This window comes from Silene latifolia, chromosome Y (assembly GCF_048544455.1).
Source record: "Silene latifolia isolate original U9 population chromosome Y, ASM4854445v1, whole genome shotgun sequence".
Classification (NCBI taxonomy): Eukaryota; Viridiplantae; Streptophyta; class Magnoliopsida; order Caryophyllales; family Caryophyllaceae; genus Silene; species Silene latifolia.
The window spans coordinates 105224508-105296596 of record NC_133538.1 but is presented as its reverse complement, the minus strand read 5'-3'; the positions used below and the strand labels follow the sequence as shown (position 1 = coordinate 105296596).

Here is a 72089-nt window from a genome sequence, read left to right as displayed (position 1 = left end):
TGCCAACAAAACATTCATGCCATCTTATACTTATTTACGCAGTGAACTGGGTAGGGAAACCCTACCTGAGAAGGAATCACCAACAATCAATGCAGCGGATCAATAAGGCTCCTCTACGAAATCACCTCCTATAAACAATAATCATATAATCACAAATCTACACATAATCACTCCCGAAACCCCCAAATCACCCAATTAGGGTTTAACTGTCATTAACTATTTGACATAAAAACAATATAGAAATCTTACCCATAAGATGACGATCACAAAGGTATGACGATCTCAGAAATACGACACCCCTAGCCTTGATTTAATAACAAAGATAGAAGAGGATTGAATGTCGCTTTGTTTTTATTTTGTAAAAGGTTTCGAAGTGAAAGTAAAAGTAAAAGAAACTGTCGAAATAAATTTAACTACCTCTTCACGCATTACTATCAAACCAGGCCGAAAAACCGTAAAACACGACTTACTCGATCGAGTTGCATCTACTGGATCAAGTAACTACGAAACATAACGCACTCTAGAATGCGTTAAAGACTTACTCCACAGAGTAAGCCCTACTCGATAGAGTACCCAACAGCTCAAATATCTGAGGTATTACAGCGGAGGCCTCTATTTATACTATTCACGAGAAAGAATTTAGGAAATGGTCGGATTAGGAAAGAATTCCGGAAAGATTCGTGAGACTGGGGAAAAGTAGCCCAGGAAGAGGCGCGGCAGGAACTGCAATCTTTCCAAGAGGCACAGCTCCTGCTTTGTTCTCTCTTGAGTGGTTTCCTCCTCAGCAAAAAATATATCCGTGGTTTAAAATAGGAATTAGGGAAGATGTAGGCTTCCTTATTCCGCAAAGAAGATATTTTTCGTGATTTAATCATAAAAGATAAAAATTTAGGAATAAACTCTAGAATATTCTAGAACATTTCGACTCGGCTTAAGACGGTTTTAGAAAATGGAAACGATTTTTGACCCGGACTCCAAATGTACTTTAATTACTGTCAAAACGACCGTATTGGCGCGTAGATGATGACCATAAGGTTGACTCGACTGTTTGAGCTATCACGTGTCGACGAACTTACAAAATGTCATAAATCGCTTTGCGTGGTAAACATGCGGCCAAATCATCACTGGGTGGTTGGCGGAAGGTGTAGAAACGAGGTGTATATAGAGCCCCCACTTCGACTGAGGCTTGGAAAAAGCAAAAGACAAAGTATAGCCCTCAGGTCAATCGAAGATTACAACCTGAAGACTATGGCAATGCGAGGCGGCTCCAGGGGACTGAGCCAAGGACCTGTCGTCGGGAACATTTTTGAGTGTGTCGACTATCGGGGAAGGTCTTTTAAAGTCCGTTAGACTACGTGGGAAAGCTCGCCAGCCATAAGAAGAAATCATACCTGAGGCGTAGGTGAATTGGAACTTCATAGGGAACCATATAAGTGTCAGCAGGACATTATGGGCACCTCTGGGACAAAGGTAGAACACTATGGGTACCGCCGGGGAACAATAAAGAAAATGGCAGGAACGTTATGGGTACCGCCAGGAGAACAATTTTCTTGAAAAAGCAACGACAGGACATTATATAAAACCGCCGAAAAAATAATTTTGTAAATAGCAGAACGTTATGGGCACTGCTAGAGAATGATAGGTTATCTCACACCTAACAAAGATAAATTCCCTAGTAACAAATGAATGTAGTAATAAGGGTGGAACACAAGGATACGGGAGTTGCTAAACAAGTTGTCATGGAGTGATATCTATCAAGGTCGGTAATCGTATGATTGTTTGGTTTAGTTGGTAAACTTGTGATAAAATAATGTAAAAACAATAATGATAAAAGAATTTAGGGGAATCGGGTCACACATGCAAATTATGTAAATGCTCATGTCAAATTAGGAAATTGATAATAACGATAATTTTTTAGGCTTAAAGACAACCACCTCTCGGCCTTATTGTCAACCATAGAACAGGTTCTAGGGAGCTCTCACTATTACTAGATCGGTCTACTAAAACATGCTTAGTCTAATTCAATTTCGTGCCTCTTGACTTATAAAAGTGAATTAACAAATTTAATCTAGGATTGCGGCAAATAATCGAAGACTAACAATTCAATACAAGCATGTGATAGAAACTTTAATCGATATTGTACCATCCTAATTCAATATTCACAAGTACTATTTATGTATGGGCCCCTAATCCCTAGACAAATAAACTATTCACACATATTGAAAACTAAACTAATAATATATGATATAATAAACATGATGATAATGGAATGAAATAAGTACTAGAAATAGAAGTACCTTAACAATGGAAATGGAACATGGAAATGAAGAACAAGGTAGTAAATGGAAATAACTTCAAATGTAACTTGTATATAACTTCAAATGCTTAAAAGAAATGTTTGTAACAATAAGGAAATGCTAAAGTACATTTTATTCTGAAAACTAAGACAAAAGCATATGAACAAGTGTATGAAAGTGTGTAAAAGTGGTCAGATACAACACCCCTTATATAGGAATAAGGGGTGATACGTAAATGCCATAAAAGGGGGCAACCCCGATCGGGGACACTCCACCCCGATCGGGGTCGTGATGTTCTTGGTTTTCGTTTTAATTTCGTCTGAACTTCTTGCTTTATAGTGATGTGGAATCCAATGCTTGCATATTCATGAGTCCGTCTAAGGCATCTTTGGGGTCATATGGCATCCAATGCATGCTCTTAACTTGGGCTTTTACTTGGACAACATTTCTTCACTTGTCCACAAACCAAATTGGTTTCTTCATGCTTCGGGATTTCCAATTTCTTCCCGAAACGCCCCTATACTTCCCGAAATGCCCTTGCATGGTCAAGACTTGCTCTCATTAGCCTTGTGAACTTGGGTGATTTCTAATTTGACGGGAAAAAGCTACCAAAGGCTTCATTTCCTACAAAATGCAATGAATACGAGCAAAACACCTAGAACACGGAATTAGCTCACAAATACACTAATAGAAGTGCAATAATAAAATAAAACTGAGCTAAAATAGGGAGTTAAACTATATATAAAATATACCTATCAAACTCCCCCAAGCTAAACCCTTGCTTGTCCTCAAGCAAGCACAAAATATAATGTATGACAAGGACAAGGGCATGAACAACAATCACCTCATCTATATGCAATTCCCGTCAAGTAACTTTAAAGCAGAATGAATCAAATCCCGAAACAACATAGGCAAAGGGAAAATGCAATACATGGATGAGATTTACATGACAGCGTAGCACAAAGGACTTCAAATGGACATTTCAACTCTTGCATGATCTTATTGACATCCGACTCCTTACGGGAAAAACACTGACACTCATGAAATGAACAAGGCAAATAAATGCGAATGTGACACTCTCCTCTCTACGACTCAAGAGAATGCGCCGCAATCTAGTATTTTAGACATTCCAAATCAACAAGATAATGCTAATCATGATCAAATATGCACAAGAAAAGAAGCTGAAGAAGACAAAGAAGAAGGCTAAGGTAAATAGGTAAGAAGGTGGACAAATGTTTTTGGTCATGTTGGAGCTAATGTCAAGCTAGCAACTAACAAAAAAAGTGCAAGGATGCTCATTCCAAACCTTAACCCTTCCCAAGCAACAAAAACTAAAGTCAAAAGCAGCATAATGACTCATTTTGCATTACAACACAAGAGACTACTTCCCGAAATAATACATCTCAAACGTGGAAGCAACTCATATTTCTTTCTTCTTCTTTTTCATCATTTTTTTCTCATTTTTTCTATGCTTCTTTTCTTTTTCTTTATTTTCATTTCTTTTCTTCTCATATTTTTTCTCTCTTTTTCAACTCTTGTTTTTTCTTTTTCTTCACCACCATTCACCAAATTACTCGAATCAACAATCCCTTAACAACATTGCTCACAATTGTGACAAATTCTAGCAAATCCCAAAGATAAGAGCACCCCAACACAAGTAGCAAGTTACTAGCTCCAAAGGTAGGCAATGTTATATGTGACAGCGAAAAGAGGAAATTTTTGAGGCAATATTTGTAAGAAAACAAGTGAATGGCAAAATGCAATCATGATAGCAAAACTCATAAGAAATGGAGCAAAGACCATACTTGTGCGTACAGATGTAATGCACACCAAGAGGAGAAACTACACACACCTAAATAGGACCGGGTAAAGATGCACCGGCCCTTTGGAGGCTCTACCTTACCATATATGTAGCTAACCAATGTCAAGATCAAGTCTATTTTTTCCAAAATCCATCCCTCACCCACTATGTCAAGACATCCCCATGCAAGTAAAACCCGTCAATAAGCATGAATCATTAGCTTAAAAAGCTACAATGGGAAATGCAAGGAGCAATGACATTATGCATAAGACATAAGGGTGGACACAACATAAACCTCTTTATGAAAATTTTCAATTTTTCATTTTTTTGGATTTTTGAATATATGAAAGCAATAAAGCAACAAGACACCCTAAATTCCTCCCCCCTGCTAGAACAACACATTGTCCTCAATGTGTAAAACGGGTTTAAGCGCAAAAAAACCACATAGAAGGACAAACAAAACCATCAAGGGGAGATGGGGATGACACATGCGGAAATAGAGAAGGGAAAGAAAGCATACAACCGCGTAGAAGCTCCCCCAACCTAGCTTGAAAAATGGGGCAAAGTCCAATCTAAGTAGCAAAGTACCTACGAAAGACAAGCTAGTACATACTAAAGCAAGCTAATTGTCTTATTGTATTAACTATTACAACCTAATTGAAATTACAATTGTCCAAAAACTGTAAATTGTCTTAAAAGCATAAACAAACACGGGTTTTCCTTAAGGATCATCCATCGTTGCTTAAAAAGCATGTCAAAGCCCTTAGAAGTCTATCATATACCTGCACATGAGCAATAAAAAAGCATATGTAAGTAATTGATAAGATTAAGGCATGATAGATCAAAGGTAAGAAATAGGATATCTTATCAAAGTGCATATGAGAGACTTCAAAAAGAACCACCGTCCTACTCTACTCGTCAGCAAGAGATGGAGCATCATGCTTATGACCATAAAATAAATGGTTAGTGCACTAATTATGATCATGAATGGACTCAAATTGGTGGTATGAAAACTCAAGGTGGTAGGACTCATAAAAAATGAGGGGTTCATCCCACTTAACCTCTACGTGTGCATTACTAAGTCCTTCATCAACCTCAAAGGGGTCAACTACATCCTCCATGAAAGGGTTCTTGAAGGTTTCAAATGGCTTCGGCAAAACCTCATCCTTTTCATTACAAACGGGCCAAACATCATCCATGGTGAGTGTGTCATTTAGTACAAGGTCATTTTCTTCAACATGAGTCTCTAAATTTTCAATTGGAATGTCACTAAGGGGAATTTCAATAGAGAAAGTTGGATCATCGTCGTCGTCATCGTCATCCAATAGTTCAAAGTCATTAGGGGGAAAAGGCTTACATTGGGAGGGCGTGAGAGCATAAGAAGAGGTAATAAGCTCACATTGTCTGGCTTCCTTTTGAGAAAGTTGTTCCAAACGAGCCTGAAACACTTTGAGCTCCTCTTAGATGCGCTATAAATTGAATTGGCGTGCTAACTCCCGACATTCGGAAGCCATGAAATTCAAGAAATTCCAAAGTTCCGCCCCAATCATGTAGTAGACACTCCAATTACTCAAGTTTAGAGCCAATTCACGGGTCTCAAAATCCATGCCATCAGGCACGATATGACCCAAGTGATCCCCATCAAGGATGTGTCCAAGGGAGATGAGACCATTGCGAAAGTAGTAGAACTAGTCAAGATAGTCATGAAAAGGCTCATCTTTGAGTTGTGGAAATCGGAATCCATCATTCATTATGAAAGGCCAAGGTGAGATAGCTTCACTACCTGAAAAAGGCACTAAAACTACAAGGTAACCATGAGAATGTTCCCAAGGAACAAGTGTTCCCCGAGACAAAATAAAACGAGATAAAATTCAACAACTAAATAGCAAACAAAATCGTGCTCCCCAACAACGGCGCCAAAATTTGATAGGCTATCGCACACCTAACAAAGATAAATACCCTAGTAACAAATGAATGTAGTAATAGGGGTCAAACACAAGGAGACGGGAGTTACTAAATAAGTTGTCATGGAGTGAATTCTATCAAGGTTGGTAATCGTATGATTGTTTGGTTTAGTTGGTTAACTTGTGATAAAATAATGTAAGAACAATAATGATAAAATAGTCTAGGGGAATCGGGTCACACATGCAAATTATGTAAATGCTCATGTCAAACTAGGAAATTGATAATAACGATAATTTTTTAGGCTTACAGACAACCACCTCTCGGTCTTATTGTCAACCGTAGAACGGGTTCTAGGGAGCTCTCGCTATTACAAGATCGGTCTACTAAAACATGCTTAGTCTATAGTCTAATTCATTTTCGTGCCTCTCGACTTATAAAATTGAATTAACAAATTTAATCTAAGATTATGGCCAATAATCAAAGACTAACAATTCAATACAAGCATGTGATAGAAACTTTTAATCGATATTGTAGCATCCTAATTTATTATTCACAAGTACTATTTATGCATGGCTACCCTAATCCCTAGGCAAATAAACTACTCACACATATTGAAAACTAAACTAATAACATATGATATTATAAACATGATGATAATGGAATGAAATAAGTACTATAAATAGAATTACCTTGACAATGGAAATAGAACTTGGAAATGAAGAACAAGGTAGTAAATGGAAATAACTTGAAATGTAACTTGTATATAACTTTAAATGCTTAAAAGAAATGTTTTAACAAGCAGGAAATGTTAAACTATATTTTATTCTGATACTAAGACTAAAGCATATGAAAGAGTGTATTGAAGTGTGTAAAAGTGGTCGGATACAACATCCCTTATATAGGAATAAGGGGGAAACGTAAATGCTATAAAGGGGGGCAACCCCAATCGGGGTCGTGATGTTCTTGGTTTTCGTCTTAATTCCGTCTTAACTTCTTGCTTTATGGTGATACAGAATCCAATACTTGCATATTCATGAGTCCGTCTAAGGTAACTTAGGGGTGATATGGCATCCAATGCATGCTCTTAACTTGGCTTTTACTTGGACTTCATTTCTTCACTTTGCCACCAACCAAAATTGGTTTCTTCATGCTTCGGGATTTCCAAAAACGCCCCTATACTTCCCAAAACGCCCTTGCATGGTCAATACTTGCTCTCATTAGTCTTGTGAACTTGGTCATTCCTAATTTGACGGGAAAAAGCGACCAAAGGCTTCATTTCCTACAAAATGAAATGAATACGAGCAAAACACGCAGAACACGGAATTGGCTCACAAATACACTAATAGAAGTACAATAATCAAATAAAACCTATCTAAAATAAGGAGTTAAACTATATATGAAATAGACCTATCAGAGAACAAGGCAGGAACGTTATGGGCACCGCCTAAAGAATTTCTTTGCGTTGTCTTCAGTCGAGAAATACATGGGCTGTATAGCGGCAATGAACTCTCCCTGGGGAATAAAATGTTGCAACTTGATGGGGAAAATGTAGACCATCTATGCGAAGAAATTCACCCGAAGGAAATATACAGAGTAAATAAATATACTTCAAGTATTAAAGAAAATATCCAAAAGTGGAAAATGTGGGGCCTGGGCCCGCCAATAACGAACTTATAACGACTTGAGAGCAAGAACTGCTGTGAACCATGCTGGGGAAGAGGAGCAACAGATTTATGACCTAGGGAAAGGGCGTAGCATATGCTGCATTTTCTTTCGAGTTTGCCTATGCCCGAGTAAAATAGAAACTCACAGCGAGTTTTTCATTTATTCGAAATAAAACAATTTCGTCTTCTAACCTCGAAACCACCCAAAATCCCAACCAAATTTCATCAAAACATGATCAAAGTTCGCCATAAATCATGAAAAATCCAGGTATGCATCTCGTCTTTGCTTTAATTTGCATTTGTTGCTTGAATTGGGATAGAAAATTAGGGTTTTATGCCCAAAATAATCGAAAATTTGGGGGTTTCATCCCAAATGATTTTGTCCCTTGAAATTGACATTAGAAATGCGTAATTGAACATGCTAGGAGCATACCATGTATCCATTTCGAATTTTCGTTGAGTATTGACGAAATGAGACCAAAATAAAATGATCTTTGCGAAACCGCTTCAAAAGGCTCGAACGTGACATTATACTGGTCGGTTTTCGATAAAACTTAATCTTTTGGAACCCTTGGATGATGGGTAAACTTTCTATCATGTTGGAATTTTTGTTTGTTACAGGTCCTCTAGGACACTTTTTTCATGGGATTTATCTATAGTAACGTAATGGTGCCGAACTTTTAACTCGTAACCATGACTAGGCTTAACTTAGACACGTAGGAACGTGAGTTTATCACCTTTGTTGACTTGCTGAAGAATAGTGAAAGGGCAATTTGAAAAACGTCCCAAAACGGCATCTAAATGCCTTTAAATGCGTTTGTTTGCTCTTTTTTTTTTCAGAGGATATACCTTCTACTTCGAGGCGAGACCCCATGGAGGTGGATTTCGACCCTCACTTGGCTATGGTGTTTCACGTGAGAGTCGTAGAGGAGATGGACGAAGAGGAAGAGGCGCCCAGGAGGGTCACCGTTTGGAGGAGGGGGCGTCAGCTTGTGCCTGTACCTGAGTCGGCTGATAAGTGGGATGGTCGATATCTCATTTGGGCAGAGGAGAGCCACTTTTCGTACCGTACGTCAAGGAGTATGGTAAGCTTTCAAACTGGCTTTGCATTGCGTCATTCCTTTTATATTCGTCTGCTTTACTTAGCTTAGAAGCTAATAAACCTTTCAAAATGTAGGAGGCTGGCAACTTGAGGTCGTTTTCCGGATATACGACCATGATGGAGGCTATCGAGAAGTTTTCAGAGGAGGAGAAGGAAATCATCGAGCTTGGGGGTCTTCGGAGCTTTAATGAGGGGCTGGCGTGAGATCAAGAGGAAGAAGATTCGGGCTAAAGTGTGGCTGATTTGAGCCTTCCTGGATCGCTTCTGGGACATGACCTCGACTTTCTATATTCCTTTTAGAGAGATCAGGGTCACCTTCGAGGATTACAGCATGATCTACGGCTTGCCTTGCGGAGAGGAGCCGATAATGTGGCCTGCGACGGCCATGAGAGTGAACTTGGCTGAGGCTAGGGGTTTGATGGGCTGGAACCTTGCAAGGGCCACGGCCAGGGTATTGGGCCTAGTTCTGAGTTCTTACGTCAAAGATTACTTTGATAGGTAAGGTTCCGGCAAGAGTGCAGATAACCGAGGGTGGTGGGATGGTGCCTCCTCCACCGTGCCCGGCTGAGTAGTGGGCCTGCTTGTGGCTTTGGTGGTTTTTGTCTTCAATTTATTTCGAAGACAAGGGGGAGAGGCAGTCGATGAAGCTTCTTCTTTTTCTTGCAGAGTTGAGTAGCCTAGGTAGCCTGGACTGGGCTACTCCTAGCTTTGTGGTCCTCACTTGATACATGAGGGCCATGGTTCGTCCCGAGTTGATGGAGAAGGGGACTTCTTTTACTACTGTCAGACCAGGTCTCATTTTAGAGGTATGAACCTTCCTTTATATTTCTCATTTTTATGGAATTAAAAACAAATAAAATGACAGATTGTTTAATAAATGAAGGATCATTTAGAAATAAATTTAAAATGAAAGATCATTTAGAAATAAATGAAGGATCATTTAGAAATAAATATGAAATGAAAGATCATTTAGAAGTAAATGAAATATGAAATGAAATATCATTTCTGAATATGAAATATAAAATGAAAGATCATTTTTGAAAATGAAATATGAAATGAAAGATCATCAAATAACCCCTTTTTTTTCTAGGCATGGGTGTACTCATACTTCCCTAGCTTTGCTCCTACGAGGGTTGCAGACGTAGAGAGAGAGTACCCCGTGGTGAGGGACTGGATCATGTGCCGGCAAAAGAGCCAGCGATCTTCTTATGACACCTGTAGGAGGGTTGTCAACGTTGTGCAGCTAGACAGTGTAAGTACCCTACCTTGTTTAACTTTTATTTGCTTTTCTTGATTGAAAACGATCATATAAATGACCCTTAGTATCCAATTTAGTTGGTTCCGAGACCCTGGGAGGACTACTCTGGCGCTCCAACCTTTTTGGCCGACGTTCTCCGGCCTAGGAGCTCCAGTAGGCTGCTTCTTACGTTGCCCATGGGACATGTGTGGCACTTGGGTGAGCGTTTGGCTCGGCAGTGTCTCCGTGACATCTTCATAGTTCCCATTGATCCTCCACGGACGATGTGTAGGGAGCTTTCGGAGGCTAAGAGGGCGGCTGACCTGGAAGGAGTGAGTGGCAACGCTCTCTTTCTTCCCGACCTCGAGTACTCAAAGTTCACGAAAGGAGATTGGCGCACTGGCCGATCGTGGTGAGTATACTTCTTGTTTGTCTGACTGAAATGGTAGCTTCCTTGAAAATAGCTTAAAATTGACAAATTTCATTTGGCAGGAAATCGATGTGGCGGGCGTCGAGCCCCCAGCTTTCCCTAAGACGCTGGATTACCCGGGTCCGGCCGGTACGACGGTGTCCATGGAGATCCCGTCCTTCCCCAAGGCAGTGATAAAGGCTAGACTCGACGAGTCGCAGCAGGTCGTGAGGAGGGTATGCCCCCAGTTTAGGCTATCTTGTCTCTTTTAATAATCGTGTAAGAACACGATAGTAAACATTGTTTTTGTAAATGAAAATGCAGGTGGCGCCATTGAGGCATGCGGAGCTATGGAGGATGGTCAACCAGTTGTGAGCGATGGCTGTGAGCGACGGCTATGAAGGCTCTTTCAGGTGGCCCGAGATGGCAGGTATGAACTTCCCTTTCTTTTTTCTTGATATGCATAAGCGTCTTGAGGTATTATTGGCGCACTTGCCTTTAATATTCTATCATTTACCAACTTTCTTCCTTTTCAGCGGGAGCGTGAGCTGGAGCAGTCGCTAGAGGAGACGGCCTGCCTGTCGAGGGAGCTTGAGGTTTACGATGCTGAGATCGCCATCCTTGAGGCGATGGTGGCAGAGCTGAGGGATCGTCTAGTTGATCGTCGTAGCTAGACTTGTAGTTTTATACACTCTTACTTTTTTTTTAGCAAGAGCTCATATTTTCGGTGTATATATTTATATTTTGTTGCGTATATATGAAGTCCAGCTAGCTTTTTGCTGCTTCTGGGTGTAAAATATGTTGTACCTGCAGATTAGCTTGGAAGCAGGTTTGGCATATCGACGGTTTACGCCGTCGTGCTGCCGAAATTCACGTAGAAATCGCAAGCAAAACACATGTAGCAAAATAAAATCGACCTAAACGGCATAAAATGCAACTTGGCCAACGTCCCTCTCCGGAGGTATACCTGGTAGCTCATCTGGAAAAACATCGGCATACTCATTGACTACTGGAATATCTTCAAGTTTCAGTAATGATGGAGCACTCGTCACCACATATAGATACACTTGGTGTCCTTTCCTCTGCATGCCAATAAGCTTCATTGCTGAAATTAACTTGATACCTGGTTGCAGTCTCATTCCCTTATAAGTCAACTTTGTACCACACGGACTCTTAAGAAAAATCTTCTGGTCTCGGCATTGAAATCTAGCATCTTAACGGGATAACCAATCCATGCCTAGAATAATGTCAAACTCGGCTAAGAAGAAACTAATAAGAGTAGCTGGAAGGATAGATCCCGCAATAGAGATAGGAACATCCTTAAATACCGTGGAACATGAAACAACTTCGCCCGACGGTAGAGATATAGTAGTGGTCTCAGCAGAATGGGAAACAAGAGCAGCTTTCTTGGCAAAGGATGCGGATATAAAAGATAAAGATGCGCCAGTATCGAATTAAATATAAGCAGGAATATCTGAAACTGTAAACATACCAGTAATCACATCTGGGTCTGCCTCAGCACGACTCATCACGAAGATACGTCCCTTCGGCTTAGGGAAATTCGCTGCAGCAGGAATAATATCTTTCTTGGGACAATCAGCAGCTTTGTGACCCTGTTCTTTGCAATTATAACATCCCAAAGGATTACCCTTACAGTCCCTCCTAGGGTGGTAGGTCTTCTGGCAACTGTAGCATACTTTATCTTTTATCGAAACATTCTTCTAAAATCCCTTCTGGTTCTCATGCTTGCCCTTCTTGTAACTGTAGGCATGCGAAGTAGAAGGAGTAAACGGCCACTTGGAAGATTTACCACTCTCAGCTACCGTCTCAAGTCTGACAGCTTCAATAGCACCCTCAGCCTAAAGAGCTTCATCGTAAACACGAGCGAATGTATCAGTATCCCTTCTCACCATACCCTGGATCTTATACTTTAACCCCTGCCTAAAAAAGAAAGTCTTCTGTGCTTCATTAGGAATCATAGGTTCGGCAAAATGGGCTACAGCATTAAACTGATCAGTATATTCATGTACGGACAAATCCCCTTGCTTGAACGTCAGGAACTCTGCCATCTTCTGGTGTTTCAATTGAGTAGGGTAGAATCTTGCTTCCAAAAGAGTCTTGAATCTCTTCCAGCCAAAACCTGGTTCCAAAGTAGCAGTGGGACCAGCCATAGCCCACCAACGATCAGCTTGCTTCTCGAGAAAATGTCCAACAATGTTAACTTTATCAGCCTCTGCAACCCGGTAGAGAATAAAATGTTTATCCATGTCTCTGGTCGACTCTGAAATCAGCACAGGATCAACGGTTCCATCATAAATCGTTACTCCTTGCAATCCGGCTTGCAATATTGGTATACTGGTTTTGGTTGTTGTTGTTGTTGTTGTTGTTATTGTTCTGATTCTGGAGCAATTGAGTAAGAGATTGGAGAATCGCATTGTTCACGTTACCAGGTCTGCCTGCCATCTTTACTCAAAATAAGACAAGGTTAGACCCTAACCATGGTGCTAATCATCCAAACAAACACACTCACACACGCGGACTACCACCTTAAGTCCTTAACTGTCTACCCATATATTATTTTAGTCATTAAGGTTAAGCTTAAAATTTAATATCTTATTTGGGTTTACAGAGTGTAAGTGTCGGGAGCAACCATGCTCTGATACCAACTGTAACAACCACGGTAAAACAAGAATATAAATTAAGTTCAAGGTGGCGGAAACACACTGACACCGCGGTAGCTACTAAAAAAATTGAGTACTTAAAAGTAATACAAGGTCTACGGGATCTATTCCAAGGATGAGAACGAGCATATAGTGCATCTTCGTACAATACTCGATAATCTTCGTAAGCAAAAGTGGTATGCAAAATTTACTAAGTGTAAATTCTGGTTAAAGGAGGTGTCATTTTTGGGGCATATCATCTTAAAGGAAGGTGTGATGGTGGATCCTTCTAAGGTGGATGTTGTGTTAGAATGGAAGTGCCCGACTAATGTCAATGAGATTCGAAACTTCTTGGGTCTGGCTGGTTATTATCGCAGATTTGTCAAGGATTTTTCTAAACTGGCGAGACCGATGACTCAGTTGCTGAAGAAGGAATCAAAGTTTATTTGGTCTATGGCGTGTGAGAAGGCTTTTCAAGAGTTGAAAGCAAGACTGACTACTGCTCCTGTTTTGACCTTACCCGAAGATGGTGTTAAGTTTGATATCTTTTGTGATGCTTCTAAGAATGGGTTAGGATGTGTCCTGATGCAGAATGGAAAGGTGATTGCTTATGGTTCGAGGCAGTTGAAAGTTCACGAGGTGAATTATCCGACGCACGATCTAGAGTTAGCAGGTGTGGTACATGCTCTTAAGATATGGCAACACTACTTGATTGGAGTTCGATGCCGCATCTACACCGACCACAAGAGTCTCAAGTACATTTTCACTCAGAAAGACTTAAACCCGAGACAGAGACACTGGTTAGAGTGGGTTAATGATTATGATGTCGAGTTGCTTTATCATGAAGGGAAGGCCAATGTTGTAGCTGATGCTCTTAGTAGGAAGACCGTTCATTCCGTTAACTCTATCAGAATTTTGCCAGATGACCTGTGTGCAGAGTTCAAGAAGCTTAATTTAAGGTTTGTGGAACCTGGTAGTGCTTGTTTGAATTCCATGTTGGCTGAACCGGAGTTATTCCGTGAGATTCGAGAGAAGCAGGTAGCAGATTCTAAGTTAGTTGATATCCGTTCCAAGTTGGGTGATGGTAAGGCTGTTGGTTTTGAAATCAATCCAGATGGGGTTCTCAAGTTTCGAGGTAGATGGTGTATCCCTGACGATGCCGAGTTGAAAGTAAAGATTTTGAGTGAGGCGCATGACGCACCATATTCAGTGCATCCAGGTGGTGATAAGATGTATCAAGATTTGATGCTCCAATTTTGGTGGCCCCGCATGAGGAATGACATTGCTGAGTATGTGAGCAAGTGTCTTACTTGTCAGCAGGTTAAAATTGATCATAAGAGACCAGGTGGTTTGTTGCAGCCGTTGGTGATTCCTACTTGGAAGTAGGAGTCTATCTCTATGGACTTTGTGATGGCTTTGCCAAGAACTGTTGGTGGTAAAGATGCTGTTTGTGTGATCGTGGATCGTCTGACGAAGTGTGCTCGTTTCGTGCCAATCAAGGAGACTTGGAGTTTAGATCGTTTGGCAAGTGCTTATGTGGATGAGATAGTAAGATATCACGGTGTTCCTTTGGAGATTGTGTCTGATCGAGATCCGAGATTTTGTTCTCGTTTTTGGCAAGCGTTGTAGAGGGCTATGGGTAGCAAGTTGATGATGAGTACAACATTTAATGCCGCTACAGATGGACAAACGGAGAGAACTATTCAAATCCTTAAACACATGCTCCGTGCTTGTGCCTTGGATTTTCAAGTGAGTTGGGAGAAGATTTTACCTTTGGTTAAGTTTTCCTACAACAATAGTTATCAAGCAACTATCAAGATGGCACCTTATGAGGCTTTGTATGGGAGGAAATGCCGCAGTCCATTATGTTAGGATCAATCAAGTGAAGTCCGTGAATTGGGTCCCGAGAAGCTACAAGAGACCATTGAAGGCGTCAACCTGATTCGAGAAAGGATGAAGGCAGCTCAAGATATACAGAAATATTATACAGATATAAAACGACGACCCCTGGAGTTCGAGGTGGGTGACAAGGTGTTCCTCAAAGTTTCACCGATGAAGGGTGTTAAAAGGTTTGAGATCAAAGGGAAGTTGAGTTCTAAGTATGTGGGTCCTTATGAGGTGATCAAGAGAATTGGTCCAGTGGCATATAAGTTGGAGTTGCCTGCTAATCTTGGGAAGGTTCATGACGTGTTCCATATTTCTCAGCTAAGGAAGCACATTAGCGATCCTAGTCACGTCCTACAGACTGAAGTTTTGGAGATTGAGCCTAATCTGACCTACGAAGAGCGAGCGATTCGAATCTTAGATAGGACGGAAAAATGCCTTAGAAATAAGGTTTTGCCTTTAGTTAAAGTCCTTTGGAGGTGCGACAAGTTCGAGGAAGAGACATGGGAAACTGAAGAATCTATGCGAGCAAAGCACCCCCATCTTTTTGAGAGAGGTAATTAATTATGATCATCTCATTTATTTCGATCCCTTCTTTTCTATCCTACCTTCGTTTTTCTCGCTTTAAGTTTCGAGGGGGAAACTTTTTAGAAATAGGGGAGACTGTAACACCCGCGTATTATCCGTCATAATACTAGCTAGTCGTGAGTTTTAAATTTCTTTAACTGATTTTTATAGTTTTTATAAGTCGTCGTATTTATTTATTATGATAGGGCGATAATTTTATAAACTATGCGTATTACTTAAAATGTTAGACTATTATATAAAGTATATAAATTTAATTATTTTCAACTTATACTATTACGGAATACGTATTTATTTAAATAGACTACGTTATTTTTATTATGTTGGACCGTCTTGAGACAAAGTTTAATCACTAGATTTTAACAAAGAGCTATAAGTAATTGGATTAAGTCAATCCCGTAAGCTTGAGTTGTTGGTGCAACTATCCACATCCCTTTATTCTAGCCTCAATCCCACGCTTTCAGTTTTGAAAATGAATTAAATAAGAGGCCTGCTGCTATTCTTCTTCCTCGTACAACAAACTCCCATTGTTCATCTTCTTTTCTTCTTTTCAAACACTCCTTTTCGGCAGTTCCGTTCTCTCTCGTTTCTTAACGGTTTTCAGTAATTTTTGCGCCATTCTCTTCATCTCGCGGTAAAGATCGTATTCGTATTATTTTTGTTCAACTTGGTTTCATATTATAGGGTTCCCAGTAGCCTTAAAACGTGTAAGTTAACGCCGTTTCATTCCGTTTTTGACATAGGTTCAAACTCGGACGACCCGGACGCCGACTCTTACGTTGTTGACGATTCGATTGAAGATTAAGCACTAAAAGGTAACGTCGGCGATTGTTCGGTATTACATTGCGGTTTTGCGGTCTTGTATGCAGATTGGTCGATAATTGTTCAGTAGATTTGTGAGTTTGTTGTGAATGTTTTTGCTATCTAGTTACGTCTGTGCTGTGATGCTTGTGCTGGTTCTTTACGTATGGATTTTATCTGTCTTAAATTTATATATGGGATGTAGTAGAGGTGAATGATTGTATGCAAAGCTTTAATAATTAAGTTTATAATCTCATGTTTAGATCTTTTCGTGAGTAGTTTCATAGTGTTTGTTTGTGTGTGTGCATTATTAAACGAACAAAGGCATAAACCATGTAGTATATAATTAAATATTAATGCTCATCGTTAAGTTGTACGAAAGAATGGTAATATTCGTTATAGTGTGCATTGATAATTAATATGCGTTTAATAGGATTGTTAATTACATGAATGTAGCATATCATTATGGTTATTGGGGACTTTAATAATAATGATGCATGTTTTCGCAAATTAGGCAGAACTTCTTGTCTTGTTATTGAGATGTTTATACAACCAGTATGTGATTGTTAGTAGTGCCTTGACAAATTTTTCTAATGATGAAAGGGGTTTGCATCTCACATTTTATTTACATTAATATTTTAATGGTATTAAAGCTTTCAAAAAATAGAAAAAATCTCTAGAAAGCTCTCTTTAGCCGACCTTCTCTCTACCTTTCCCAAACTTTAGGTTTTCTTTGATCTACTGCCACCGCCCACCCACCGACCTTCTCCTCGCTCCTCCGGCACCGCTGGAGATGCAGTCGATCTTTGGCTGATCTCCGGTGGTTCCTAATGCTTAACCACGGTTTCTTAATGCTCTGATTTTGACCCACCTGGTTTCCTCCATCTTTAATTTAGTTTGCCTGGGCTGAGATTTGTCTTCTCCGATCTGTTACCGTCTCCTTTGCTGCCGGTTTCCGTCGTCTTTTAACACCGACTACTTGGTTACTCCATCCTTGCTTGTATGTCGGTCTTTCAAAAGTTGGTATCATTTTCGTTTAATCCTCAGCTTTTTCGCTTCAACGACAAATTCAATTGGGTCGTTTTTTTCCTATTCCTTTTGCTTTCACGTCTTGTTTGAGCTAAGCTGCCTCATCATTTTTCCGTCTTTCGTTCCTCTTCCGAAATCAATTTCGTTTGCTTTGCACTCCAGTTCCATGTACCTTGCGGTTCGTTTGTGCTTGTGTGAAATCACATGTTTTGGGCAGCTAAGAAAAAGTGTTTAATGTCGTTTAATGTCGTTTGATTGTGCTATATCTCTGATCTTTAATGTCGATTTGCAGTATTTTTATGTTAGGCCTTTTAATATGCATTTTGGTCGGATGTTGTCAACTCAGTTTCTCCTTCGGTGGGGTCTTTTTCACTGCTTAAGCTCTTTGCTCGAGTGTTAGGCGGAGGTTGCTTGTTCGAGTTGGTTTATGGTGGATGGATCGGTTGTAGTAGTCTCTCCTCTAGTTCTGTTTTCCTATTCCTTTATGTTTCTTCTTTTCTAAAAGTCTTAGTCTTCTCCGATCATAACTTCAGTTTCTGGCGTCGAATTTCTTGAGTACTTCGCTTTTGTTTTTGGTAGTGACAAGTTGGTAGGTGCTGATGCTGCTTTACAGAATATTCTTACACAGTTAGATGGTTCCCCTTTTTCAAAAATTCATGCCCTCAAAGAATTTGGAAATAGCCTCTTTCGAGAACATCAGTTTGCTTTGGCAGGGGATTGCTATGATCAGGCCAGCAGTCAGTTGGGTGTGGCCCTAAAGGATAATTCTGACCTCGATTTAAATTCTATCCTATCCTTAGTTGTTTCTTTGTGTCTGAATTTAGCTGCTTGTTCCAACAAAATTCATGCTTTTGACGGAGCACTACTCTTCTGTAATACGGTTTTAACCTTATTTCCAAATAATGTTAACGCCCTTTTCCGTAAAGCCGTGGCTCTTAGACATTTGAATCGGCTTTCATAGGCAAGTGCTACATTGAAGGAAGCACGAGTGGTAGAACCTCATAACAAAGACATTATTCACGAGCTGGAAGAAGTTGTGCAGGCTCTCGCAATTAATCACAATGGCAAGCGAGTTGTAGTAGGCACGACGGATGGCACTGAGGTTCAAATTGGGAAAAGGCGTGTTTCTTCTCTCCAAGATCCAGAACCCGGATTGGTGACGAATATGGATTGTGCTCCAATTCTCTCCCTTGATGTGCCTATGGATTCCATGGATTCCGAGAGTAGCAGTGTTCCAGGCGAGACCTTGAATGATGAAGCTGACTACCTTTCATCCTCCTCAATTAACTCAACGTCTTCTCATTTCATTTTCACCAAGAAACGATCTCATAATACACTTACACTTTCATCTCAAGATTATGAGAAATTATTACATGGCAAAAATTTGGGTTTCTATCACCCAAGGTCCATGTCTTTCATGAGGGTGCGTACCCTCACCTCAAAAACTATCGAGACGGGAACTCAAAAATGAAGAAATTTAAGGGACAACAGAAGTTCCCACATCGTCTCCTACACCGGAGAGCTTTGTTCAAGAGGAGATTAAGTTGGTACACGAGGATGCTGCCTTCCAGGTTGATAACAAGGCTCGTCTCACTTTAGCTTCTTTCTGTGTTAGCAAGGTCTCTTTTGTCCAGTTTAACCTCACCGCAGTTAAGGAGCACAAGGAACATTCACATAGTTTGAGAGCAGCTTGTCCTTCTCAGGGGAAAGCTAGAATGACTCGACACACTACTTGTTCGAATAAATGTTCTTCTGACCCTGTTCGTGTTTCACTTTTTCATTGCAGGTACACTCGTTCTACTACCACGGTTACGGGGATAAAGAGAAAGGGGATTCTGTCTTCTGTGTTCGATGCTCATTACCACCGCCCTTTTAAGAAATATCGTATTTTATCATCAACTACTTTTACTGTTTCTTCTGTTTTTCAAGTATCTAGTAGTTTTGGGGGCTCTCTTCCCCCTTTATTTGTACCATAATGCACTTTGTAGCTGTTTCTTAATCTATCTCAGTTTACTATTGTCGAAAAAAAAAAAAATTTTAATGGTTTGGTCAGGTATAGTATGTAATATAATATTAAAAGCATGTTTGTGGATGCTGTTGTCATTTTTGCACTCAATTGACTGTCGTAAGTTTTGTAATTGTTTGCCCATATTATTGGTTAACCGACTTAGTAATAAAGAATCATCTTAAATTATCCACTTCACTTGTATCCTAGAAGCTGTGTGTATGGGCAATCTAGGTAGGTCGGAGTCATCCTATTAGGCTGATTGTTTATAGGCTAATATGGAGTCTATGGGGTTATCAGCCCGGATGTTTATAGGCTTGGTGATTGTCGAATCGGGGTACGTTTTTCCCGAGAGTGTGGCCATACTTAGACTAGGACCGTATATTTAATGTAGTCCTACCGTAGGGATAAGGTAACAGTGATGGGTTGCCTTGACGTTTTGCCTTACTGAGTGGTAACTGGTTTAATATGTTTGGTTTAATAAGTTTACGTTTATTAAATGAGTCGTTTGATTTATTTATTTTAAAGTGTGATTAATTTATAATGAGCATAAAATTTTAATTGTATAATATGTTTATTGATAAGTCATTTGTTCAATATTGATCTGTCTTAATTACTTGGTTACTTTATCATGATGTAATATGGCTGGGAGGACGTCCAAGATACTGCCCACTGACTGTGGCTGTCATTCTTATGACTGACAGGTGGTTGATGGTTGCTTATTATTATTTGTTGGGGTTGCATCGAGTGAGCGCCTTTGTTTTAGCGCACTCTATTAGTTTTATTTGACTCATGTTTCAGACTTTTATTTCATTTCAGTTATAGGGGTATTTATTCCCCGTAGACCTTGTATTACTTTTAAGTACTCAATTTTTTTTAGTAGCTACCGCGGTGTCAGGGTGTTTCCGCCACCTTGAACTTAATTTATATTCTTGTTTTACCGTGGTTGTTACACATCGAGTCTGTGCTAACATCTTATTTATCTAAATAAAAGCACAATTTTCAACTATCATATATTCTCCACTTTACCATTTCCCGTTGACAACGAGAACTGATTTGAGAATTGATTTAAAATAAACAACATGTTCCAATTCAATGTGAGTACACTCGAGTGACGTTCCGTACCGAGTAAGCAGAGGACTCAAAACTCCATGTCCATTCTCTTTACCTATTCCATGACTGGCAATAGAAACCTTTCATTAGCACCCAATCTAGAACGAGCTCTTATCAAAGAGATTTTATGACGAACCCAGAACATCTCCTTGTTCACGATCAATGACAGAAGGCAAGCCCATTCCCCACAAAAGCATCCCATCACCAAGTATCAACCTCTCACCAATAGGTACATCCCCGTCTGCACCTTTACCTTAAAAGAACCAATAAAGCCATTCGGGCAATCTCCAAACCCAAAGCCAAAGCCAGAGCCAAATCAAAGCTACTCACCTAAGGCCAAAATCAAAGGCCCAAAGCGAAAAGCCATTCACCCACAGGCAAAGCAAAAAGTAAAGCCAAATCAAAAGCCAAGGCTAAAGCCAAAACAAAAACAAAATAGTGAAATTCAAATTCGCTATTTTCACAAATTCCAAACGACGGAATTAAAAAAACCGTCCTTTTCAAACAAAAATGAAATAGCGAAATTCAAATTCGCTATTTTCACAAATTCCAAACGACGGAATTAAAAAAAACCGTCCTTTTCAAACAAAAATGAAATAGCGAAATTCAAAATTCGTTATTTTCCCACAATTCCAAACGACGGATTTAAAAACCGTCCTTTTCAAACAAAAAACAAAATAGCGAAATTCAAATTCGTTATTTCCTGTCAATTTCAAATGACGGAATTAAAAAAAAAACGTCACTTTTCAATCTTCGGACCAACGTGTCCAACACCAAAATACCAAGTCCCAGACCAACAAGTCCATAGCCCAGGACCCATGACTCCAAAACACCAAGTCGAGGACCAACAAGTCCAAAGCCCAGGACCCATGAGTCCAACATACAAAATACAGGACCCATGAGTCCAAAACACCAAGTCCAAGACCAACAAGTCCAAAGTCCAGGACCCATGAGTCCAACATACAAAATCCAGGACCCATGAGTCCAAAACACCAAGTCCAGGACCAACAAGTCCAAAGCCCGGGACCCATAAAGTCGAGGACCAACAAGTCCAAAGCCCAGGACCCATGAGTCAAAAACAACAAGTCCAGAACAAACAAGTCCAAAGCCCAAGACCTATGAGTCCAACACACAAAATTCCGGACCAATGAGTCCAAAATACCAAACACCAAAACCTTAACCAACACTGCTTCACCCCTAAGTCCTTCCAGAGACTACTACAGGAAGACCTATCTAGGCTTCTGAGGATTCCCCTCAAGCTCGTAATATCACACCTTAACCTTTAAGGTCCAGACATGGGATTCTTATCCCAAATTATTTACCAATCATTCCGTACTCAGGCCACATCAAGCATGAGACCCCATTCCGCACAACATTATAAACCATAACCCATCGGCCTAAACACCACAAATACAAGCTCCAGATTTTTATCAGTCAAACAAACCTTTTATTACAAGGCTCCACATTTCCTAATGTCGAAGCCATTTCCACCTTGACCCAGATACAGAATCTTCAAAAAAAACATTGCTCCCCGGAATAGGACATGTACATTTCATTCTTTGAGTCCACTTTTTAGTGTGCTCACATAACAGGAAACATTTTCACGAACTATGCCTCTTCGATCCATGATCAAGAGGAAATTCTCTCCAATCAACCTTCGAGTCACCAAACGGGATTTACCGTCGTGATCCTCAACTCCAGATTTTTATATGTCAAACAAACCTATTATTACCAAGCTCCACATTCCATAATGTCGAAGCCATTTTCACCCTGACCCAGATACAAAGTCCTCGAATGCTTTGCTACCGAGAACGGGACATACCCAATCTACCCTTAGGGTCCACTTTTTAGTGTGCTCATATGATAAGGAACATCTTCACAAATTACACCTCTTCGATTAATGATCAAGGAGGAATTATCTCAAATCAATTTCTCGAGTCACCAAACGGAGTTTACCGTCGTGACCCTCACACTTTGAGGTCCTAACAACTCGCTTAGGCACACATTCAGATGAGACACCAAAAGGAATTTACCGTCGTGACCCTCACACTTTAAGGTCCTAACAACTCGCTTAAGCACACATTCTGAACTACGATCTGGTTTGATTTTACTTCACGTGAATACAAGCACACATCCTGAACTACGATCTGGTTTTATTTCACTTCACGTGAATACGTAGGCAGTCCTTCAAGGACACAACCACACACCTCAATTTCAATTATCAACACACATTCTGAACTACGATCTGGTTTGATTTCGCAAACACGCGAATATGTAGGCAGTCCTATTATAAGGGCACAACCGCATATCCCTGTCAAAATAATTCCAATTTTTAACCCTCGAAAAAACATCTCAGAACTACGATCTGGTTTGATTTCGCAAACACGTGAATACGTAGGCAGTCCCCCAACAAGGACACAACCGCACACCCATTTCAATCTCAACCATCACCATTAATCTTCAAGAGCAGCCCACTGAGCTACAAAAATTAATCTTATACATCTTTACTGGGGGCTTCTTCCTTAAGACGTCGCCCATTCCCTATTTTGTCAAATTCCCACCTACTCACTCTGGGGCTTCTCTTTCAAGACGCAACCTGTCCTTTATCCTCAAACATCTTTTGAGTATCAACTATAGTCCAAAATAAAACCTCCTATACCCTAGTGCTTGGTTCGGAAGATGACAAGATGTTGGTTCCACTCTCCAAATCATTATACCTCGAGAAGGGGTCTCAAGTAAGCAAACGGAGGCAAAGATGTCTGGAGAAGATAATCAATTCGTGTTCCCCAGCCGAGCGGACCTTCTACCTCAGGGATTTGATACGCGTTGTCACCCTTCCTTGGCTAGGTGTTGCACTTACATATGCAAAGTCTGTTAAAGTCACCCCCGTGTCGTGTCAATACCGACTTTGTATCACGTTCATAACCGCCTGTTTATCAGTCTGTCAGTAAGCATCCGTGTGAGTCAATGTTCCAAAGGTCACGTGTCTCCAATATATCAAATCACGTATCTAGGAGCAACCAATTCAAACTCTTAATAGCTTTCAAGCTTCACAACTTTCAAAACTTCTATCTCCCCTCACGTGAGATATTATATGCTAGTTGCTTACATGCTAATTTCTCACATGCTTATGTGCTTACGTGCTTATATGCTTGGATGTTACGTTCTTGTCTATACGACTGTGGATTTGTGTGGTCACTAACCATGTAGGTAATCTTGAGAAGAAAAAGGCACTCCAACTGAGTACCGGACTCTTCCCAACAAACGTCGACCCGTGAAGCCCAAGGGCTTTAACCGTGTCGATTACATGGCATACGCTACCTCCCAATGAGTAGCAACTCATATCCCCACAAGTCTTGAGAAGTTTCTAACTCCCCAGCAAGTGCCTATTTTCAAATGGATCTCACATAAGTCTTTCAAAGATCCTCACAACATCATTCATGATCCCGACGCAGCGCTCTCCCTAAATGGTTTTCCATAGAGCTTTGCATATATGATTTATCCCCACAGAGTTCCTTTAGGACCCTCAGCAAGTTGGAGTTTGTTGCTCCCTAGCCGAACCTATCAACGTCAACCTGGTTGGAAGTCATTACCAGACAATATCTTGAAATAAGCCCGATGTTTCAGGCTATTTCCCATAGTCGATCATTCGTCCATCGATGGCTGGCGAGCCTCAAAATGCATCACCTTCAACATGGCTGGCGAGCCTTAAAATGTACCTCCAATATGGCTGGTGAGCCTTACAACACTCATTCGATATGGCTGGCGAACCTCCCAACGCATATTCAATATGGCTAGCGAGCCTCAAAACGCACCTTTAACACGGCTGGCGAGCCTTTGCGCGCAAATAATTCAAGGACGTATCCCGAAGATGCCTCGGGTATGATTCCTTATTATGGCTGGCGAGCCTTTATACGTAGTCTAATGGACTTTAAACGACCGCATCAAAGTCGACAGACTCTAAAATGTTCCCGACGGCAGGTCCTTGACTCGAATCCCGAGTCGCCTCGACATCGCCCTTCCCGACGGCAGGTCCTTGGCTCAAACGCTTTTGAGTCGCCTCGACGTCACAATGGTCTTTAGGTTGTAATCTTCGATTGACCTGGAGGCCATACTTTGACTTTTGCCCTGTCCAAGCCTCGGTCAAAGTGGGGGCTCTGTAGATACCCAGTATCTGCACCTTCCAAAAACCACCCGATGATGATCGGACTATAACGTGTTTTTGATATGCGTGCGTGCATTGGTTATATATGAGATGGCTTAATGCACTACTCGGATATGAAAAATGATTTCAAAAGTTTTCTAACTTCATTTGCATTAAAATAACACTATTTAGAGTTAAAACCGTCTTCGGACCCAAAACCGACTCAGAAACCCGAAACTCGAGTCAACTCGAGTCAAACCAAATCTTGAATATCGAAAATAATGCCATGAATGGTTTCTTGCCATTTGCATTGAAATGACCCTAATTAGATTCAAAACCGACACCAGGCCAAAAACCGACTCAAAATTCAAATCCCGACTCACACGGGTCAAACCCGAGTTAAGGACACAAAATACCTACCCCAAATAACACCCAAGAGTAAGCTTACACGGTTAAGCAACCATCAAAGACCACAAATCACAACCAACAAAACATTGGTTAGAACAAATGAAAAATCCAAATTTCTGAAAGGGACAGTACACCCCTTTCAGTCACTAGGTAGCTCGCGCCTCTTTGGGGTGTCTGCTTAGCCTCCAAGTAAACTCAACCGACCTACTATCCCACATTTCTCTATAAATACCAACCTTCACACACCAAAATTCTCACGCGAGAGTCCGCCCCCTCCTTCTCTCTTAAACTTCTAGACCCGACTTCCTAAGTCACAAAATCGACAAGTGGCAAATATTGTTTGTATGACTCGGAATAATTACTATTGTGTTAGTAATATTCGTTGTCGGATTTGCAAGTTTGAAAAGTGTAATTTATAAATAAAAATTTAAAATGTTTGATATGAACTAATATGTTAAGTTCATTTCTTTGTAATTAGTCATGTTTGTCATCGTACTCGGATTAAACCGACATGGTATAAGGAACCAAGGATGATTGTGAATTATGACTAATATATTTACAAATGTAAACAAATGAGAAAAATGGTAAATAAAATAAAAGGGGGTTAAAATACCCTTTAATTTGTAAATAACCAATAATATCATCGAGTCATGGAATAAACCGTCATGGTATAAAGAACCAAGGATGATTTTTGTAATGGTGAAAATATGTTTACCATGAAAATGAATTACAATAGTCAATAAAAGAAAAGAATTTACTTTAAAATGTAATAACCAGTTAATATCACCGAGTCACGGATTAAACAGTCATGGTATATGGAACCAAGGGTGATTATAATTTATGGCTAAAAAGTTTGTCATAGAAATGATTTGGAACATTTGAAATGGTAAAAACCGATTAAAAATAAGAAATGAAATAAAGAGGAAAGACGAGAACAAACAAGGCCGGATTAAGGCCTGAGAGGGCATTGAGGCGCGAGCCTCTCTGCTATACAAGCAGCCCCTGTCTCAGGCCAAAATCCAGTTTTGACTCGTCTAATCAATATTTGAATCGTGTTATGCATTGTTCATGCATATAAACTCATAAAAATAGTAAAGATATGAAATGAATGAGTTGTTTACACCCACAAACTTACGTGTATTGATGTTTGCGACGTATACGACTTTAGAGACGGTTTTCTCATAGTGACTACTCACGATCAAAGAAGTTTAAAAGAGTGCCTTAAAAAAGGATTTTGTTTTGAAAATATGTTGTTGAAAAACATGTTGATTAATGTTGAGTTGGTCGAACGGGTCGGTCGAATGCACGACGACGGTACCAAACAAAATGTGTAAGGGTTGTGTTTATGATCGGTAGGTCGTAAACACAAATGTAGAAATAAAGTCGAAAATGCAGAAATAAAAGTAAAAAAGAAGAAAAAAAGTGCCCTGTATTGAGTAAGAAAACAAAAAATAAGTGCCGTATAATGAGCAAGAAAATTACTCGACGTGCGACGGACGACGGGAGTGCTTCCCCCTAAAAAAAAGAAAATAAATGAAAAAAAGTAAGTGTAAAAGAGGTGAAAATAAATAAAAAAAGTGGCGAGAGGAGGGAGTGAAATGATTCCCCAAAAATAAAAATAAAAAAAAATAAATGAAATGAGTAAGTGTGTTCGTGTTAAAATGTGAAATGACGATGTCGTCTCGAAAAGCGAACCCACGTTGGAATAAGATTCTGCAGCGAAACAGGTGTAGAAATTTGGTAAGGAAAGAAAATTTCCGAATTTACCAAATAATTTCGTATAGGAATATGAAATATTAGCTAAACCGGGAATAGGAAAGATCCTCCGCGCAAATTAGCAGAAAATAGAGCTGGGGAAGAGGCGCAGTAAGAGCAGTGACACTTCCAAGGGGCGCAGCAGTTGATGCATCGTCTCTTGAGGTGGTCTGTTCCTGAGCAGAATTAGGAAATGCCGAATAGTATAAATAGAGGCCTCGGGTTAGCTTCTATTCTCATAATTCTCCCTTCTATTAGTCCGTAGCTCATAAGATACATACAATCTCTCTCAAAAAATATATTTTTGCAAAAAATGGATGCCTTCGAATCCCAACTCAAAGAATGGACGAACGAGTTTCAAACACGGAGAAGCATGACATGGGTGCTTTTGGATCGATCATCAGCTTCGGGAAAGTAAAAGTGGTAAGACCGTTCCTTGATGCTTGTCTTGAATATTGGAACCCTGGTTTTCACGTATTTGCCTTTCCTGGTGGCGAAATATGTCCTTTTCCTGAGGAATTTGCAGCGATTGAAGGGTGAGATAAATAAAACCTTCTGGCCTTACCATCTAGCTCCCAAGGATATAAAAATAAATTTATGGACCTTTTAGGACTGACAAAGGCAGAGATGGATCAACTTGTGACCTCTAAAAGCATAAGAATGTTCGACTTTTTAGACCGTTTCATAGATAGGGAGGACCCTTCCATTTCATATGCGGCGAAGCGTAGATCCTTAGGATTTTGCCTTCTTCACTGCTTTGTCTTAAAGGGCCACGTTGATGCGGAAATGAGAGGTAACCCGCGATTCTTGGGTATTATCGAGCAAATGGAACTCCGCAAGAGCCTAGCTTGCTTGGTACTAGGTGAGACAATCTTAGGGTTGGATAACTGAAAGGCAAACCGTGAGCTTTCCTATCTAGGAAGTCTTATCATTTTACTGGTAAAACGATCCCGCTTCTTTTCTTTTTTTTTTTCGTTCATTTTTTTTCGCTTTTTTTTTGTTGGTTTTGGCCGCGGGTCCTCTAGGATAAATGGATACTAATGCTTGTCCCTTTTGTAGATCTGGCTGATTGAGAGACTGCGATTGATTGAGCCCCCAGTTGACGTGCTTAGATATCGATTATGATCGATCGTGATGAGTACGAGGCTATACATGGTGGACTTTACTCGAGTGTGCAAATATTGGGAGAAAAAACTAAAGAGCGAAGGTAGCCCCTTGATTAGATGGATCGTCCCTTGGTGGTATCTCAGAGCATTGACGACAGTATCATCCCTTGATCCTAGTCGATCTATTCGCATCCCTGGTCCGGTGTTCATGGTCAGCATATTCCTGGAGAGGTTGATGAGGCAAGTGGGCATGAAGTAGAAAATTTCGAAGCTTGACACCGTACGGCAGACAGCACTGGCGCATACATCCGAGTCTTGTCGTGAATGGGCACTTCATTGAGCCCAAAGAAACATGTAGTTTATACCCATCCCAGTTGGTTCGTTGTGGGTGTTGGATTCTTACTTGCAGTGGACAAAGGCTAGCACTTTGGAAGAGCGTGAAAAGCTAAGGAAGCATGAGCCGATTGACTACAAGATCCACGAGGTGGCAAAAGAGAACCAGACATACTTGACTGAAGAAGAAGAAGAGGCTGCATTCCGAGTCGTCCGCCCGAAGAAGAAGCCAAAGAATACTCCAGTTGAGAGGATGGTTGTGGATCGGAATAGAAATACTAGGCCTCCAGAAAGACCATTGGTGATTAGGTCAGAAATAACGCAAGAGCTCCCCCCCTCGAGGTCGAGACAAGAAATATGACAAGAATGACAAAGGCAGTGGGAAAATGGAAGAATAGAAATAGCCTAAGTCTTTATTATCATTTATTATTATATTATTATCTGTAATAAATGGCGGGATTTTTAGAATCCTAGCCTAGCATTTACTTCAGCATTTATTAGTTAATGTATTATTTGGCGTATTATTATAATAAATGAATAAACTCGTTATTTTAGTTAGAAACTTTAAATCGATTCCCTTTATTTATTCTTTCGAATTTCAAGTGCCAAATCAAATGTCCTTCTATTTACATTTCTTGGATTAAAATAAATTGGGTTATATCCTGTGAAGGATTGCCTACGTATTCATTGAAAATGAAATCAAACCCGGAACGTAGATCAAAGTAGAAAATATAAAGGAATAAATGTTCGAAGCAAGAGCTTGTAATGAACGTAGGGAATAAGCATGGTGCTTTACTTACTCTTAAAAATGAAATTAGGTTATTAGATGATACTGAGGATAAAGTCAAAAAAAAATATCAAAACGCAAGAGCGAGGTAACACGCATTTTGAGGCTGCCGGGGCCGTGTATAACGTGTCGCAGAAGCGGCACGTGGATCCCGTGTGGCGCATTTATGGTCTATTCTAAGGCTAATATCTCTTAAGTTGGTCTAGATTAGCCGGATTTGAAAACTCATTCCCGTCTAGGTCTGTAAGTCTAACCGCACCCTCTAGGAGTATGGATTTGACTAGGTAAGGCCTGACCCAATTAGGCTTGAATTTCCCCCTTGGGTCGACTGGCAGAAGAGCTCGTACAGATTTAAGCCCTAGGTCTCCCTCTTTGATGTTTCGGGGTTTGACTTTCTTGTTGAAGGCTCTTCTAATTCGTGCTTGATATGTCTGGACATTATGCAAGGCACGTTCGTCTAAGAGGATGAGTTCTTCATATCTATCCCTAATCCATTCTGCTTCCGGGATTTAGCTTTCGAATAGAATGCGTAGTGACGGGATCTTTATCTCTACTAGTTGTACGGCTTCCATGCCATATGTTAAAAAGAAAGGAGTGGCCCCAGTGGGCGTCCTGACTGAGGTTCGATATTCGCATAATGCAAAGGATATCTTATTAGGCTAGTCACGATAGTTGTCGATCATTTTTTTGAGGATCATGATGACATTTTTGTTCGGTGCTTCCACCGCACCATTAGTCTGAGGTCGATAAGGTGAAGAGTGATGATGCTTAGTTTTATACTTGGCCAGCAACTATTCAGTTTCTGTCTGGAAATAGGACCCGTTGTCACTGATTATCTCATGTGGGCACCCATATCGACAGATGATATTGGTTTGTATGAACTTAGCCACATGCTTGGATGTTAGAGCAGTATAGGACGCCGCTTCTACCTATTTTGTGAAATAATTGATGGCCACCAAAATGAAACAATGACCTCCCGTTCCAGCTGGAGTGATCTTTCTGATGATGTCGATTACCCAACTAGAAAATGGCCAAGGAGATGTCATCGTGTATAGCAGAGATGGTGGGATATGTTGCACATTCCTGAAGATCTGACAATTGTGGCAATGTCTTATGTATTTGATGCAATCCGTTTACATTGTCGTCCAGTAGTAGCCTTGACGCATGATTTTCTTTGCCATCATTGGTCCACTCATATGATGACCACATTCTCCATCATAGACTTCTTCCATAACTTTATTTGCTTTTGAATGATTAAGGCAAAGCAAAATGACGCTTTGTGGCGTTCTCTTGTATAACTCCCCTTGATTCAGGACATATTGAGATGCTAGCAAACGTATTGCTCGCTGTCCCCTCTTATCCATTTCTGGTGGGTATTCACCGTTGAGCTTGTAATTCAAAGTGGCTATGTACCAAGGCTCCTCTTTATTTTCATTTTCAACAATAAGAAGTGGACATAAGATGGTTCGGACCATCGCTTGATACACAATGGCATTTCTATCATGCTGTCGGGGATGTTGATCAAGGATGCAAGTTTTGCAAGAGCGTCTGCAAACTGATTTTCTTCTCGACGTAGATGTAAATAGACCGCTTGGTCAAAGAATTGAGCGTTTTGATCTATCCTAGGTTGATATGGTGCAAGGCTTTCACTCTGGATTTTCCAAGATCCGGTAATTTGATTAATGATTATGGAGGAGTCGCCATGAACTCGGAGTCTCTTGATGCCTAAACTGGCTACTGTTTGTAAACCAATGAGGCAGGCCCCATATTCTGCCTCTTTATTAGTCACCTCAAAGTCCAGTTTGCAAGAAATCGGTGTATGCTCGCCTTCAGGATAAATGAGAAACACTCCTATATCGTACCCTCTAAGATTGGAAGCCCCATCGAAATAGAGATCCCATGATTTTGTATTGGCGTGTAGAATATCATCATCTGGAAATGGCCATATATCTGTTACTTGGGTATCATGAATTGGGTTGTCTGCGAAGAATTCGGCTACCGCTCGTCCTTTGATGACCTTCAAAGGTACATATTTGAAATCGAACTCTGAGAGCAATAAAGTCCATCGTGCCAAACGCCCATTTAAGATAGGTTTTTCAAAAATGTATTTGATAGGGTCGATCTTCGAGTACACCCTGACGGAATAGCTAAGCATGTAATGATGTTGCTTCTTGGTTGCCCGCACAAGAGCGAGGAATATCTTTTCAAGAGGTGTATATTTAGTCTCATATTCCAAGAACTTATTGCTAAGGTAGTAGATAGCTCTTTCTTCTTTTCCGATGGTCTGCGCGAGCATAGCCCCCATGGTTGTTTCTCTGACTTTGAGGTATAGAGATAGAGGCTGGTCTTTTTACAATGGCATCAAAACAAGTGGCTTAGCCAAGATCTCCTTGATTGTGTCAAATGCCTTTTGACAATCGTCGTCCCACATAGTGTGATCCGTTTTCTTGAGCTTCTTAAATATGGGTTCGCAGATCATAGTGAGATTTGAAATGAAGCGGCTTATATATTGTACCTTGCCCAGTAAACCTCGAACTTCCTTTTCTATCTGCGGCTGTGGAATCTTGATTAGAGCCTTGATCTTGAATAGATCAATATCTATTCCTCTTTGACTGAGTACATATCGTAACAGCTTGCCGGACGTGACCCCGAATGCGTACTTTTCAGCATTAAGCCTCATGTTGTATTTGCGTAATCTGAGAAAGGACTTGCGAAGGTTGGCGATGTTACCTTGCCTATCCTTGGATTTAACGATTATGTCATCTACATATACCTTTACCTCTTTGTGCATCATGTCATGCAACAAGGTTGTTACGGCACGTTGATATGTTACTCCAGCATTGATTAACCCGAATGGCATAACGGTATAGCAATAGGTACCTCGTTGAGTGAAGAACGTCGTTTTATGCATATCTTTTTCAGCCATCTTGATCTGATTGTATCCTGCATACCCATGCATGAAAGAAAGGAGCGCATGATCTACTGTATTATCTACTAGTATGTCGATATGTGGGAGTGGGAAGTGGTCTTTTGGACTCGCCTTGTTAAAATCTCTGAAATTAACACAAACCCGAATTCGCCCATCCTTTTTGGGTACGGGGACTATGTTAGCCACCCAGTCTGAGTACTTAGAAACTTTGATGAATTCGGCTTTGAATTGTTTGTCTACATCTTCCTTAATTTTGAGAACCTATTCTGTTCTCATTCGGCGAACCTTCTACTTTACAAGCTTGAAACCTGGTTTGATTGGGATTCGATGTTCTGCAATGTCTCTGTCTATTACTGGCATGTCCTTGTAAGACCAAGCGAAGACGTCTTTGAACTCGCGAAGGATGTCGATGAAACGAGCCCTTTCAATTGGGTCTAGGGTTTTCCGTATCCTAAGTTCTTGGGGTTCTAAATTTATCCCTACGTTTATAGGTTCAGTGTTCTCCATAACTGGTGCCCCTTCCCCCTCTTCTAGTATTTCTTTGTTTATGTAGGGAGGCAAATCGATTGAGTCTGGGTCAGGATCATCCTCAATATCATCATAAACAAAATTGCAATCAAGATAACACGAAGAGTAAGAAGAATTAGATTTATTCATATTAATGTTTGAAAATAGCTGAAACAAAGAAGCCATATGCGCAGTAGTCAGTAGCGTTAGAGGGACAGTAGCCGGGACATTCCGCAGGTTACTGCTACTAGACGACACTGTGCTAGGAGGAATGATGGGATGAGGAGTGACAATAGAAGGAGACTCTTTAGCAACTTCTCTAGACTTAGACTCAGTTTCCGACTCCGAGTCTGACTCAGACTTGAACTCGTTATCTTCCATTTCTCCTTTGAACATCTCTTCTTCTCCAATTATGAGCTTGAAGAGCCTTCCTTGGTTATTGGTCCATTTGATCGATTTTCTCCATTCTTTCTGCTGATTGTTTGGACCTGCATCTGTGATGAGTGCGACAAGGTTAAAATGGGCATCCCATAGTATCATGGTAATTATCTCGTCTTGGACTGGCTTGACAAATCGATCCTCTCCGAACAAAAGGCGAACAGCTTGTTCGTCGAGATAAGGTGTCAGACGAGTTTTAACCGTAGGAACCGTTTCCTGAGAAATAAAGTAGCAATCATGGAATACTTCGATTTTGGCTAGCTTGTTGCCTTTGAATATCCAAGGTTCAGGAAACCCGTGAAAAGATTCATGGTCTCCTTCTTTGACAAAATACCCATTCAGTGTAGGGTGATACGACCGCATTTGGACTCCTTGATGTTTACGATTATGAACTTGAGCGAGCATTTCAAAAGCTTCTGATTTTGTAGGTTTATATACCAATCCAAATGGTATCTTCTGGGCGCGACCCTTCTTGAAAGACGGGAAAGTATTATTCCTGATAGGGTTTAGTGGCATTTCCAGGAAGTATCCCTAGGATTTGAGTATGTTGTTGACCACTAGGTTAGAATACGGTTTGAAGTATAGAGGATCCAATTCACTTTCCACGAGATTGGTGATCTAGAACCCTCCTAGCTCGTGCACTGGATCCAACACAACTTGGTTCTTGGACATTTTCTCGATTACTGCTTTAATGGGTGACGAAGTGATCGTCACTACTCGGCTATCGAAAGGGATCTTGATCTTTTGGGGAAGTGTGGATGTCACAGCTTTGAAAGCGTGAGTTCATGGCCTACCTAGAAGTATGTTAAACGATGCGTCGATGTCTACTATCTGGAAATTGACCTTTCTTTCAACTGGCCAGTGGCTACAGTAAGATTGATAAGTCATATTACTTTACGCCATGTCCCATCATATGCGCGAACACCCTGATTAGTCGGGGTCAAATCCGACTCTCTCATGGCAAGTTTATATGCCGTTTTTAGCGGTATAACATTGACTATGAAGCCATCATCCACTGGTGTCATGGGTACATTCTTCTTAAGACATGTGACAGTGATGTACAAGGTAGATTGTCAGTGATGCCAAAAGGTGGCAAGTCCTCATTTGACAAAGTAACTGGGTTACTTAGCTTGATTGAGTCCTGGGGGACTAGGTTGACTACATCGTCAGGAGCAGAGTCGCGTGCTATATTGAGTTTAGCCAATGCTTACAGTAAAGCTTGGCTATGTGGAAATGAACTGGCCACTAGCTGCCAGACTGAAAGATCATCCTTTATCCCCTGTAGTTTTTTCATTAGGTGATTAGTAGCTGAATCCTCATTACTATCTGTCGGAGGCACGGCATTCTCATTGATAGGTGAAGTACTCGTCTGTTCTAGGGTGACATTTTGATATGGGCCACCTGATCGAGTAAGATGATCCACGTCAAGATCTTCTAAGGCTTTGAATAAAGGGTGTTCTTTGAGATAAACGTCTTCGTCGTCGTCTGTCTAAACGCTAATGATAGTGTTGAGCTCTCTCAAGTGTAGAATTTCGGCCTCTAGATCGATGATATTTTGAACCAAATTGTCAACTACCATGATGACTTCTTGCATTGTAGATTCGTGGGATAAAGTATTGGCCATTTGCGTGGCATCCTCTTCTTGAGTTGAGACATTGGGATTCTTAGGAATGACACGACATCTTCTAGTTCAGCAATTTGTCTACTCACGCAGTTTGCCCATGCGACAAAATCTGCGATGGTAAAGTAGGTTTCTCCGTGGTCAACCATGTTTATCTTATCTTCGACTGGAAAGATAAGGTGTGATCAATCCAACGTGGATTTCTCATCCGAGATCATCAGAATTCCAAGAGGATTCTTTGTGTTGTTAGGCTTACTTGCGGGAGGGATAGGCAAACGCCCGTCTTTGATCATGTCCTGAATAGCATTCTTCAACATATAACAACTTTCTGTGTCATGCCTTTTACCCCTGTGATATTCACAATAAGCACTGCCATCCCAGAACTTAGACTTCTTTTTTGGGTCAGGTTTAGGTCCTATTGGTTGGATTCTGCCCTGTTTGGATAACCTCTTTAGCGCATTTGAGTATGTGTCACCAATGTCAGTGAACTTCCTAGGCGTATTGTTTCTCTTAGATGACTCGATGATGTTGACATCATCCGTTTTGCTAGTGGAACAGTAGGAACAACTTCCAGTTGATGTTGAGCCTTGATATCCGCACCCTATAGTTTTGGACAAGAGTCCTTTGCGAATGTCGTCTTCGCTCCTCGAACTTAGTACTGTTAAATCTTTTAAAGATTTGATGTTTTAGTACCTCAAGTGATTTGCATATATAGGCCTTAGATTGTCCACAAATTTCTCCATAAGAGTGGCCTCGTCTGGACGCTCAGCAAGTTGGGTGCTTGTCTTTCTCCACCTACTTAAGAAGTCGGAGAAACCTTCTTTTTTATTCTGGGTGAGAACCTCTAGTGTACATATGTTAACTTGGATCTCAGCATTATCTATGTACTGTTTAGTGAATTCAATGGCAGCATCATCTCAAGTAGAAATTTTCTTGTGGTCTAGAGAGTAGAACCACTGTTTGGAAATGGTGTCGAGAGATGAAGGAATGATCCTTAGGAACATCTCTAGCTTAATGCCCTTGATAGACATGTAATCTTTAAAAGCACGAATGTGGTTCAGAGGGTTTTCGTGCCCTTTAAATTTCGGGATGTTAATCATGTTGAAGTTGGTTGGCAGTTGAGTATTCACTGCTTTATATTTTCGGCTATTTTCTCTGTAGATGTCACCCCCATGAGGTACATTAGTTTCTCTTCTAGATATTGAAGACGTTTTTCTGCTTCAGTAAGAATAGGTGGAGGATTGATCTCAGGTTTTTCGAAGGGTGGAGGACCGTCGCGCAATGGGGTGTCAGGAATAGGACCATCGGTAGGAGGGAGTCTGGCTTCCACCAGCACAATGCGGCCTTCGATTGTTTGGAAACGAGCATATGCGACATCTTGACTTGTATGGCGTCTGAGTAGTGCAGCTAAGACTTGACTATTACCATTATCATCGGGTTGACCCTGGACGCTTCCTTGACTTTCGTTAGTTCCGACCATCTTGGACTGAGGATAAGAACCGACGGCGAATCAAGACACAATCGACCACTTTGCACATTTACTCGAAGAAAAAAGGACTCGTGGAATGACTCCAAAACGGAAGGACGTGTGTGTTCTTTGTGTCATGTGACGGATTTTAAAAATGTTGGTTTTGAAATGTTATCCTAAGCAACCATTGTGTGTGATTGTAGGAGTGTCGACTCGAAATGACTTTGAAAATGATAGACCTTTGAAATTTTGACAAAGTTTCGACTTGATTTTATTGACTTTGCCCTATTTAGGCCAATTTTGAATGATTTACATTTTATATTTTGAAGAAAGGTTTTTTGAAATTTTCGTCATGGTTTTGTTTACAAAAGGTGATAACTTACATGCTACAAACATAGGCATATGCATTATAACGATATGCTAAGTGCTTTTAGAAGGGTTTTGGCTTAAAAGGTGGGTTGCCATACCAAGCTAGCGTACCCTGATCTGCGGAGAAGTCCGTGCCAAACATGATTCGGGTCGGTTCCTAGTCCATTCGCTCGAGTAGTGAAAGCTCTTGATACAAACATGAGTAAAAATCATGGTATGGTTGACTTCAATCGCTATCCTTCTTTGGTCACAAATAGGAATTTGCACCGTCCAGACAGAACGATTGGTCGAATTGGTTGGGTTAAGCCTAGGAAGGCTGGCTAAAACGATCTAAGAAGGTCGAGTAATGAAAACTGACAACTGTCTCATATAAACTATTCCCTAACCTTGTTCAAGTTTCACCCTAGGTAACACTAGACTTAGTCTAAGTGTGTCATCTTCAGCGGAGTCGCCAAACTGTGGACACAACAACCCGCGCGTTGGTTTCGAGGCGGTGGCACTTCTTCCACGGAACCCCGGCAGAAAAGGGCCAAAGCACGTCATGGTTTGTTACCGATTTATAAGGCATTGAAACTAGTGAAAGGTTTGACAAGCCTGCATTTGTGGAGTCGCCACCAATTTTTATGGAAAATTGGAACCGTTCGAATACTTCATGTCATGTCAAGACACAAAGTAGTGACATGAACACTAAGAAATTTGTTACCCTTAGCATTCTATGTCTAGAATGACTCTCACGGTGCTATTGAACACGGATGTTCATAGAGATCTTGAGTAAGGGCTGAGGGTACGTATTAGGTAGGTCTTTATTCGAACACCTAATCCCGCCCGCCTCGATAACGGCCTCTACTAATGATCAGGTAAGTTATTTATATTTGATATGTTGTCAACTGTATGCATGCAATGCAACATCCATAGATTAATCCTAGCATGTGAATTTAAACTAAGTCGGTTGACAAGCAATTTAGCACTCAATTAGGTCAAAGTAGAAATTTAAGTTAATTACATGTGAATGAGCCAGAGAAATAAATCATACAAGAACGATATGAACAATACAAAGAAATAAATTACAATGAATTACTTGAATTTAGGTCATAAATACGCTCAAAAAGAAGGATTTGAAAAGAGAATAAAATGAGAAAAAGAAAATAAAATTAAAATATGAAAATATGTCCAATTAAGAGTGATAATATGAATAATATTCGATTAGAAGCCTAGTTAGAAAGCATACGTCAAGACGAGACGAGTTCAGAGACAGGAACCAACCGAGAACAGGCGCATCAATTGGTGCGTCCTCTGGAATAGGCGCATCACCTGTTGCGACTGTTCTTGAGCTGGGTTCTGACTGTGAAAGTCCGATCCGCTGTTCGTTATTGTTAGTTGGTTAATTTACATTGATTATTGATATACGACTCAAGTGGAAGTGATTTTGCGTGTTTATGCACAAAAGGTCATAAGTCAGATTAAAGAACGAGTTAAAACGAGATATTACATTGGATTACAAAGGTACAATGTCGAGATTGATTTTATTTACAAAACTCAAGTTAAGATGGTTAAAAATAGAATGAAATCTAGCAATAAAGGATTAAAGCGAAAGCAAACTGAAGGCAATGTTCAAAACACGAATTCCAGGGACTTGATATGGATAAATCAAGCCTCTTAAATCCGGGTTTGAGTTAGATGACGAAAACCCACAAATATTAGTTATAAGGAATTTAAGTCGAAAAAAGGGCTTTATGAAATAAGTTAAGAAATAGAAACTCAAAAGGGTTTGGAAAAAATAATGAAGAAAAACAAAAAGTAAAAGACGAAAACAAACAGAGACCCGAGGAAGAAGAAGAAGAGCAGCAACTGATAAGCAGCCCCTGGAAGAGGCGCAGCAGATGCTGCGACTATTCCAGAAGGTGCAGCAGTTGATGTGTTTCTTCTCGACGTCGTATCACTGCTGTTTTCATCAAAGCAGTTTAAAGCTTTACTGTTGAAAATGGTTTGAGCATATCTATGATATGAGTTCGTACATTAATTATATACAGAAAATAAAATACAAGATTAAAAAGGTTTTACACCCTCAGACTTACATGTTTGACAAAACGAGATTGACTAAGTTGTCGTTTAGTGGTTGGTTGACTTGATGTATGCAAATATGAAAATGCCCTTGAAAAAGGATTTAAACACAATTGATTAAGTTGATTAAGTGGAGTTGGTCAAATTGGTCGGTCTATGCAACGTGACTGGTACTCGGAATGATCAGAGCTTACGTGGTCGCGTAGAGCAAGCACGTAGGCGTCAAAAAGCAAGAGCGCGGTCTTAGAATGCAAAGGGAGAAGAGAAGGGCGGACACTCGCGTGAAAAATATGTAAAGCGGAGGCCTCTATTTACACTAATCACGAGAAGAAATTTAGAAAAAGGTCGGATTAGGTAAGAAATCCGGAAATATTCGGAAAATTGGGAAAAAGCAGCCAGGATGAGGTGCAGCAGGATTTGCGAATCTTCCAAGAGGCGCGGCTCCTGCTGCGTTTTCTCTTGGGTGGTTTCCTCCTCAACAAGAAAGATTTCCACTGTTTAAAATAGGAATTAGGGAAGATGTATGCTTCCTTATTCCGCAAAGAAGATATTTTCTGTGATTTAATCATAAAAGATCAAAATTTAGGAATAAAACTCTAGAACATTCTAGAACATTCCGACTCGGCTTAAGACGGTTTTAGAAAATGGAAACAATTTTTGACCCGGACTCCAAATGTACTCTAATTACTATCAAAATGACCGTATCGGCGTGTAGATGACGACCATGAGGTTGACTCGAATGTATGAGCTATAATGTATCGACGAACTTACGAAATGTCATAAATCGCTTTACGTGGTAAACATGCGGCCCAATCATCACTGGGTGGTTGGCGGAAGGTGTAGAAACGAGGTGTCTACAATAGATTACTTTGTTAGTTGCCATTTGTCGTTTATGTTACCTACTACAAGAAGTTATTAGGCTAAAACCATGTTCTTTTCGACTAAAATTGTCTGAACTGAACTGAACTGAACTTAATGGAGCTGAACTGAATTGAATTGATCTGAACTAAACTGAAATAATAATAAAAAGTTTACAATAATATTAACAATAATACCAATAATAATAATAAAAATATGATGATGATGATGATGATAATAATAATAATAACAATAATAGTAATAGTAATAATAGTAATAGTAATAATAGTAATAGTAATAATAGTAATAGTATTAGTAATAATAGTATTAGTAATAGTAATAGTAATAGTAATAGTAATAGTAATAGTAATAGTAATAATAATAATAATAATAATAATAATAATAATAATAATAATAATAATAATAATAATAATAATAATAATAATAATAATAATAATAATAATAATAATAATAATAATAATAATAATAATAATAATAATAATAATAATAATAATAATAATAATAATAATAATAATGAGAATAATGAGAATATAAAATAAGAATAATAATAATATTAATGTTGAAATAAACTAATCTGAACTAAACTAAAATGAATTGATCTAAACTGAACTGAACTGAGCTTAACTTAATGGAGCTGAACTGAACTGAACTTAATGGAGTTGAATTGAACTAAACTGAACCGAATTTATAAGAACTGAAATTAAGTCTAAAAGAACATGGTCGAAGTAGTTAGTACAATTTTAATGAATTTTTTAATATGAATTTTTTTAATAAAAATATACACTACTACAAATATGATATTAGGTAACGCTTAATACAGAACGGTCAGGTTAAATGAGCGTTCTCTAGAACAGAAAAAAAACGCTTATCCGAGTTAGGTGTTTTCTATACTTCTATAATCGAATCAGTTTCGGTTCGGGTTATTTCGGATCGGGCTATTTCGATTTATCTCTTTTTCCGATTTCAGTTTGGTTCAACTCAGGTTGGATTCAGTTTCAGTACTACATTGTGATCCTGTAGCAACACTTCGCTATTATTGCATAATGTCGTATAAATGTTGCTTTAGAGTTTATGCAACACTTAATGAAGTGCTACATAAAGTCTTGTTGCATTAGCTCATTGCAACACTTAATGCAACACTTTTCAAACTAAAGCAACACTTTTAGAAAGTGTTGCATATGTTATGCTTATGCAACGCTTTTTTCAATTTCAAAGGCAACATTTTTATTTCCTAATGCAACACTTCTTGTGAAAAAGTAGCAACACTTCCTGAACTAATGCAATACTTTTCATGTTGAAAAGCAACACTTATAACAAACAAATGCGACATTTTTATTTTGGAAACGCAACAGTAGTTACGTCCAATAACAACACTTGTAATAAACAAATGCAACACTACTTTATCCAAAGACAATACTTAATTGTAATTCTCACTAATTGTGCATTCAATTGCAAATCATTCCAAAATTGCAATAGATTCAGTCTCAAAATGAATGTCAATTACATTTCCAAAAAGAATCAAAAGTAGAACTTCGCAAATGTTTAAGTAGAAAAAATGTAGCAAATGTTTAAATAGAACAAATGAGTAACGATTATTATATTAAAAGTCTTCATTGTTGTACTTTGGACCATATGTATGTTGCCACCCGAACAGAAAATCAACCCACAGCAAAATAGTAATACCTCAAATGCAACCTGTAACGTAAAAAATGGAATACAATTAGATTTGAGGATCGCGGAATATTTAAAGGCTTTGATTGTACCTTATTAGGAAATATAATGCGGAGTAACCAAAGGACAGATTAACATATGGTTGATGAAAGGAAAGTTAGAGGTAATCCCATGTGCATAACAATAGTTATTAACAAATTACAAGCAAAAACTCAAATGGGAACAGCAGGTTGTAATGCGAGAATTGCATCAGAGAATCAATATCAGATTATCTGATCTTATTACTAGCTAATACAGCTTGTCACCCTAGAGAAAGCAAAAAAAAACAGGCAAACCAAATGATTAACCCCAGCCAATGCCGACAAGCGGTTGATTCAATCAGTAAATCATAGCCATCTCAGTTAGGAAGCTAATTAAACCCATTCGTAAGTGATGCCCGGTCTTGTACTCAGACACTCGCCCACCCCAACTATAACCATATTGACACTACAATCATAGCCATCTTAGCCAGCAACTACTATGAACGTCACTATTAGGTATGAATTAAGAAACAACGGACTGAAGAGAAACAACGGACTGAAGAGAAGAGATAACAGGCTTACAAGAGCACAGCAAGCAAGTTCAGATAAAATGAAGAGAGTGCGTGTTTCGGCTGCCTCAACTGTCTTACTTCAGCAAATATATAACCTTAAAATGAACAGAGAATACTTCATTCATTAGATGCCCTATAAAGTGTCTTAATTAAGCAACTATATACAGCATCCTAAATATCATATCGAATCACATCGCACGCAACAAAAAGAGTTAAAAAAAATTGTGCTTCACGTTTTTATATGACACAGTGCATAATATATATTTCAAGAAATAATGTCAGCAAGGAAGAGTTAAAAATAATTGTTTCAATAATCAATTGTGACGAATAATCAATGTCCCTCTTCCTAAAATAGACTTGTTGCCTCTCTACATCAAAATCAGAAAAGTGGTTCATATATAATTACAAACAAGAAAAGTGGTTCATATATAAGCCCACACAATGAGGCTTAACCAAAATAGGGACTCCCAACAATGAAACAGTTAACCAATCGTATCATCTTAGATCCTATCTTAACGGGTAGTGCAACAAAAATTAGTCAAATAGAATTATCAGCAATGGTCCAGCATCATATAAGAGCTTAATCCTAAAAATAAGCATGTTACTTGACGATGCTAGCTTTCACATATTTTGCTATACTTACTTAATCTATGAAATGAAAAATCCAAGGATTTAATGACACAAACACAAAAAAAAATAAGCTAACAAGAAATTTCCACGGAATCCCGAATATTCAGCTATGTCTCATAAATGGCTATTTTTTCAAAAATTACATGTTTTTCGCCTAAATTAAAGTGGTGTCTTCTAAATGTTCTAAGTTGAATAAGCAATGAGTCGAGTTTGTACTGTGTAAGTTACTATTTATACTCCTGGCAAAAAAAAAAAGAAAAAAAAACCTGCCAAAGTAGATACCTGAGAGCAATCAGATAGTACTTCTCGTTGCTTTCTTTGTAGTGCTTAGCCTGATCAATTAAAACACACAAATAATAAGAATACATCTAAAGACTACACATCCTCCATAATGACGATCTTTCTTTTACTCTTAACTTGCTTGAACAACTGATTTGTGGCAGTCAAGTGTCATAACATGAAGAGTGGTATTGAGATAAAAACTGAGTGGAATATTCAACAAATAAGATCTTGAAATATACACATCTAAATATTAATCATAGATTACTCTATATGACGACAATTTAATGGTACTACTTGAAATCACAAGTTTCGAAATGAGCATGACACATAGCACTTTTGAGTACTTGACTGTATTTTACAAGTCAGAATATATTTACAGTCAGAATATACTTACAATGAAGCAAAACTTTCATACTTTCCATGCTCATGAATTAATCAACATCAATAATACACTACCCTCGTGGCTTTACTATTTATAAATCATTGATTATTTTCTTTCATTGATGATTAACTGTGTTTTTTAAAGGTTGTTTCGGTAGCTCAGGATGTCTTGAAACTTAAACAAGAGATTCACTCTGAGTTGTTAGGTGAAGATCAGATAAGCTTTGTATTCAACATTTATTAATTAATGTTCACATTGTTAAGATGCTACAAAGATGCTTGGTTGACTACAACAGAAGTAATCAAGGGAACTGAAAGTTTAATGTTGATAACAAGCTATTACAAGTTTGCAAATCAGAATAAGGAGGCCTGTTCTTTACATCATTTCTTGAGCTATACTCGGGCATTTTTTATATTCTTTATATGTTTGGAAAGCTTGGAATGTAAGCTAAGATTGAGAGTTGGAATCATGCCCATATAAGTTATGTATTTTGAGTTATAGCTAAACAAACAGGCTGTGCACGAAGGATTGCTCTGAAGTTCAGACATGACCTGTCAGCAAACAAACAATCATATCTCACAACCTAGAAGTGCTTTGAAGGTGATTCAAATTGGAAATGAAAGTTAACTTATTTATCGTTCACTTGATGTATGGTGGGCACGTTGGTTCAAACTGAGGAAAGAGATATGCATCCTCAAAGTTGTTACTGGAATATGGTTGAATGCTGAATGTTGCAGACCTGGCCCGATAGCATTCAAACGTCAATTTCTAGAATTATAGGCATCCTATGGGGTTGATTCTTGTTGGAGAGGATAGCTAACATCTTTAGCTTTCAAATGAGATATAATTAACATTCATACTCATCCTGAGTCAAGAGTTATAGGTACTGCAAATTAGGTCTGATTTTGAATGTTGTTGTAAAATGGTCTGATTTATACTTAAGATAAACAAGGGTAATTCTGTCTTTGAAATTCCCCAAAGCAGCACATCCAAATAATGTTTGGAAAGCATGGAATGTAAGCTAAAATTTAGAGTTGGAATCATGCCCATATAAGTTATGTATTTTGAGTTATAGCTAAACAAACAAGCTGTGCACGAAGGAATGCTCTGAAGTTCAGACTTGACCTATCAGCAAACAAACGGTCATATCTCACAACCTAGAAGTGATTTGAAGGTGATTCAAATTGGAAATGAAAGCTAACTTATTTATAGTTTACTTGATGTATGGTGGGCACATTGGTTCAACCTGAGAAAAGAGATATGCATCCTCAAAGTTGTTGCTGGAATATGGTTGAATGCTGAATGTTGCAAACCTGACCTGATAGCATTCAAACGTCAATTTCTAGAATTCTAGGCATTCTATGGGGTTTATTCTTGTTGGAGAGGATAGCTAACATCTTTAGCTTTCAAATGAGATATCATTAGCATTCATACTTATCCTGAGTCACGACTTATAGGTACTGCAAATTTGGTCTGATTTTGAATGTTGTTGTAAAATGGTCTGTTTTATACTTAAGAGAAACAAGGGTAATTCTGTCTTTGAAATTCCCCAAAGCAGCACATCCAAATAATAATATTCATTCTAAAACGATCCTTATGACATGAATTGATGAATGACAATCTTTAATTTAGATGAAGGAGGCTTTTGACACATGAAATCGAAACAACAAAGTCTGAATCCCATAAATATATGTTGCAATGACAAAGGTGTTTATTATTCTAATTGGGTTTTCTTATGTAGCCTCATCCTCCGAGTCAGCCACAAAATCAATACTCTGAACCCGACAATCGTGATTGGCTCTGTCGTACTCACAATGGTTGATAAATGCAATCTCAATGGTATTCCTAAATGAAGGTCATCTCGACACCATCAAGAAGAGTAATAGTGCAATATCGACCAAATATTTTTTATGTTTCTAAGCCATACTAATGCTGCCATTGCTTATCGAGTTCAATCAGCAATCATCATCTTTAACTCCCATAAGCAAGAAAAAAAATCACTCATGGGTCTATTAAATTGTGAAAGTCTGCAACTAGTCAACTATGAATCCTGAAGTAACCAATCCTTTAGTTCTCCCAACGCTGTCTATCTAGTTTTCTCTAGTATGTATAATCATTGTAATTTTATCATCAACTTTTAATACAATTTCACCCATATTCTAATAAAATTTAAACCCTCATACCATTTAACCATATTAGAACGACTCGTTTAACACATCTACTCACTATTCAGATAAGCTTGCAAGCAAACACTTTCTACTTGGCATCAAAAATCGATGACAGAACAATACCTTACACACGATTACACCTACTAGGTGTATTATCCAAAGATCAAAGCAGCATATACAAAGCAAGGCAAGTCTAATATCTTTTTAGCAAATGAATCCATAGCAAACCAGAAAACTATCCAAATGCCTCCACGAAAAGAAATCCAAATTGAAATAAACATTAATACTAACTTCAATCACACCCTCGATAATTTTCATCCTCAAAATTTAAGCAATCATTTTCATGATATTCTGTCAAGCGTTCAAATAATAGAAATGATAAAAAAATTCAAAAGAAAAAAAAATTGAAATTGGAGTACCATACCTATGGACAGGATCTCAATCAATAATACCGATCGACGTTTTGGTTGTATCAAAAAGATACTTCGACTATAATCCCAAACTTGAAATCCCTAATTGAAATTATATGATTTTCTTAGTTAGGGTTAAACAATAGGAGAATAAATTAAGAAGTCATAGTTTGGTGATATAAAAGAAACGTAATGTAGTTAGAGAATGAGAGAATATTTGATTCCTTTTTTATTTCCTTTTAATTGAGCTTTTGATTGTTAGTATTCCCAAAAGTAAAAAATGGCGCCTGATTTTTACTATTACAAACAATAAGGCGGTAAATGAAATTTTCATAGGAGTATGTGTAATACTATGGTTTTATGAGTCTCTTGGTACTCTATCGAGTAGGCCTTACTCTGTCAAGTAAGGGTGAGTTGCGTTTTAAAATAGTTTCTGACCTGTTGGGTACTCGATCGAGTAACTATGATACTCGATCGAGTAAGGGGGCACTCGATCGAGTACCTTAGCTACTCGATCGAGTAGCCGGTTTACGGGGAGTTATTTCTCGGGTTTTGTTAATTATGCGATTAAGGTATATAATCTTTTCCGTCATTGTTCTTAAACACTTTTCAAAACCTAAATTACTGTCAAGAGAGAAAGCAAAGTACGTTCATCACTTTAATCGCATTGTTAGCAAATCCCGGAGTTTGGAAGGTCGGATTTCACCTTTCCTTATACCGTTGAGATCCTTGCGTCGATGGTAAGATCTATGTACCGTTTTTTTAGTTTTTCCTTAAAGTTGGTTAAACCCTAATATGAGGATTTGGGGGTTTTTGTGTAGATTGTGATTTGGTAGTGTCTATGTGTTTGTATGATAGGAGGAGGTTTTGTAGAAGAGGCTTTTTGATACAGCTGTTGATAACGTCTGACTGTTGTGCTTTCCAGGTAGGATTTCCTACTAAGTATTAGTCCCATAATGGGATAATTGTTGATGTGTTGAGATTGATTGTTTAATATCGTAATTGTATTGTGACGACTGTGATTGTGATTGTGATTGTTTGTCTCTGGTTCTCGAGATGCGTTCTCGGCTGAGTGGAGTCACTTGCGGGTGTGGCTTCATGCCCTAGTTTCGCCTCGTAGAACCCGCCACAGGAGGGATGTGCACATTAATGGATGGGGTTATCGCTCGGTATGATGAGCGGGGTTTAGGTGGGAATACATTGCGGTCCCCCATCTGGCGGTCTGGTCCAAAGTGGACGTCGGTGATTGAGATTGATGGGACTGGTGTGATTGTGTGTGTGACGGTGTGAATATCTGTTTAACGTATTGTGGATATAAATATAGATTGTGTGATTAGTACTGACCCCGTGTTTTTGTTTGTAAAACCTGCGGTGATCCATTCGGGGATGGTGAGCAGTAATTGAGCAAGTTTGAGTTGAGTACTGGGATAGCTGGGATGTGCCACCGTCTGACGATAGAAGTCTTCCGCTGTAGCTTTGCTAGTTTTATAACATTTTAGTTAATTCAGTAGACAGTTTGTTTTGAGAACATGTATCGTATTTTGGTTATTGTCCTATGAATATCATGCCTCGGGTAACCGAGATGGTGGCAACCTTATACCTGAGTGGTCCTGGTAAGGCACTTGGAGTATGGGGGTGTTACAAATGGTATCAGAGCGACGATCCCGAAACTTGTAACCAATAAATCTAATGAATATAGGGAGTCAATTAAAATGAACCCGGGGTAAAGGTTGTAGGAGCAAATGCAAAGGTTTGGGAGACGTCCTAAAGTCGCGAACTTGCCCTACAATTTTGAACCGGTCACATGGGGGGTGTATGTCAAGGTCGTATGTGATGCTTGTTGACTCGTATGAGAATGTGATGATGTATGTTGTAATTGTTGGATGTTTGGAGTAGAAGGTCGAGTTTGTGAATGAAAGGTTGGTGATGTATATAGAACTGTTGTTGATTGAAAGCATGTTGCATGATAGTTGGTTTACAATGTTGGTTGGAATTGTTAGAAAAGTGTATGAGAAGGATGAGTAATGTGGTGGAAAAAGGGAGTAGTTCATATGTGATATGATTATACATAATTTTGTTTGTGTAATTTTATATAATTATTTCATATACATGCCTACTATTGTTCATATGTACATGTTGCATGAAGAATGTGGTTGAAATGGATGAATTGATTGGAAAAGATGGAGTGGCAATAGCATGAGAATACGAATTTTATGATTATGAATATGTTTAGGTGACGCAGTGTATTTGTAATATTGATGTATTAGTAACATGGAATAGGATTTGTAATGTATGAGTATGATTTGTCTTACGAAAGGCTATAGAATAAAAGCATGTGGGTAGTGCATGATGAATGTTGTTGCTTTGCTTTCGAAAATAGTAATATCTGATTGGGGCTACTGGTTTCATGAGTATTGGGTTGTTTTTGTTTACCTTGTTGTCGTTTAAGTTGTTTGGAAGTAAAATCAAGTAGTTATGTTTTTTTCGATTATAAAGAGGTTGTCTTTAAACTGTTATAACTTCAGCTGCATAAATGATTTTAATGTAATTCCAATTGGAGGTGATAGCTTGTTCTTTTACGATTCTAACGATAGGTCACACACCCAAAACGACCAAGAAATGAGTGAGTTATGGCTGTTTTACGAAAATTGGACATTGCTGAGAAATGCGTAGGTACTCGATCGAGTAGCCTTGGTACTCGATCGAGTAGGGGGTACTCGATCGAGTACGTCAGCTACTCGATCGAGTGGCTCTGGTAATTTGTTTTACGTGCTTCTGATCTTCACCTACTCGATCGAGTAAGTGACTTACTCGATCGAGTGGCCTGTACTCGATCTAGTGACCCCTGTTTCGGGTCATGTGCTTATCTTTTGACTTTCGTTGCATATTATTTTTAATAAAAAGGTGTTAAATTATTTCTTTATGCATTGTTTTACGTATGTGTTGGTCCTGAAGCGTAAGTTACCCAATCTTATGATGTAAAGAGTGACATCTATGATGGGTATGAGTGATGTAAGTTTAAGGAACATGAGAATGAAAAGATTGAAAGAAAGGATGTGGATAGTAGCAACCTGAGATGTATAACGATTTATGGAGGGAGATGGTTAGGAATAGTGTTGATTAAGAATATATGTAATTAAAGGTCGTTTCAGAGGAATTGAGTGAATTTAATGGAGACATGTCGCGACGTGGATTTTTAGATACTGACTGAGTTTGGAAATTTGTGTTATCGAGGGACGAAACTAATGTGTGATTTCCTTGGGCAATTAACGGTATAAAAAGAATTTTGATTTCTAGAGATATAAAAAGGGAGATGTAATTGTTTGAACATTAAACGTTGATTCGATGGACAAATTAGTGGCAAGTGTGAGTGCGTGGAGTGATGAGAAGGGACCCATGGTAAGGAAGAGTGAGATAATATCGATAAGAAATAATGGGATTGGAGTTTTGAAGCAATGAGAAGGTGATCGGAGCACTAAAAAGTTAGGAAGAAGTAATAAGGAGTTGAATGGTTAATTGCTTTTGTCGAGTGTAAAAAGAAAAGAATGAGGGGAGTAAAACTAAGGAAATGTTCACCGGAGTTATGTGATATAAAAGTAAGGAATCGTCGAAATTCATGATACTATCATGGGGAATTGAATTAATGGTTATATAGGAGTTTCGGAACAACATGATTAGTCTTGAGTTTTGAGGAATTAAGGAAAGTAAGAAGTTGGTAGAATATCTGCATGATATGGGATTTTGGTGGAGAGTTAGATGATGATACAATTAAGGATAGTATCTGGAAGAATGTTGGGGTAATTTTATTCATGGATTCGATGTTCGTTGTTTGTGATGTTAACCAAAGATAGGAAAGAAATCGTGATGTTTAGAGATGAGTGAAGAGGTTTGATGTCCGGACAGTGGTAGTGTCATGGTTTGTGACTAGTGGTTAAGGGTGGTAGTATATTAGAAAGGTAGCAATTTTAAAGAGGTTGATTTAGTAGAGACCAGATTGATAAATATGGTTATGAAAGAGTATAAGATGTGGTTATATAAGGCGGTTGTTAGTAGTTGAGTATTAATGGTGTGGCTACATTTGGCAGAGGGTGATGGATATGCGAATGGGAGAATATGTTATGAGGTGTATACGAGTTAAGCTCGGGTGAGAGGTAACTTTTATCAGGTGGTAACTTACGTGATCAGGATTGACTGGTTGAATGTGATTACAGTGCAGGATATATATATATATATATATATATATATATATATATATATATATATATATATATATATAAATGTTTGTGTGAGGTTTTGACCTCACAAGACGTGGTATGGTGTGATTATCATTGAGTTGTTATTTGAATGTTCTGTAATGCATGTTGAGTACGCTAATCTAATTGAACGATATTCAAAAAGGTAATAATTTGATTGATCTGGCATGGTTAGTTATAATTGTAAGTGTTTATAATAGATATGTATTCCGTGAAATGGTAGGAATAATGCTCATGAGGTTCTTTTCCATTTATTCATATAATATGTTGCGTTGTGATTGAGTAAAGTGGATTGGAGTAAGTTTTCTTGTCCGAAAGGTTATTGCCGAGTCAGTGTTTATGGAATTCTATGTAGTTGTGATGTCTATCGATGTGGTCGTGGTGCCTCGGATGGTGATCCGGGCACGATATTTAGTGTTGTGATGTGGGTATTTTTGCACTGCGGTGTGGCTGTTGGTGGCGGTGTTGCGATGCCGCCACTGGTTGTGGTGGAGTAGGCGGGATGATTATGATTTGAATTTTGAAAGTACATACCAGTCATACATAGATCGTTGTTGTTTGTTTGCTGCTGTTCCTTGCGAGTTTTGGTTGAACATGTGGACTGTTGGTTTATTTGTTGATGTTTCTGACTAGTTTCGGTTTGGGAATTAAGGTAGAGTATGATATGAAAGATAGTTGTGCATGTTTCCGTTTTTGTCATGGTATAGTGATATTCTGTTGATGGGACACAGTTGTGAGAAGTTGTTACAGTAATTTTGATCTTGTTTTAGGATGAGGTATCGGTAGACATAGTCATGACAAGTGATTTGTGGAATAGGTGTTGTACTGATATGGAAGCTGTAAGTGGTTCATAATCTCTATTTGGGACTGTGAGTATAGGGTGTTGGAGAATAGTATCATGTTAAGTGATGAATGAGTTTTGTGGTAATAAAAGAAAAGAAATCGAAGATCTAGTGTGAGTGTATGTCATAATTGTGGATCGTGAGTTATGAGTATGGAAATGGTGCACGTATAGAGGATTAGGTCGTTTTGGCGGTAATAGGAAACAAGTGAAGTTTTGGGTTAAGCTAAGGATTTTATGGTATAGGTTAGGTGGTGTGCCGAGTTAATTGAGGTGGGAGAACTGTTTAAGTAAGAGAGTCGTGGATATAGGAAGGGAGAGTGTCTAGATTATAGGCGGTTATCTTTGACATGTCGTGGTGATGATAATATGGAGAAGATATAGCTAAAGATTTAGTATTAGTGAGTTACGAGGACGTAACATTTATCTTAAGAGGAGTAGGATGCGATAAAAGAGAGTTTCATGGTTATGCATGTTGTAATATATTTGGAAGTAGAGTTTTAGCGTAGCGTAAAGGGGGGATTTCTTTTGTGGTTGATACTGTTAAAAGGTCATGGTCGTGCTTGTAGTAGTGTGATGCTTCGGGGTGTGAGAATATTTTATGTAGTGCTGACAGTTGGATGATGATGTTATGAGTGTGAGTAAACTTTGAGGACGAAGTTCCTTTTAAGGGTGGTAGAATGTAACATTCCGATTGATGTTATGGGTAGTTTGATATTGGATTTGTTAGTGGATGATATATTACGGAGCTAGTTGGTAGTATATGGAGTTAGTGTTGAGAGAGATATAATGGAGTTTATACGATATCGTGAGCCATGTTGTGGAGGTAGGAATAGTTAGTGGAGTTGGTGTTACGAGTTCATGTTTGGTTGGAGTTTTGTTTTGAGTTCTTAGTCACGTTGTTGTGTCTTGATCGAGTTAGTATGGTTGTTTTTGAGTATGGGTTGAACTTCGGGGACAAGTTCTTTTTAAGGAGGGAAGACTGTAATACTACGGTTTTATGAGTCTCTGGGTACTCTATCGAGTAGGCCTTACTCTGTCGAGTAAGGGTGAGTTGCGTTTTAAAATAGTTTCTGACCTGTTGGATACTCGATTGAGTAACTATGATACTCGATCGAGTAAGGGGGCACTCGATCGAGTACCTTAGCTACTCGATCGAGTAGCCGGCTTACGGGGAGTTATTTCTCGGGTTTTGTTAATTATGCGATTAAGGTATATAATCTTTTCCGTCATTGTTCTTAAACACTTTTCAAAACCTAAATTACTGTCAAGAGAGAAAGCAAAGAACTTTCATCACTTTAATCGCATTGTTAGCAAATCCCGGAGTTTGGAAGGTCGGATTTCACCTTTCGTTATACCGTTGAGATCCTTGCGTCGAGGGTAAGATCTATGTACCGTTTTTATAGTTTTTACTTAAAGTTGGTTAAACCCTAATATGGGGATTTGGGGGTTTTTGTGTAGATTGTGATTTGGTAGTGTCTATGTGTTTGTATGATAAGAGGAGGTTTTGTAGAAGAGGATTTTTGATAAAGTTGTTGATACCGTCTGACTGTTGTGCTTTCCAGGTAGGATTTCCTACTAAGTATTAGTCCCATAATGGGATGATTGTTGATGTGTTGAGATTGATTGTTTAATATCGTAATTGTATTGTGAAGACTGTGATTGTGATTGTGATTGTTTGTCTCTGGTTCTCGAGATGCGTTCTCGGCTGAGTGGAGTCACTTGCGGGAGTGGCTTCACGCCCTAGTTTCGCCTCCTGTGGAACCCGCCACAGGAGGGATGTGCACATTAATGGACAGGGTTATCGCTCGGTATGATGAGCGGGGCTTAGGTGGGAACGGCTGCGGTCCCCCACTGGCAGGGCTGGTCCAGTGGACAGTCGGTGATTGAGATTGATGGGACTGGTGTGATTGTGTGTGTGACGGTGTGAATATTTGTTTAACGTATTGTGGATATAAATATAGATTGTGTGATTAGTACTGACCCCGTGTTGTTGTTTGTAAAACCTGCGGTGATCCATTCGGGGATGGTGAGCGAGAGTTGAGCAGTTTGAGTTGAAATCGGGATAGCTGGGATGTGCCACCGTCTGACGATAGAAGTCTTCCGCTGTAGCTTTGCTAGTTTTATAACATTTCAGTTAATTCAGTAGACAGTTGGTTTTAAGAACATGTATCGTATTTTGGTATATGGTTTAAGTTGTAACCTTTTACTAAACTTATATTATATAAAGTTGTTTCGTTATTGTCTTATGAATATCATGCCTCGGGCTACCGAGATGGTGGCATCCTTATACCTGAGTGGTCCTGGTAAGGCACTTGGAGTATGGGGGTGTTACAAATGGTATCAGAGCGACGATCCTGAAACCTGTAACCAATAAATCAAATGAATATAGGGAGTCAATTAAAATGAACCCGAGGTAAAAATTGTAGGAGCTAATGCAAAGGCTTGGAAGACGTCCTAAAGTCGCGAACTTGCCCTACAATTTTGAACCGGTCACATGGGGGGTGTATGTCAAGGTCGTATGTGATGCTTGTTGACTCGTATGAGAATGTGATGATGTATGTTGTAATTGTTGGATGTTTGGAGTAGAAGGTCGAGTTTGTGAATGAAAGGTTGGTGAAGTATATAGAACTGTTGTTGATTGAAAGCATGTTGCATGATAGTTGGTTTACAATGTTGGTTGGAATTGTTAGAAAAGTGTATGAGAATAATGAGTAATGTAGTGGAAAAAAGGAGTAGTTCATATGTGATATGATTATACATAATTTTGTTTGTGTAATTTTATATAAGGATTTCATATACATGCCTACTATTGTTCATATGTACATGTTGCATGAAGAATGTGGTTGAAATGGATGAATTGATTGGAAAAGATGGAGTGGCAATAGCATGAGAATACGAATTTTGTGATTATGAATATGTTTAGGTGACGGAGTGTATTTGTAATATTGATGTATTAGTAACATGGAATAGGATTTGTAATGTATGAGTATGATTTGTCTTACGAAAGGCTATAGAATAAAAGCATGTGGGTAGTGCATGATGAATGTTGTTGCTTTGCTTTCGAAAATAGTAATATCTGATTGGGACTACTGGTTTCATGAGTATTGGGTTGTTTTTGTTTACCTTGTTGTCGTTTAAGTTGTGTGGAAGTAAAATCAAGTAGTTATGTTTTTTTCGATTATAAAGAGGTTGTCTTTAAACTGTTATAACTTGAGATGCATAAATGATTTTAATGTAATTCCAATTGTAGGTGATAGCTTGTTCTTTTATGATTCTAACGATAGGTCACACGCCCAAAACAACCAAGAAATGAGTGAGTTATGGCTGTTTTACGAAAACTGGACAGTGCTGAGAAATGCGTAGGTACTCGATCGAGTAGCCTTGGTACGCGATCGAGTAGGGGGGTACTCGATCGAGTACGTCAGTTACTCGATCGAGTGGCCCTGGTAATTTATTTTACGTGCTTCTGATCTTCACCTACTCGATCGAGTAAGTCACTTACTCGATCGAGTGGCCTGTACTCGATCTAGTGACCCCTGTTTCGGGTCATGTGCTTATCTTTTGACTTTCGTTGCATATTATGTTTAATAAAAAGGTGTTAAATTATTTCTTTATGCATTGTTTTACGTATGTGTTGGTCCTGAAGCGTAAGTTACCCAATTTTATGATGTAAAGAGTGACATCTATGATGAGTATGAGTTCGGTAGGGAGGACATGAGTTATATGTGTTGTGATAGGTAGAGGAAAAAGAATAGGGAGTTTGATAAGGCTTAATTGAGGCTTAGAGCATGTTGTGTAAGACGAGATGAGTGACATGATTGTATGTTGAGTAATGAAAATGTAAGTGATTGTGGGCAAGGGATGATGTAAGTTTAAGGAACGTGAGAATGAAAAGATTGAAAGAAAGGATGTGGATAGTAGCAACCTGAGATATACAACGATTTATGAAGGGAGATGGTTAGGAATAGTGTTGATTAAGAATATATGTAATTAAAGGTCGTTTCAGAGGAATTTAGTGAACTTAATGGAGACATGTCGCGACGTGGGTTTGCAGATAGTGACTGAGTTTGGAAATTTGTGTTATCGAGGGACGAAACTAATGTGTGATTTCCTTGGGCAATTAACGGTATAAAAAGAATTTTGATTTCTAGAGATATAAAAAGGGAGATGTAATTGTTTGAACATTAAACGTTGATTCTATGGACAAATTAGTGGCAAGTGTGAGTGAGTGGAGTGATGAGAAGGGACCCATGGTAAGGAAGAGTGAGATAATATCGATAAGAAATAATGGGATTGGAGTTTTGGAGCAATGAGAAGGTGATCGGAGCACTAAAAAGTTAGGAAGAAGTAATAAGGAGTTGAATGGTTAATTGCTTTTATCGAGTGTAAAAAGAAAAGAATGAGGGGAGTAAAACTAAGGAAATGTTCACCGGAATTATGTGATATAAAAGTAAGGAATCCTCAAAATGCATGATACTATCATGAGGAATTGAATTAATGGTTATATAGGAGTTTCGGAACAACATGATTAGTCTTGAGTTTTGAGGAATTAAGGAAAGTAAGAAGTTGGTAGAATATCTGCATGATATGGGATTTTGGTGGAGAGTTAGATGATGATACAATTAAGGATAGTATTGGGAAGAATGTTGGGGTAATTTTATTCATGGATTTGATGTTCGTTGTTTGGGATGTTAACCAAACATAGGAAAGAAATCGTGATGTTTAGAGATGAGTGAAGAGGTTTCATGTCCGGACAGTGGTAGTGTCATGGTTTGTGACTAGTGGTTAAGGGTGGTGGTATATTAGAAAGGTAGCAATTCTAAAGAGGTTGATTTAGTAGAGACCAGATTGATAAATATGGTTAAGAAAGAGTATAAGATGTGGTTATATGAGGCGGTTGTTAGTAGTTGAGTATTAATGGTGTGGCTACATTTGGCAGAAGGTGATGGATATGCGAATGGGAGAATATGTTATGAGGTGTATACGAGTTAAGCTCGGGTGAGAGGTAACTTTTATCAGGTGGTAACTTACGTGATCAGGATTGACTGGTTGAATGTGATTACGGGTCTGGGATATATATATATATATATATATATATATATATATAAATGTTTGTGTGAGGTTTTGACCTCACAAGACGTGGTATGGTGTGATTATCATTGAGTTGTTATTTGAATGTTCTGTAATGCATGTTGGGTACGCTAATCTAATTGAACGATATTCAAAAAGGTAATAATTTGATTGATCTGGCATGGTTAGTTATAATTGTATGTGTATTTATAATACATATGTATTCCGTGAAATGGTAGGAATAATGCTCATGAGGTGCTTATCCATTTATTCATATAATATGTTGCGTTGTGATTGAGTAAAGTGGATTTGAGTAAGTTTTCTTGTCCGAAAAGTTATTGCCGAGTCAGTGTTTATGGAATTGTATGTAGTTGTGATGTCTATCGATGTGGTCGTGGTGCCTCGGGTGGTGATCCGGGCACGATATTTAGTGTTGTGATGTGGGTATTTTCGCACTGCGGTGTGGCTGTTGGTGGCGGTGTTGCGATGCCGCCACCGGTTGTGGTGGAGTAGGCGGGATGATTATGATTTGAATTTCGAAAGTACATACCAGTCATACATAGATCGTTGTTGTTTGTTTGCTGTTGTTCCTTGCGAGTTTTGGTTGAACAAGTGGACTGTTGTTTTGTTTGTTGATGTTTCTGACCAGTTTCGGTTTGGGAATGAAGGTAGAGTATGATATGAAAGATAGTTGTGCATGTTTCCGTAATTGTCATGGTATAGTGATATTCTGTTGATGGGACACAGTTGTGAGAAGTTGTTACATTAATTTTGATCTTGTTTTAGGATGAGGTATCGGTAGACATAGTCATGACAAGTGATTTGTGGAATAGGTGTTGTACTGATATGGAAGCTGTAAGTGGTTCATAATCTCTATTTGGGACAGTGAGTATAGGGTGTTGGAGAATAGTATCATGTTAAGTGATGAATGAGTTTTGTGGTGATAAAAGAAAAGAAATCGAAGATCTAGTGTGAGTGTATGTCATAATTGTGGATCGTGAGTTATGAGTATGGAAATGGTGCACATATAGAGGATTAGGTCATTTTGGCGGTAATAGGGAACTAGTGAAGTTTTGGGTTAAGCTAAGGATTTTGTGGTATAGGTTAGGTGGTGTGCCGAGTGAACTGAGGTGGGAGAACTGTTTAAGTAAGAGAGCCGTGGATATAGGAAGGGAGAGTGTCTAGATTATAGGCGGTTATCTTTGACATGTCGTGGTGATGACAATATGGAGAAGATATAGCTAAAGATTTAGTATTAGTGAGTTACGAGGACGTAACATTTATCTTAAGAGGAGTTGGATGCGATAAAAGAGAGTTTCATGGTTATGCATGTTGTAATATATTTGGAAGTAGAGTTTTAGCGTAGCGTAAAGGGGGGATTAGTTTTGTGGTTGATACTGTTAAAAGGCCATGGTCGTGCTTGTAGTAGTGTGATGCTTTGAGTGTCGAATATTTTATGTAGTCTTGTGATTGGATGATGATGTTATGAGTGTGAGTACACTTCGAGGACGAAGTTCCTTTTAAGGGTGGTAGAATGTAACATTCCGTTTGATGTTATGGGTAGTTTGATATTGGATTTGCTAGTGGATGATATATTACGGAGCTAGTTGGTAGTATATGAAGTTAGTGTTGAGAGAGATATAATGGAGTTTATACGATATCGTGAGCCATGTTGTGGAGGTAGGAATAGTTAGTGGAGTTGGTGTTACGTGTTCATGTTTGGTTGGAGTTTTGTTTTGAGTTCTTAGTCACGTTGTTGTGTCTTGATCGAGTTAGTATGGTTGTTTTTGAGTATGGGTTGAACTTCGGGGACGAAGTTCTTTTTAAGGAGGGAAGACTGTAATACTACGGTTTTATGAGTCTCTGGGTACTCTATCGAGTAGGCCTTACTCTGTCGAGTAAGGGTGAGTTGCGTTTTAAAATAGTTTCTGACCTGTTGGGTACTCGATCGAGTAACTATGATACTCGATCGAGTAAGGGGGCACTCGATCGAGTACCTTAGCTACTCGATCGAGTAGCCATTTTACGGGGAGTTATTTCTCGGGTTTTGTTAATTATGCGATTAAGGTATATAATCTTTTCCGTCATTTTTCTTAAACACTTTTCAAAACCTAAATTACTGTCAAGAGAGAAAGCAAAGTACGTTCATCACTTTAATCGCATTGTTAGAAAATCCCGGAGTTTGGAAGGTCGGATTTCACCTTTCGTTATACCGTTGAGATCCTTGCGTCGAGGGTAAGATCTATGTACCGTTTTTATAGTTTTTCCTTAAAGTTGGTTAAACCCTAATATAAGGATTTTGGGGTTTTTGTGTAGATTGTGATTTGGTAGTGTCTATGTGTTTGTATGATAGGAGAAGGTTTTGTAGAAGAGGCTTTTTGATACAATTTGTTGATACCGTCGATTGTTGTGCTTTGCAGGTTTCCTACTCAGTATTAGTCCCATAATGGGATGATTGTTGATGTGTTGAGATTGATTGTTTAATATCGTAATTGTATTGTGACGACTGTGATTGTGATTGTGATTGTTTGTCTCTGGTTCTCGAGATGCGTTCTCGGCTGAGTGGAGTCACTTGCGGGAGTGGCTTCACGCCCTAGTTTTGCCTCCTGTGGAACCCGCCACAGGAGGGATGTGCACATTAATGGAGAGGGTTATCGCTCGGTATGATGAGCGGGGCTTAGGTGGGAACGGCTGCGGTCCCCCACCGCGGTGCCGGTGGACAGTCGGTGATTGAGATTGATGGGACTGGTGTGATTGTGTGTGTGACGGTGTGAATATCTGTTTAACGTATTGTGGATATAAATATAGATTGTGTGATTAGTACTGACCCCGTGTTGTTGTTTGTAAAACCTGCGGTGATCCATTCGGGGATGGTGAGCAGTAATTGAGCAGGTTTGAGTTGAGTACTGGGATAGCTGGGATGTGCCACCGTCTGACGATAGAAGTCTTCGCCATTTGTAGCTTTGCTAGTTTTATAACATTTGATTAATTCAAAGAGACAGTTGGTTTTGAGAACATGTATCGTATTTTGGTATTTGGTTTCAGTTGTAACCTTTCACTAAACTTATATGATTTAAAGTTGTTTCATTATTGTCTTATGAATATCATGCCTCGGGTAACCGAGATGGTGGCATCCTTATACTTGAGTGGTCCTGGTAAGTCACTTGGAGTATGGGGGGTGTTACAGTATGTAACACTAGTGTTGCTCAAGTGTTGCGACAAAATGCAACATTTGTTTCGAAATGTTGTACCCATAGTAATATCATGCAACATTTTTCTTAAAGTGATGCCTTATATAGATAAAAGCAACACTTTTTAATAAAGTGTTGCATTATTAACACAAAATTGCAACATAATCACAATGTGTTGCAATCGAAATGTTGCATTACATCCAAATTTGTAGTAGTGTTTTCACTTTTAATCGGTTGTAGATATTTCGGTCGGTCAAGTTTGAGTTGGGTCAATATCGGAGCAAATAAGGTTCTAGCTGGGTCAATTTCAGAACATATGAAATTCGAGTCAGGTCATAATCGGATCGGATGTCAAGGGATTAGGTCTTTATTCAAAACATTTGATATAATACAAATAATTTTAATAAAAAAAGTAATATATAATATTTTTTTCGTATAACTACGATATAATATTGATTCTTTGAAGTCAAATGGGTGACCCTCAAGTACAAAAAGACACCTTAGATGTGACGCCTAGGTACATTCGGGTCATTTCGGGTTTTAATGTTGAGTTTCAGTCATCAATGTTTGGGTTGAAATCGATTCAGGTATATATCGGTTTGGATTAAAACAATTCAGGTTGAAACAGTTCAGGTTCATTCGATATTGGGTCTATTTTGGATATTTCAAATTCGGTTCGATTTCGAATCAATTCAGGTCAATTCAGGTTTCGGGGTGAAGTTCAGTTATACCTTTCGGATGTACAGTCAGGTATCGATTCAGATATTTTCGATCGGTTTTTCGGGTTCGTTATACTTTTGTCAGGTCTATTACATTCTTAGGGCGTTTTATAAACGCATAGAGAATGTATATTCAATTTGACAGTTCGCTAATCATAATAAAATAAAATAAATTAATAATAATTACTAATCCCAACTAACAAGAGGATATGCTTAGAGAATCGTATATAATATTTTTGTACTTATCTCTACCTTTGGCCTTCCTCTTTCCTCCTTCAATCCCCTTTCCCCTTTGCCCTTTCCCACAACTATCACCAATCAGCATGACAATGACACGACGACTACCGCGGCAGTTCCCCTTACTCGACATACCTAATAGCCCGAAATCCTCATTCTGATTTCATGTTATTTGAGACAGTTTTTTTCATACCAAGCGAAGTCTCCCGTCACAGATGCTTGCACAACGCCGTGCTCAGGTACCACCCTTGCGCACCATCGTCGCCCACCATCATAAGGTAATTTAGATTATAATTTTACGGTTTTTTTTAAAACAATTTATTGATCCCAATTTATGTAAATCCGATTTTAGGGTTGTTGATTTCCCAATTATGGGTTTTAATTAATAGGGTAAATAGATAACTTATACCTTGTATAATGTCGTTTTTCAAAACTTCTACCTAACATAATTTTTTTTCAAAACTTATACCAAAAATCCTATTTTCTTCCAAACTTAATACCAAATTTAAAAAAAGGACATGAACTGACTGTTTTGCCCTTACTAATTAACCAATCCACCCTTTATCCATCACTAACTCATTTAACCCAAATCTATCACATACACCTGACACCTCAACACCACTTCTTATCCCCAACACCATAACCACCGTAGATGTCGGCCTTGGGATCATTGTTGGTTTATAAATTTGATTATTGTTCTTGCTTTTAAATTCATGATTCCATCAGTATATCATGCAATAATTATCCATACAATGAAGGACCCTGCAAGTCACCTATCTTAATTGTTGCAAAGCAACAAAACATGGACAAATGGATCTGATAACTAAATATTGTTGCAACTTGCATTCCAGTCATTATAATGAGGATAACACACAAGTGTCGAATCCAATTCATTTGATTAAAAGCAAATTTGTGAGAAATTAATGGTAGCAACAATGGTGGATTGATTTATATTGAGAGGATAAGAAGTGTATGTGTTGAATATGGTTAGGGTTTGGGGCTGTTGATGCGTGTCTTTTATATGATGTTTTGCACCTCATTTTACACGCATTTTAGAGCTCATTTGTGTAGTTTAAGCTACCATTTCCCCCATTTCCGTCTACTTTCGTGTTTTTGTACTTTATTGCAGAAATGTGAAGAATTCAACGGAAATTGAGCTAAATCCGTCCCCGACTATCCTGCATTGCAATTGACGTGATGTATTGACTCGAGGAATGAGCTTGGTGCTCATTTCAAAGCCCAAAAGACAAATCCACGAGGTTATAGAAGTCAAGTAGCAGCTCAAGCAGTCGATCGACCACTACCATCAGTCGATCAACCAACCTGCGGGTTCCAAAAGCTACTGTACACTGCATAGCAGTCGATCGACCGGTCATCTCAGTCGATCGACCAAGCTGCTATCCCAGACGAGAATTAAAAGATCGAGGAAAGCAAGCCCATTATGTTTAGGTTTTGATAATAAGTTGTGACGTGTGTTTGCTATATAACGTAACCTAGAACATCAGATAAAGGCATCCAGTTTTGATCCCAGTTTTGATCTAAGTTTCACATTCAGTTTTAGAATATCATAGTTAGGGTTTGGGATATTGGTTGCATCGGATTTTCATTCATACTTCTAATCATCCCGTTACTATTCTTCTGCAATTTTCGGTATTCCTTCTGTTCTACTTTCAGTTCATCTTTATTGCGTTGTTAGATATATAATTGTTAGTTAGAATCCAAGCCAATTATCGCTTTATGTTAATTGTTTGTTCTACTATTTTTAGCATGAATTCAGTAGTCTTTATCGTCAATATTATTGTTATTTTCGCCATAGCCATGAGTAGCTAAATCAATTGTGCTAGGATGTAGGGGAATTATAGCGTAGGCGACGTAGTATTAATTTGGCCTGAAATCGCGTGTCAGTCGATCGACTGCCATACCTGGTCGATCGACTGACCACGTGAGGTTACCTTTCGTTTTAATTGATTTTAATGTTGTTTTTTAACGAATCGAATGCATGCGACCAGTTAGATGCTTAATTTATGACTGACCCATTAGATCGAAAGATAGGGAAAGTTGTTAGATCACCAATTAAAATGACTAAACTGTGCTGAGATCGAAAGATAGGTAAAGTTTAGATTATTAGTCACTTTTCAGGACGAGAGTCAGTATTAGTGATATTAGGGACTTATAGCGAGATCGAAAGATGCTATCTGTTAAGAGTGGGCCGAGAGGACCTCTTTATTTCCTGCCTCATGTGTTTGATTTAGACCTGTTTAATATGCTGCTGCCGAAACTATAACGAACTGACCATCCTAGTACCTCTTTTATACTTGATTTTATATATTTCATTAGTTTACTTTTCTTTTATTGTTATTAGTTATAGACCAAACCCAATCAAACCCCCACCTTTTGTTACCTTAGACCGAATTTAAACAACTAGAAATTACGTCTGCCTCTCTGTGGTTTGACCCGATTGCCGCTAGCTATAGTTGTAGTTGGAGATTATAAATATTATTTTTGACACCTCACGACGAGTATTAAATTTTGGCGCCGTTGCCGGGGAGGCAATTGTTCTAATTTTTAGTTGTTTTTATTTAGTCTTTCTTTAGTTTAAGGGACTTCCGTTCCTTAAACTTTTCTTATATTCTTTTTGTAGTTTCCTCTTATGCGCAGTCTTTGGGTGGTGAACTAGTACCATTAAATCCCGAGATCGAGAAATCCTTGCGCGAGTTGAGACGATCACAAAGGGTATTACCGACAGAGGAAGAGTGAGTACTCGTCAAGCTACTACGAGAACGCTCTGTTCAAGGAGATCCACCTACATCTCTCGCTTCAATTTCTTGGTGAGACAGATTACTTCTCCGTAAATCCCAGTCATGGTGAAGAAGCAACCATTGCTAGTCACTCGAGCCTACGGTGCGAATCTCTACAAAGGATTTGAACTACCTGGGGAGGCGAGAAAATTCGAGCCAAAGCTTTCCTATATTAACCTGGTTGAGAGAAACCAGTTCGGGGGAGCTGCAAATGAAGATGCAGCCAAGCACATAGAGATTTTTATTGATTATTGTTGCTCTATACCCCTGCCGGCCGGTGTGACCCAAGATCAGATCAAGGAGACCATGTTCATTTTCTCTCTTCGCGATGCTGCAAGAGAGTGGTATAGAGATCTGGACCGAGCCGCTCATGGGATCACCGACTGGAATTCCTTAGCCCTGGCATTCTACAAAAAGTACTTCTCTGCCTCAAAGACGAATGCCATTAGAGCTCAGATCACGAGCTTTAAACAAGGGCCTGATGAGAACTTTCATGAAGCATGGGTCCGTTTCAAGAAACTGGTGCGAACCATACCGCACCATGGGTTCGAAAAATGGAGTCTTTACAACCAGATCTACAATGGGCTGTATGACGATCAGAGGGCTATTTTGGATGCTGCAGCCAATGGCCGATTTGCTGAGAACATGGGAGAGACTAAGGGGTGGAAGATCATCGATGATTTGGCCACTCATAAGGCTGAATATGGGAATTCGAGAGGAAACCAGAGGAGAGCTGCTGAATCTTCCTCTGTTGCTGCACTAGAAGCTCTCACTGCAAGGTTTGACAAATATGAATTGGGAGGAGCTTCTAAAGGTGGGATTTACCATGTTAACGCTGTTTCAGACGGTCCTTTCGTCTGTAGAAGATGTGGAGCTGAGGGGCATGTCTCAGAAAATTGTTCTGTCCCCTTTGAGTCTTGTGCTGCCTTTCAATACTATAGGCAGACAAACACGTACTATGAGCCGAATGTCCACCCCAACTTGAGGTGGAGTAGCCAGAATGTCCTGAATCCGACTCAACCTCCACAACAGCAGCAGCAACAAGTTTATGTGCCCCCTCATCATAAGCAACAACAATACCAAAAACCTCCTTATGTGCCGCAGCAGCAACAACAATCCCATGGTTCTTATTTTGCTGAGTTCAAGAACTTGCTCCTGAAGGAGTCCCAAGCTAGAGAGGCCGGGATGAAGCTACTAGAGAGCCAAATTGCTCAATTGGCTAGTAAGAGTACCACTCGAGCTCCCGGACACTTAACGACTTAAACTGACCAGAAAAAGACCCTGAATGCCATTACTTTGAGGAGTGGGTCTACCCTGGAGGGGCCTGCAATGGTCGAGGATGCCCCTGAAAAGAATGAGGCGGAACCGAGTCAAAAGAAAGCGTTAACGAAAAATAACAAGCACAAGGCGTATACCAGGTATATCAGTCGATCGACTGATATACCCGGTCGATCGACTGATATGCGGGTTACAGGAGCTTCTGGAACGGTACATCTCAGTCGATCGACTGAGCAAGGTGGTCGATCGACTGAGACCCCTGCTGATATTGAGAAATTTCGTCCTTCAATGCCCGATAATTTAAGAGACCATTTGTTCCGGGGTTCGACAACTCCGAAAGTATTGGGGCAAGACCCGAGTGCTGATGGGTCCGTCCCGATTCCGAAGTTCGACCCAATGTCGGTCAATGGCTCACCTTTGAGACGGACTGAGGAGGGTTCAAGCTTCAATAGAGAGAAGGTGGTGGACTTTCAGCCTAAGTCCACGGATGCCGGCATGCGAGACTTAGAAGAGAGGGCTAAGGTACTACTCTCAGCCCCATATCCAGAGAGACTAGTGCCGACAAAGGAACAGGTATCTTTCAATAAATTTGAAAAGGTTATTCGTAGTTTGAATGTACAAGTTCCTTTCCTTGAGTTGGTCAATCAAGTGCCTGCCTACACTAAATTCATGAAACAACTCTTGTCTAAGAAAAAGTCACTTGAAAATGTGCATACTGTCGCATTAACCAAAGAGTCATGCTCTTATATGTCTCACACTGCACCCCATAAGCTAGAGGACCCGGGTAGCTTTTCTGTTCCTTGCAATATAGGTACCTTCTCTATTGAGAAGGCATTATGTGACTTAGGAGCTAGTATAAGCGTCATGCCTTTGAGTCTAGCTAGGAAGCTCAAATTGACTAGGTTCACAAAGTGATGAGATATGACGATGCGGATGGTCGACCGATCTGCGGTCCAGCCAATAGGAGTCTTAGAGGACATCCCTGTCCAAATAGGGAAGTTTTTCTTCCCCGTCGACTTCGTTGTAATTGACACGCCTGAGGATGCCCACATTCCCATTATTTTGGGTAGGCCATTTCTGCACACTGCTGGTGCAGTCATAGATGTCAGTCTAGGAACCTTGACTTTTAAAGTGGGCAAGCATTCTATTGTTTTTTGACCATCTAAGAAAAAGGACCCCATGTGGCTGTGACTTGTAATACGGTTTCGACAAGAAATCGTACTTTGTGCTTCCCGATTTACCTATCTATATTCTGTTGTAACCCCTCCCCCCGATTGGGAGCAAATTGGAGGAAGATTTGTCTATTTCTCGATATTGCAGAGCTGGTTTGGGGAAGGAAGAACTGCAAGTCACTCGCTGCGAAGAAGCCAATCATTTCACGAGGAGGTCTTGGTTGCCTTAGCTATGCCACAGATGAGGAAGTTGATGACGAATCGGTCAAGGCACGGATTTCCGACTTGGACTTTGATGAGCAAGAAGAGGTCATTGACTGGGGAGATGACGAAAGTGTATATCCGTTGAGCCATACGGACGTGGAAGCTAAGAAGGGTGCAGCTGAGAAGATAAGCACCGTTGAGGCTACCTCTAGTAGCCAGAAGCCGACGAAGTGGGCCATTCCGTGGCCGTTCTTGATCAACTACTAGTTGATCACATGTTTTCCAAAATTTTTAATTGCTTTTGTTAGACACATTTTATTGCTTTTGTGTGCGTGAAACTTCGCATTTTATTTTGCTTGCTTAGGATTTTATGCGTTTTAGACTTTATTTTGGGTTTTGCGCAATTTTGGGCGCGTATTATTGTGCATTTGTAGGTTTTTAGACCTCTTTAGCTCAAGTAATTGAGCAAATACGAAGAAATAAGAAGTAACAGCAGTATTTTCAGTCGATCGACTGGCCTGAGTGGTCGATCGACTGATCTGCAGGTTTCAGGAGCTACTGTTCCTTTCACCTCGGTCGATCGACTGAGTGATGTGGTCGATCGATCGACCTGCACTGCTGTACCTGTTTACGACCTCTCTCCTGCTATGTTTGGTCGATTTGCGGAATTAAGGGTGTTTTCTACTCCACTTTATCTTCCGTCATTTATTTATTTCTTCTATTTTTCTCAATTCTACACATAATACCGCTTCATTATTGTCTTTCTCGATTTTATGCGTGGTACTTTGTTTGTCTTTTCGGGTACTTATTAGTAGCACTGCTGGCTACTGAAACCTCCTAGCTCACGCTGGCTTGGGGAGGTTTCCTTTGCTGCGCTTAAAGTCTTGTGAGTTCCCGATTTCCACTTCATGTCATTTTTATTTGTTTATTTTCCCGCAAATTCCCATTTCTCTTTTCTTCATTACATGATTTTGCACAATGGGGACATTGTGCGATTTGGTTTGGGGAAGGGTTTTGCGTCGCATATCATTTGCTTGCATTCACGTTTACATTCTGTTTTGTATTGTTTATTTCATTCTTATATTAAAAAAAAATTCAAAAAAAAATTCAAAAATTTCAAAAATTTGAAATAAAATGCATGTTTATTTTAGCATATAGGTCGAGTCGGAACGGTAGTATTTCAAGGACGATATTGCATTTGCATTTGTTTTGCCTAAGCCTTTCTTGATTAACATGTTATTAGTAGAATCGTATAAGTGCATATCCACGAGTTTTCGTTAATTATTTGCTGAACTTGAGAGTTGACTTTGAAAATTGGCAAACTACATCATATTTCTGAGATTTAGAGCCTATAACTGGTGATATCTATGACCGGTTTATTTAGGAATGTGAGTAGTACTCCTTATAAGACATGTCATATCAATATGCATAAATATGAACTTAATCTGCTTAATACCTGTATGCATTCGGTCTGTGGTTAGTTGACACATGTGGTAGAGGTTTCCCCTTATTCGTTTTGCCCATGAACCCCACACTGCCAAAAATAGCATTTTTGTCCGATTACTACATCCTACATATAGCCTGTCCTTTGTCAAGCTAGTAGTCCGTGTCCTTGGGATTGTTACTTAGTTTTTGGTAGTAAATTCTCTTATTGAGATTTAGTTGGGAGAATGAAAAGAAAGGAAGGAAAGAAATAAAGTTGAAAAGAAAAGAAAAGAAGTGAAAAGAAATTATTCGAAAAAAGAAACAAAAGAGGTTATGTACTGTTGAAGCAGTCGATCGACTGGCATCATAGGTCGATCGACTGATGTTCGAGAAAAAGAAATCAAATTCGCATAATTCAAATCCTTATATTTTGGCGATTTTTGCTCCTATGTATTATTCATATCTTATGGGGAGTTAGTTGATTACTTTTATACCTGGAGATTGTGAGATTTGTGCTTGCTATAGTACCGTTTCATTTGTTTTTGAGCAAGAAGTTGGATGTTGCCATATGGTTCCGTTTCGGTACTAGCTTGATCACCTGTACCTCCACTTTTCCATAAATGTTTTGCCTCTTCTTACCCATACCTCACATATCCCATATATACCTCGGCATGTGTCACGGTCTTTTGTTGGTTGGAATGCGTATGTACGGTTGTAGAGATTGTTTTCATATTAGATTGCAGGCATGTTCTTATAGGTTGTAGTTAGGTGAGTGTCACTACAAATGAATTCTTTATATCTTTACATTATTCACCTGTGCTTATTTGAGTGATATGAGCGACCCGTGAGAGTCCAATTTGATAAGTCTCTACAGTTGACGGTTCAGTAGTTTTAACGACTCCATAACTCGTTTGCATGATTCATGTGCTAATTGATTGTTGGTTGTGCATTAAATTGGTTTAGGCTTTACATGTTACATTTTGCTCTGAGATTAAACTCGTTCAATTAGGTCATTAGATCGAGTCCTGTTCTTGCTTGGGGACAAGCAAGGGTTTGGTTTGGGGAAGTTTGATGCGTGTCTTTTATATGATGTTTTGCACCTCATTTTACACGCATTTCAGAGCTCATTTGTGTAGTTTAAGCTACCATTTCCCCCATTTCCGTCTACTTTCATGTTTTTGTACTTTATTGCAGAAATGTGAAGAATTCAACTGAAATTGAGCTAAATCCGTCCCTGACTATCCTGCATTGCAATTGACGCGAAGTATTGACTCGAGGAATGAGCTTGGTGCGCATTTCAAAGCCCAAAAGACAAATCCACGAGGTTATAGAAGTCAAGTAGCAGCTCAAGCAGTCGATCGACCACTACCATCAGTCGATCGACCAACCTGCGGGTTCCAGAAGCTACTGTACACTGCATAGCAGTCGATCGACCGGTCATCTCAGTCGATCGACCAAGCTGCTATCCCAGACGAGAATTAAAAGATCGAGGAAAGCAAGCCCATTATGTTTAGGTTTTGATAATAAGTTGTGACGTGTGTTTGCTATATAACGTAACCTAGAACATCAGATAAAGGCATCCAGTTTTGATCCCAGTTTTGATCTAAGTTTCACATTCAGTTTTAGAATATTATAGTTAGGGTTTGGGATATTGGTTGCATCGGATTTTCATTCATACTTCTAATCATCCCGTTACTATTCTTCTGCAATTTTCGGTATTCCTTCTGTTCTACTTTCAGTTCATCTTTATTGCGTTGTTAGATATATAATTGTTAGTTAGAATCCAAGCCAATTATCGCTTTATGTTAATTGTTTGTTCTACTATTTTTAGCATGAATTCAGTAGTCTTTATCGTCAATATTATTGTTATTTTCGCCATAGCCATGAGTAGCTAAATCAATTGTGCTAGGATGTAGGGGAATTATAGCGTAGGCGGCGTAGTATTAATTTGGCCTGAAATCGCGTGTCAGTCGATCGACTGCCATACCTGGTCGATTGACTGGCCACGTGAGGTTACCTTTCGTTTTAATTGATTTTAATGTTGTTTTTTAACGAATCGAATGCATGCGACCAGTTAGATGCTTAATTTATGACTCACCCATTAGATCGAAAGATAGGGAAAGTTGTTAGATCACCAATTAAAATGACTAAACTGTGCTGAGATCGAAAGATAGATAAAGTTTAGATTATTAGTCACTTTTCAGGACGAGAGTCAGTATTAGTGATATTAGGGACTTATAGCGAGATCGAAAGATGCTATCTGTTAAGAGTGGACCGAGAGGACCTCTTTATTTCCCGCCTCATGTGTTAAATTTAGACCTGTTTAATATGCTGCCGCCGAAACTATAACGAATCGACCATCCTAGTACCTCTTTTATACTTGATTTTATATATTTCATTAGTATACTTTTCTTTTATCGTTATTAGTTATAGACCAAACCCAATCAAACCCCCACCTTTTGTTACCTTAGACCGAATTTAAACAACTAGAAATTACGCCTGCCTCTCTGTGGTTCGACCCGACTGCCGCTAGCTATAGTTGTAGTTGGAGATTATAAATATTATTTTTGACACCTCACGACGGGTATCAGCTGTGATGTTCGACATATTCGTGGTGGAGTTAGGATGGGGCGTCGGCGGCAGGACGGTATGGGGCAGTCGCATTGGTGGTGGTACCGATGGGGGGAGGCGGTTCAGGGTGATGGTTATGGTGGATGTTTAGATTAAGGGGTTTAATAAGGTGGAGAAAGGGTGGTTGTATTTTATTACTAAGGGCAAAACCGCCAATTCATGTCTTTTTTCAGTTTTGGTATTAAGTTTGGAATAAAATAAGATTTTTGGTATATGTTTTGAAAAATGAACTTATACAAGGTATTATCAATTTACCCTAATTAATATGTATGCTTATAAATTCTTGTTTCTAATGATTAGTTACTGAATTTGAAGAATCTTTGTGAACAAGATTTGGAATTGTTATCAAAATTTATGTACTACGATCTTTTTTGGTTAAATTATTGTTGCTTGGTTACATCATTGCAAGAAGGTGGTCGATCTGGTCGTATATATAATTTTCGCAGCATTACTTCAAAGTATGCCTTGCTAAAAATTAGATAGTATTAAGGCTCTTAAGTCATTACCAAATTATTGTATTACTATAGGTGGTTCAGTGTCTTTGTCGTCTTTATTAGGTGGAGATGAAGGGAGATGGCTAGTGAAATATGAGTACTAATTGCATGTTTTACTACTACAGAAAAAGATGCTTATGGTTGTTATGGTAATTTGCTTATACTCCCTCAATTTAATCCCCTGTTTTATACTTCGTCATGATTTTTTATGGTATGTATCAGTGTACATGTCGTGATTTTTTATGGTATGTATCAGTGTACATGTGGTTCGTTTTAGTTTATTTTCCAGCATAATCATGTTCAAATCACTCGTCCCAATCAAGTTCGCCAGGTTCTCGTTTATTATTTCTAAAGTAATTGGTTTATATAGTAATGTTTTATTGTATCAGACCGTCTTGCTTTTGACGGTCACAAGCTTGTGACCTCTCACAAGACTATTTAGTATATTGAACTGTTTAACAAGGTGTTTACTTTTATGAATTTATTATTGGATAAGGTTTAATTTGTTAGCCATACTAAACCAATTAACTAGACTAATCGACCAAGCTGATCATTACTCTTTAATTGTCATCTGCAAAACCTCTAAAGCAAGAAGTTTACTTTAAGTAAAGAAATCAAATTTTTGCTCAACAGTGTGATTCTTGACAGTGCAGAGCAAGTTTGGCTTATATAACTATAAGCAATTAAGCATCCCTATTAAGGTTTTTGCATTTGTGCATTCTTATTTAGTCTCTCTAGATAAAGCATTTTTGAACTATATTTGTGTAAAACTGACGTTTTTGGTATTTTTTTTTTGTAGTGTAATTTTGCTTTTATGCTTTTTTAATAAAGTTGAATAGATGATGGTTTTATTATTAGCGTAGTTTAATCACTTTGCTGTAGGCAGCCAAATAATTACTAATTCTCCAACACGTCCACCAAATTTATGCAATTTATTAAGCTTACCTTTCAAAGACTGCTTTCCCTGCTTTCTGTTTAATGTACGGTTTGCTTACCTTATGTGAAGGCCTTAGTGTCATAGGAAAGAAAGTCTTCATCTCCTATAAAAGAACCGGTTCAGGTAATAATTGACTAGTATTTATCATTTGTTTATTTTTAGTTCCCTTAAATCCCATTGTGGAATTATTTATCGTCTTCGCTCGTATTGACACATGACAAATGACAATACCTTTAGAACTATGTGTACTTACATCTTTATGGTACTCACTGCCTATTTTATTTCTCCTTTCTACTACTCGTATCTTACATATGGACATATGGTTGTTCTTGTTATTAGTGACAAGTTATCACTGGAAACATTTTACCCTCTTATTTCTCCTTTCTTCCAAGTAGATCAATTGACGTTGCTGCAAGATGTGCGGTTGAAGTTACAACATGAATTACAGAAGAGATTATGTGTGCATGTAGTGCTATGTTTTGAAGTTATGTAATAGGACTTAGTTAATTTGCTGGTTGTTTTGGCTCTGGTTGTGAATCAAGTGTATTGGTAATGGTATTTAATTTTAATGAGAATAAATATATTAATTTTATCCGAATATCATCAATATTAATATTTTTTTTTAAAAAAACCCAAGAGGGATAGAGAACTGTTAGCTTACCTAGTCGTTCTCTTTTCCTAGGAAAAGAGAACGTTTATCAGGCGTTCTCTAAAGCTCATTTCAACAGTTCTCTATGATTGTGAATACAAAACGCCTCTTTTAACAGTTCTCTAAGCTTTAGAGAACACTAAGTTGGAGAAGACGTTCTCTAATGCTAATTTCAACAGTTCTCTAAACTTATTTTTGTAGTAGTGACATTCATTTTTTTTTAATCAATAATCATATTCATAGATTTTTTGCCCAACCCTCTTAAGTTTTTTTTAATAGTAACATAAAGAAAAGTTATCGCAACAACGTTTAGTTCAAAATAGTGCTTCATATATTTTTATTAATAAAACTGAGTTTGTGAGAACCCATTTTTGATAAATATTCCTACTTATATACAACATAATTTTTGTTAATACAAATTTTTTCTTGATGCACGAGATTTTAATTGGTATCTTATAATAAGAAGGGCTCGGTACTATTGTTGTTTTAAATCGAGCTCTGAACCATAATGTGTGAGTTATTTTTATCCACTTAAAATCGATGGCTAGATCACGGATTCACGGCACATGGTTTAAAATTCCCGTCGTTCGTATTCTTGAGTTTTTTATATTCAAACTTAAAATTACGGTTATAAATTTAAACACACTCGTAAGCCTAATCGAACATTACATATCAAACTTTGCCCAAACTTACTTTATTCTAACATATACGTGATTCATAATAATTTTTCTAATATATACATAAAAAATAATATT

At 38.9% G+C, this 72089-nt stretch overlaps 1 long non-coding RNA gene and 1 other non-coding gene across 2 annotated transcripts; both read right to left on the bottom strand.

The window, feature by feature from the left end:
• Nucleotides 1-40714: 40714 nt before the first annotated feature.
• LOC141634384 (uncharacterized) lies at nucleotides 40715-42530 on the bottom strand. The gene is made up of 3 exons (XR_012539112.1): nucleotides 42473-42530; nucleotides 41571-41655; nucleotides 40715-40992 (listed from the first exon to the last, which is right to left on the bottom strand). It is a non-coding gene; the product is annotated as an uncharacterized LOC141634384 (long non-coding RNA).
• A 20455-nt stretch (nucleotides 42531-62985) lies between these two features.
• On the bottom strand, nucleotides 62986-63092 carry LOC141636537 (small nucleolar RNA R71). Its single transcript, XR_012541143.1, has one exon. It is a non-coding gene; the product is annotated as a small nucleolar RNA R71 (small nucleolar RNA).
• Nucleotides 63093-72089: the final 8997 nt, after the last annotated feature.